This window comes from Muscardinus avellanarius (genome assembly GCF_963383645.1).
Source record: "Muscardinus avellanarius genome assembly, chromosome: 6".
Classification (NCBI taxonomy): domain Eukaryota; kingdom Metazoa; phylum Chordata; class Mammalia; order Rodentia; family Gliridae; genus Muscardinus; species Muscardinus avellanarius.
This window is the reverse complement of record NC_137791.1, coordinates 53,176,585-53,248,673: the sequence shown is the minus strand read 5'-3', so window position 1 is coordinate 53,248,673 and position 72,089 is coordinate 53,176,585. Positions and strand designations below refer to the sequence as shown.

General features: G+C 39.9%; 1 protein-coding gene across 1 annotated transcript; it reads right to left on the bottom strand.

The window, feature by feature from the left end:
- Positions 1-33,752: 33,752 nt before the first annotated feature.
- On the bottom strand, positions 33,753-52,859 carry LOC308264040 (alcohol dehydrogenase E chain; the record flags this gene model as incomplete). The annotated part of the gene is made up of 9 exons (XM_080697187.1): positions 33,753-33,812; positions 37,131-37,297; positions 37,929-38,064; positions 41,000-41,260; positions 46,582-46,804; positions 46,900-46,987; positions 49,500-49,638; positions 50,422-50,523; positions 52,842-52,859. The coding sequence occupies 9 exons, from the start codon at positions 52,857-52,859 to the stop codon at positions 33,753-33,755; spliced, it is 1,194 nt and encodes a 397-aa protein (XP_080553313.1).
- Positions 52,860-72,089: the final 19,230 nt, after the last annotated feature.

Below are 72,089 nucleotides of genomic sequence, written 5' to 3'. Positions count from 1 at the left end.
AAAGTTGCAGAAAACTTGACTGAATCATGTTCTAGTGTGGTATGGAAAGTAAAATTTGTACACAATGGACTTAGGTATTTAGCCAAGAGATGCTCAAGAAAGTATGAAATGTATGGCCTGATTTCTTCTTGCTGCCTAGAGTCAACACATGAATGAAAAAATAAGAGGTGAAAAAAGACCTGTTAAGTAAAAAGAAACCAGAACTTGATAATAATATGGGGTGTGCTCTGGAAACAGGGTGAAGGGTGCGGCAGGCAATACCTCTGATGAAGAGATCAGGTGATGATTTATGATGTGGTTAACCACGTATGCCTAAAAGGATCTGTAGAGAACTCAGTGTACAATGTCCTCTCAATATGCACAGAAGACCAACAGGGTTTCTGAGAACATTGCATCAGCAAGAACATTGCCAGCTCATCCTGAAGGCACTGGAGACAGGATGAAATGAAGGAAGACCACCAGCCTTCTGGGATTCAACAGACAGAAAATGAGCTGATAGAAACCACTAGAACAGCTCACATGTGCTGATAACAAGGCTACCCTTCAAGGCAAGGGGAAAATGACTCTAAGAATAGAAATATGAATGCAGGGGCCCAAGATACAGGCCCAGACAGTGGAGCCTCTCTAGACCTAAGAGAATGTTAAGCCACAGGCAAGTATTTTCAGGGCTTGAGACCTCCTGGACCATACCCTACTGGGTTCAGAACTTTCTTTGAATCTAGGCCCTTTAATTCCTCCCATTTTCTCCCTGTTGGATGGGAATATCTATCCTATGCCTGCCCTCCCATTGCAATTTAGAAGCAGAAAACTTTTTTTCTAGTTTCAAAGGTTCACACATGGAAAAAAATTTTGACCCAGGATGGGTTATATGCAGAGTCTGACCCATACCTTATTTAGATGTGAAACATTTGGAGTTGAAGATATTTAGTTAACATTGAGTATTTAAAGTTAGTGTTGGGATGGATTAAGACTTTGGGGGTGTTGGAATGAAGTGACTATATTTTGCACATGGATCAGGAAATGGATGTAGATTTTGGGGTCCATAGAGATGACTGAATTGGTTTAATAGTTAATACTAAAATAAAAATTGCTAAAATTACTATATAGTTACAGTAATCTGGGAGAAAATAGTTGCAAACTATTTGACTATGGCCTTATACCTAGATCATATTTTAAAATGCTCAAAATATAAGAATGAAAACAACAATAAATGCTGACAAGGATGTGGAAAATAGGAATTCTTATATAATATTGTTAGGATTACAAATTAGTATAGCCGCTATGGAGATAAATATGGAGGTTCCTTAAAAGGCTATGAATGGATTCACCATACAAATCAGCCATACCACTTTTGGGTATACTCCCAAAGGATATAAAATCAGATTACTCTAGGGATACATGCATTTCCATGTTTATAGCAGCACAATTCACAATAGCCAAACTATGGAACCAACCTAGGTGTTCATTCAACAATGACTGAATCACAAAATTGTGGTATATACACGCAATGGAATTTACTCAGCCATAAAGGAGAATAAAATCATGTCATTTGCAGAAAAATGGATGGAACTTGAGAATATTATGTTAAATGAGACTAGCCAGTCTCAGCAAATAATTGTATGTTTTCTCTCATAAGTAGAAGATAGAGAGAAATTGGGTAACAAAAGAGACCTCAGATGAAGGAGTAGAGACTCCAGTAGAGCAATGAAAAAGGTGGAGGGGAGGGAGAGGGGGTAGAATTATAATGAAGGTAACAGTTTGAATGATGCTGTGTGCAAATATGAAATCATCAGTGCCAATCTCAACGACATGGAATGGGGAAGAAGTGGGATGAAATCTGAAGGGGAACACATTGAGTATTGTGTGAACGTACATTCCTATCACTCTCCATCTAAGTCTGATGTATGATTATAATGCACCAATAAAAGTATAAAAATTAAAAAATTAACAGTAAAAAGTCAAATAATCCAATTAAAAATTATAAAATGGTCAAAAGATATGAAGAGATATTTCACTACAAAGGCATTCAACATCATGAATCATCAGAAAAATGCAAATTAAAGCTACAGTGAGATGTCATTACATATTTACTAAAATAAAAAACCAAAAACAAATTCAAACTAAAGCTAAAAGTGGTGATCATGCCAACTGAAGGCAAGGATGTGGAAAAACTGAATTACTTGTACATCGTGAATAGGAATATAATATGATACTATTACCACTGTGGAAATTAGTTTGGCAGTTTTTTACAAAAACAAATATGCACATACCATATGCCCTCCACCAAGTTTTTGTTCACTTGGAATTTCAGAATGTAGGGTTATTTGGAAATAAGGTCTTCACAGATGTAATTAGTTAAGATGAGAACAGACCAGATTATAGTGTATTCTATACCAATATAAATATTGTACTTATATGAAGAGAGAGACCCAAAGAAGAGGCACTTTTGTAAAGGTAACATTTTGTGTAATTTCTGGAGAAGAATAAATGCTTCATACATGTGAGGTAAACAGTTGCTGGTTTATGGAAGTGACATTTTCTTATGTAAAAACAATAATATAAAATATATAGAATTAAACCATTAGGAGATACTGAGGTTAAGTTGAATTTTAGGCCATTCTTATATTTTATTTCAAAGAGAAGTATTCCTAGTATTTCCTAATACAGTCTTAAAAGTAGTAGATAAGTACTATAGGTCTGCACATGGAGTTCTATCTTCTTTATATGGTTGACAAAAATGTAGTATGTGTTTATATCATCTTGACTTCCCTTTGTGTGTTTAAAATAAGATGCTTAGCAGCTTACTTTATAAAATTCAGCTTACACATTTTTATTGGTGCATTGTAACTGTACATGATCGTGGTATTCACAGTGATACTTTTACATGTGTACATGACATATTCTGTTTTCTTCTCTAAATTTTCTCATTCCTCCCTGCCTCCCTCTCCTCCTAAAGTGTGTGGCTGTCTTATTCCCTCTTTTTCTTTCTCTTCCTCTTCTTTTATATAAAAAAACTTGGAAGCCAGGTGTGGTGGCATATGCTTGTAATCCCAGCATTTGGGAGACTGAGACAGTGGATCAAAGGTTCTTGGCCAGCCTCAGCTACTTAGTGAGGCCCTCCATAACTTAGTGAGACACTATTTCAAAATCAAGAATAAAAAATACCAGTACTGCAAAAGAAAGAAAGAAAGAAAGAAAGAAAGAAAGAAAGAAAGAAAGAAGGAAAGAAAGAAAGGAAGGTGGGGTTAAGGCCGGGCGTGGTGGTGCACCCTTGTAATCTTCACGCTTGGGAGGTGGAGACAGGAGGATTGCACAGGTTCGAAGCCATCTGCACTGGCTTAAGAGAACCTGTTTCCAAATAATATTATAAAAAAATAGGTCTAGTAGTGTAACTCAGAGGTAGAAGGGTTTCCAGGAACTCCAGTACCACACACACACACACACACACACACACACACACACATACACACACTGGGGTTAAGTTTTTCCCAGGGCAGCTTAATATTAGTTATTCTTTTTTTTAACAATTTTTTTTATTGAACATAAATAGTATACATTTACACTATATTTGGTGCCCTCTCCCCCCCCGCCCCCGTTTTCTCTTCCCCCCTCCCACCAATGGTTGTCCAGGTTAACCATGTCTTATTCATAATTTTACACATGTTCAGGTGTAGACCCTCATTTATCAAGATAGGCCTTTCTCCTCTCCTATCTTTCCATTAAAACTTAGCTAGTATTTCCCCTCTAATATCTGGAGTCCCGCTGGTATCCTTTGTGTTTTCTAGTTTGGGCATATTAGAGGAAACATGTGTATCTTCTCCTTCTGTGCTTGGCTGATCTCACTTAACATGATGCTCTCCAGGGCTTTCCATCTTCTTGCAAATGATATAATTTTGTTCTTCTTTATGGCTGAATAGAATTCCATTGTGTGTATTTCCCACAGTTTTGCTATCCACTCATCTGTTGATGGTGATCTGGGTTGGTTCCATATTTTGGCTATTACAAATTGTGCTGCTATGAACATAGGTATGCATATGTTGCTGTATTTCTCTGAATTCAACCCCTTTGGAAAGATACCCAGGAGTGGTATAGCTGGATCATATGGTGGATCTATTCCCACCTTTCTTAGGAATCTCCACACAGATCTCCATAGTGGCTGAACTAGTTTGCACTCCCACCAACAGTGTAAAAGAGTTCCTCTTTCCCCACATCCTCGCCAGCATTTGTTGTTGTTTGATTTCTTTATGCTTGCTACTCTGACTGGGGTTAGATGGAATCTCAGTGTAGTTTTGATGTGCATCTCCCTGATGGCCAGTGATGAAGAACATCTTTTCATGTATCTATTGGCCCTTTGTATCTCTTCTTTTGTGAAGTGTCTATTTAGTTCATTTGCCCATTTCTTGATTGGGTTGTTTGTTTTGCTAGTGTAGAGTCTTTTGAGCTCTTTGTATACTCTGGATATTAGGCCCCTATCAGAATGGTGGCTGGTAAAGATCCTTTCCCATTCTGTAGGCTTCCTCTTTAGGTTATTGATAGTTTCCTTTGATGAGAAGAAACTTTTTAGTTTGATGTTATCCCACTTGTTTATTCTTGCTTTAATTTCCTGAGCTTTGGAGGTTTTGTTGAGAAAGTTACTGCCTGTGCCAATATGTTGTAGTGTTGAACCTATGTTCTCCTCTACTAACTTCACAGTCTCAGGTCTAATTTCTAAGTCTTTGATCCATCTTGAGTTGATTCCTGTGTTAGGTGAGATATAGGGGTTTAGATTCATCTTTTTACAAATGGATAGCCAGTTCTCCCAGCACCACTTGTTGAAAAGGCTGTCTTTTCTCCAGAGTATGTGTTTGGCCCCTTTGTCAAAGATTAATTGACTAAAGATGTGTGGGTTTGTTTCTGTATCTTCTATTCTAATCCACTGGTCAGTATATCTGTTTTTGTGCCAGTACCATGCTGTTTTTACTACTATTGCTCTATAGTATAGTTTGAAGTCTGGGATTGTAATGCCTCCTGCGTGTTTCTTGTTATTGAGAATTCCTTTGGCTATTCTAGGTCTTTTCTTTCTCCATATGAAGTTCATGATTGATTTTTCTAGGTCTCTGAAGAATGTCACTGGTATTTTAATGGGAATTGCATTGAACCTATAGATCAGTTTTGGCAGAATAGCCATTTTGATGATATTTATTCTGCCTATCCATGAGCACGGGAGATCTTTCCATCTTCCAAGGTCTTCTTCTATTTCTTTCTTTAATGTTTTATAGTTTTTGTTGTAGAGGTCTTTTACTTCTTGGGTTAGGTTTATTCCTAGGTATTTTATTGGTTTTGAGGTTATAGTGAATGGAATTGTTGTTTTTGTTTCTTTCATTGTGGATTCGTTGTTGGCATAAAGAAAGGCCACTGATTTCTTTAGGTTGATTTTGTAACCTGCGACTTTGCTGAATTTGTCAATCAGCTCCAGAAGTCTTTTGGTTGAGTTCTTTGGGTCTTCCAGATAAAGGATCATGTCATCTGCAAATAAGGATAATTTTACTTCCTCTCTTCCTATGTGGATTCCTTTGATTTCCTTCTCTTGTCTGATTGCTGCAGCAAGAGTCTCAAGGACTATATTGAAAAGGAGTGGTGATAGTGGGCATCCTTGTCTTGTTCCTGACTGTAGCGGGAATTCTTGCAGTTTTTCCCCATTCAATATAATGTTGGCTTTGGGTTTGCAGTATATTGCCTTGATGATGTTGAAGTACTTTCCTTCTATCCCAATTTTTTGCAAAGTTTTTAACATAAATGGGTGTTGGATTTTGTCGAATGCTTTTTCAGCATCTATTGCTATGATGATGTGGTTTTTGTTCTTGGTTCTATTTATGTGGTGAATAACATGTATTGATTTGCATATGTTGAACCAGCCTTGTTTTTCTGGGATGAAACCGACTTGGTCATGGTGTATTAGTCTCTTGATATAGTTTTGAATGTGTATAGCTAGTATTTTGTTTAGAGTTTTTGCATCTATGTTCATTAAGGATATTGGTCCATAGTTTTCCTTTCTTGAGGTATCTTTATTTGGTTTGGGGATTAATGTGATACTGGCCTCATAGAAGGAATTTGGAAGAGTTCCATCTCTTTCAATTTCCCGGAACATGTTATGAAGTATTGGTATTAGTTGTTCACTGAAGGTTTTGTAGAATTCAGCTGGGAACCCATCTGGGCCTGGGCTTTTCTTTGGTGGAAGAATTTTTATTGCCATTTCTATTTCTTTGGTTGTTATTGGTTGGTTTAGGCTTGCTATGTCCTCTTGGCTGAGTGTAGGAAGGTTAACTGTGCTTAGAAATCTGTCAATTTCCTCCAGGTTTTCAAATCTATTGGAGTATAAATTTTAAAGTAGTTTCTGATAATATTTTGAATTTATTCACTGTGGTGATATCTCCTTTTTCATTTCTAATTTTGATAATTTGAGTTGATTCTCTTTTTCTTTTGGTTAGGTTGGCCAGGGGTTTATCAATTCTATTAATCTTTCCAAAGAACCAACTTTTTGTTTTATTGATTCTTTGAATTGTTTTTTTTTTTTTGTTCTCTATTTCATTTATTTCTGCTCTAATTTTGATGATTTCTTGTCTTCTGCTGGCTTTGGGAATAGACTGTTGCAGAATTTCTAGATCCTTGAGTTGTGTCATTAGGTTCTTTACTTGGTGGTTCTCCGTCCTTTTTATGTGGGCACTCAATGCAATAAACTTTCCTCTTAGTACTGCCTTCATGGTGTCCCATAGGTTTTGGTAGGTTGTGTCTCTGTTTTCATTTGTTTCCATAAATTTCTTTATTTCTTCCCTAATTTCTGCTCTTACCCATTCATCATTCAATAGTGTATCATTCATTCTCCATGAATTTGAATACTTCCTTTCGAGTTTCCTGTTGTTGATTTCTACTTTTATTCCATTGTGGTCTGAAAAGACGCATGGAATTATATTACATTTTTTGAATTTGCTGGTATTTTCTTTGTGTCCCAGGATGTGATCTATTTTGGAGAAGGTTCCATGGGCTGCTGAGAAGAAAGTGTATTCTGTAGTTCCTGGTTGAAATACTCTGAAAACGTCTATTAGGTCCATTTGGTTTATGGTTTCCTTTAGTTCTAAAGCGTATTTACTCATCTTTTGCCTTGAAGATCGATCCAGTGGTGTGAGAGGCGTATTAAAGTCTCCCAGAATTATTGTATTTGGGATCTTATGTCCAGAAGGGTTTGTTTTACAAATGTGGTTGCACCCATATTTGGGGCATAAATATTTACTATCATTATATCTTCTTGGTGTATTGGTCCTTTTAATAAAAGGAAGTGCCCTGATTTGTCTCTTTTGATGTGTTTTAGTTTAAAGTCTGTTTTGTTGGATATCAGGGTTGCTACCCCTGCTCTTTTTTGGTCACTTGTGGCATGGTATATCTTTTTCCATCCTTTCACGTTCAGCCTGTGAATGTCTTTGGCTGTGAGGTGAGTTTCTTGCAGACAGCATATATTTGGATTATGTTTCCTAATCCACATTGCCAGTCTATGTCTTTTGATTGGTGAGTTAATTCCTTTGACATTAAGAGATATTATTGAAATATGATTTTTGTTTTCTGCCATTTTGTGTTCTGTCTACTCTTGGGTGGTATGATCTTTCTTCTTTACTTAAATGGCCCACTTATTAACTTCCTCTCTTCTCTGATTCTGAAGTCTGCTTCTTTTTTCTTCCTTATGGTTTATTTCTTTAAGAATTTTCTCTAGTGTTGGCTTTGAAATCATGAATTTTTTGAGATTCTGTTTATTCTGAAAGACTTTGGTTTCCCCATTGATCTTGAATAGTAGTTTTGCTGGATAGATGAGCCTTGGTTGGAAGTTATTTTCTTCCAGAGTCTGAATCACGTCGTACCAGTCTCTCCTAGCATTCCTAACCTGGGTTGTATAGTCTGGGGTGATTCTTATTGTTTTGCCTCTATATGTCACCCGTCCTTTTTTCCTCACTGCTGTTAAGATTCCTTCCTTGGCCTCTATGCTGGTCAATTTGGTTATTATGTGGCATGGAGTGGTTTTTCTTTGGTCCTGTCTCAGTGGAGTTCTGTATGCCTCCTGGACTTGAAGATTCAAGTCTCTTTCCATATTTGGAAAATTCTCTGAGATTATTTCCTTCAAGATATTACAGATGCCCTTGGTCTGTACCTCTATACCTTCCTCAATGCCTATTATCCGTAAATTAGGGCGCTTCATATTATCCCATAATTGCTGGATGTTTAGGTTTTGTTGCTGTAAAGATTTCTGTATATCACTGACTGTGTTTTCGGTTTGGGATGTACTGTCTTCTAATATTGATATTCTGTTTTCCATTTCATCTAATCTTCCAGAATTTCTTTCTATTGCTATCTTCATTTCACTTATTGCCTCTTTCATTTCATTCCAGACCTCTTTCTGATTTTTTTTAGTGTTTCTAATTCACCTTTAACCTCCTCTATACTTGTTTTAAATCCTTTCATCATATTGAACATCAAGATTCTGAACTCCCCTTCTTGCATTTCTAGTAGGTCAGTATTTGTGATTTCTGCTGTCTCTTTATAATTCCTGGCTCTCATATTTATAGCATTCTCTGTCCTGTTTTTCTGATTTCTACCCATCGTTCATGAGTAATGTGCTTAGTCAAATCTTAATATTAGGAGTTTAAGGGTATTGGCTAGTCAGCAGAGCCTTTCCAGTGTTGAGGGCGGGTGATGTGTGAGGAGCTGGGGTGATTGGTAAAGGAGTCGGATTAGGTAGAGGATATGTTAGGTTGAGAAAGACTTTAAGTATGGTAAGGTAATAACTTGCTAGGAATGAGAGAGAGTTAACTACTAGGACTCTTGTCATTAGTAGAGTAATTATGGATATAAGAAATACTTTGAGTATTAAACCAGGATGTATATTATGGGAAAAGTTTTGGGGGAGAAAAGTATGTAGGTTAGTGTGGGAAGGTTTGTAAATAGGGATGATGGAAGGAGCAGACAGACATAAAAAAAAAAAGAATCCACAAGATACCAACTATTATGAAATCCAAGAAAAAGGAAGGAAAACCAATCAAAGGAGGAGAATGAAAAAAAAGGAAGGAAAGAGGAAGAAAGAGGAAAAAAGAACAAGAATAAAATAAAAGGAACTAGCAGCTGTGTGAAATAAAAAATAAGGAAAACTATCATATATATATATATATATATATATATATATATATATATATACACATATATATATACATATATATATGTATATATATATATATATCAACAAGTTAAAGTAAAAGAAGTGTGGATTAAAAGAAAAAAAATAAAACAGCAATAACCATACCAAAACAAAAGCAATGTAAAAGCAAAATAAAACAAAACATCCACATTAAAAAACAAACAGTCCTCCTTATTTATGCATATGGGGTCAGGTCCATATAATATGTGCGTATCTGATTGCTTTGGTAGCTTTCAGAATACCATCCAATGTCTCTTAGTTTTCTTTGTACTCTATTTTTATCTTCTTAGGTTACTCTGGGTGTTTGGACACCTTTCTCTCCTTTAGCTGCTTTAGGTTTATGTGTCCGGATGTCTGGTTTCACTGTTATTTGATTCTGTACAATTCACAGGTTCTGCGAAATTCTAACCTGTGGTCAGCACCTCTGCACTCACACCCTAGCCTCCAGCCTGTGCTTCCCTACAGTAGGGGTGGAGAATGACCAAAGTATAATTGGAACCTCCCCCTGAGGTCCTGTGCAGATATGTGGCCCGATGGATTTTCTTGTGTTTTTGGAAATTCCAGCTGGGCTAGCTGGTGTGGTCCCAAGATGTACCCTGGGCAAATGGATGCTGGTTCCTGGATGCCCACACTTACTGCCAGAGCTCTGCCTATTCCAAGAGTGCAGGCTGGATGCGCTGCTAATACTGGACCCAAGTGAGAGTGGATGCAACTGTCTATTGCTGCTGGTATGCTCTTCCAAGGTGTATTGAGCTGTGTTCTCACTTAGAACTAAGCATCTGGCTACCAGGAGGGTGGGAACACCCAGCGGTGGGCCAGGGGTGCAGGGTAGGTGCTCAAGGGTCCAGTGCGCGGTGTCCAGCAATGGTCTCTGCCTCCCGCGGGACGTAGAAGCTGGGGGTGCCCCAAGGAGATTTCAGGGTCACCCAGGGCTTTCGCAGCCTGGAAGGCAGGCTCTGGCAAGGTGGCAGGGGCTAGACACACAAGCAGGCTCCAATTTAGGGGTGGCAGTGGTACAGGCACTGACTACTAGCAGGGGACCGTGGCGCAGGCAAGGTGCGTGAGGAGAGTGGTCGGTTCTGAGGCTTGGGCCCGTGCTGGGGGGTTGAGGCTGCACACACGCTAGGACCCCAACTTACTAGGGCGCCCTCAGGTACCTGACTTGGTGCAGGAATCCGTGGGAGTCTATATGCAGTTGTGATCCAGTCTCTGGTGAGCATACAGAATTTTGATGTGGTGCTGCTCGCTGCTTAAGATGCGGTCCTAAGTCCATTTTTAGTCCCGGATTATCTTGCCGCGGTAATCTCAGGCAGGCAGTTCCTTGGGCAGCTGCAAAAGCAGCCCGCCGATCGGCGTTCCGATCAGCGTTCCGATTGTATCTGCAGCAGGTCCAGTGTCCAATCTTTGTTCTTCTTCTTCAAGTTCAGGGTCCTGCCGAGGTACCTGGATGTGTTTTGGTTCCTGTGATTCCTTGAGGAAGGTTCTGGAAGAACAACCCCGGGATCACCAGACCTTAATCCCAGGGAATGCTTCATTGCCAGTCCAGATTCCTGGCCCCACCCTACCCTCAGTCAATATTAGTTATTCTTAGGCATCAGATTTGCTTAGATGTCTTTAGTCTTGAACTTCAGTGTTGAATTAGGTTGATATTCATTCACATCCTTTCCTATTTCATCGTAAGGAAGCTACTATCAGTCAAAACATTTTATAGCAAGATTGACAAGCACTCAAATATGCCAAGAAATAGTCAATTGAAATGAAACATTTTGTCAATTTATTTTAAGAAGATAACTTTCAGGTGTCTTCTTATTATATGGTTTGGAAGTAATAAAATTAATCATAGGCCTTATTTCCAGATGAAAAGACTGAAGCTCAGACTAATGAGTTTTCTCAGGGTTAGCCTATGGCATCTTTAAACACCTTATTGGAAAATTACTAAATAATAACGGCAATGCTAGTAGCAGACATTAAAGGAATATCAGCTAAATGAGCTCTTAATATATGCCAGCCATTATATGCTTAGTCAATGAAAATAATTTAATCCTCATAACAAATCTATGAGTTACTGTTATCTTTTACAGGAGTGGAGGCCCAGGATGCAACAGATGTGAAGGTGTTAAGAGACTTGAGATGGCAATTAAATAGTTAAGCAGAAATTGCTGAAGAAACTGACTAAAGGGTCTGACTAGGCATTTACTAGAAAAACAGGATGTTCTCGTCCTTGCCTAAGGACCCCCTAACCAGGGTGAAAATGACATTCTGTGGGCTAGCTGTTGTGGGAATATTCCGGAAGTTAAGAAAATCATCTACAAATATAGACCCTCATGCAAGGACAGCTGTCCGGGAATAACAGTGACCAATCCCCAGTGAACAGCTAAACCTAAAAGCCTTCTAAGCCAATCACAGTAAAGGTCATGAGAACTGCCCAATCAACAGAGGTTCTTTGTCTAAAAAGGTATAAAAATAGAGACTAAAGTGTGCTCAGGACTCCTGTTCTGAACCGCTGTGTTGGTTTATGCTGGGTGCCCAAGCTGAAGCTTGAATAAAGGTTCTTTTGCATATGGATTGGCTCCTTGGTGGTCTCTCTGGGACAAAGGGTCTGGGCACATCATCTAGGGGCTTGTCCAAGATACTGCAGAGACTACCCCCCCCCCCGGGACTCCTGACTGTAGAGCCTGAACACCCATTGGTAAGTTAAAGGATCCAAACTCTGCTTGACTAGTCAATCTGTATCAGGGCCTGATCTGTTTGGTGCCTGTGTTTGGTCTAGGTGGACGCACTAGTAGACCCCAGGCTGAGGGACACGAGAGATGTCTTCTCTCTCCTGTAGGCTGAATACTCTGTATTTTGTGGGTCACTCCCACCTGTTTGAAAAAGCGGCATCGGTTTCAGTTTTGGATGTCTGGACTCTGGTTTCTTGTCTAAGTCAATGTCTTGTGTTGTCTTTATGTTGCTTTGTTTGCTATAGGTCTGTATAGTGTGTTCCCCTAGCGCCCCCATGTGGAATGTCTTCTCATTTTCCTGCTGTTTTGCTTTCTGTGCACCCCAATTTTAATTTTTCTCTTTGCAGACCAGGTCTCCGCGATGGGCCAGAGTCAGACTACTCCCCTACGCCTCATCATGGATCATTTCGAAGATTTTAAGAGCCGTGCTCACAGTCTGAGTCTGGAGGTTAAAAAACCTCAGCTCGTCACTTACTGTCAGAGTGAGTGGCCAGCTTTTGGCTTAGGATGGCCAGCGGAAAGAACCTTTGACCTTGACGTTATCAAGTGGGTCAAGGATCTGATCTTTGAAGAGCCAGGCCATCCTGATCAGATCCCATATATATTACTCTGGAAAGATCTTGTAGCCAAATCCACCCCTGTTGCTAAAGCCCCTAGTTCCCTTTAAGCACCCGACAATGACAATCTTGGCTGTCCAAGCAGATTAGACCCCATCTCGGGAGCCATGTTCCCATACAGCCCCCCTTTACCCTATCCTTCAGGCTCCTACCCCTGAGGAGCTCTTAGACCCACCACCCTACCACCCACCACATTGTAGGGAAGGCCAGGAGGAACAGGTAGAGGGGGGAACAGAAGAAGCAGTGGAAGGAGCACACCCCAGGGACCCCAGAGTACGCAGGCTCCCAACCCGCCAGTAGGAAGTCCACCACTGACTCGAGGACAGTCTCAGCAGAAGGCTCTTCCTCTGTCAGAGGCTGTCCCACTCCTTCCTTTAAGGCCAAATGGCCCTCTTGATGAGAGGGGAAATCGACCCCTCCAATACTGGCCATTCGCCACTAGTGATCTCTATAATTGGAAGCTTCAGACACCTAGCTTCTCTGAAAAGCCTGGTGGTCTGATTAACTTCTTAGATTCTATCCTGTTCACGCACCAGCCCACTTGGTCCAATTGTCATCAGCTTCTACAGATTCTTTTTACCACAGAGGAACAGGAGAGAATTCAGAATGAGGCTTGAAAGCTGGTTCCCAGGGCGCATGGTGTCCCCACCACCAATATTGCTCTTATTGATCAAGCCTTTCCCTTGACCCGCCCTGATTGGTGTTAGGTTTGCGTGATAAGTAAAAAAGTGGTGAGACCAGGGAGCGTGGTACCTGTTTTATTGCGGTCCTCTCAGGGATGGGGGCTGGACAGTCTCGAAGACCTGCGGGCCCATCCGAGTTTAGAGGGATAATGCCTCTCTTTTTAAGGTATACGTTTTGGGGGTGGGACTACACGTGGGAATGCCGCTTCTCTCATGATATCACCTGCCTTGCGATATCACCTGCCTGCCTAGCAGACTCTCCTCCTTCTCCAGGGTTCTGCCTCCTGCTGGGAAGGGGGAGGGACCCGGCTTGTCAATTGGAACCATAACTCCACAGATGGTAAGGAGAGGCTCCAAAACAGATCACTTACCTAGGATATAACCTACATGATGAACAGAGGTGGCTGTTCCAGACCAGAAAAGCGACCATACCCTGTATCCCTACTCCCACCTCACAACGGGCAGTAAGGGAGTTCCTCGGCTCATCTGGGTTTTATAGACTGTGGATCCCAAACTTTGCTGAAATGGCTCAGCTCCTATATGAGGCTACTAAAGAAAGAGCTGTTTTGATGAGGAGAAGCCCAAGAGAAGGCCTTCAACCAGATTAAAGCAGCCCTATTGTCTGCACTGGCCTTAGGCTTGCCTGATATAACCAAGTCCTTCCACCTGTATGTAGATTAAAAAAAAAGTGAGATAGCCAAGGGAGTCCTAACTCAAACATTAGGACCATGGCATACCTGTTTAAACGACTCGATCCAGTAGCATCGGGCTGGGCCCCCTGCTTAGGGATCATTTCTGTAACCACCTTGCTGGTGAAAGATGCAGATAAGCTGATTCTGGGACAGGAACTTTCTATCACTACCCCCCATGCTATTGAAGGGGTCCTCAAGCAACCGCCCGACTGGTGGATGACAAATGCCTGACTGACACAAGGACTGCTCCTTAATCTCCTGCGCACACGCTTCCTTCTGACTATCACCCTAAATCCTGCTTTGCTGCTCCTGGAGCCAAACTTTGACTCACGGCTCCATGACTGCACAGAGATACTCAGCCAAATCAACGGACTAAAAAGGGATTTGACAGCTCAGCCCCTCCCAGATGCAGAGGTGGTGTGGTTCACCAATGGGAGCAGTTTTAAGGATGGAGGTAAATGAAAACCTTATGGTCAACTGTGCTGCCTGAGGGAGGGTACATTGGCCCAGAGAGCTGAATTAATAGCTCTCACCCAAGCTTTAAAAATGGGCACAGACAAGACTTACAGTATACACTGAGCCAATAACCTTTGCCACGGCTCATGTGCATGGGGCCATCTACCGGGAAAGAGGGCTATTAATGGCTGAAGGAAAAACTGTAAAAAACAAAGAAATATTAGAATTACTGGCAGCAATATGGTTGCCTAAGAAACTGGGGATCATACATTGCCCCGGGCACCAAAGGACTGACAGTATTATGGCCTGGGGAAACAACAGGGCTGACAAGGCCACAAAACAAGCAGCTCGAGGGACACCCATATTGGCCCTAACTTTGCCAGACCCAGAAAGCCCGCTGCTGCCTGAAAAACCCCAATATAGCAAGGAGGACTTAAAGCTAATACATCAAATACCTATGGCCCATAAACCTGGAGAGTGGTGGATGACTGGCAGTTGTCAATTGATCCTACCAGGCCAGCTAGCACAAATGATTCTGACCTATATATATTGGGCCACCCACATGGCCATCCTTAAAACAGAAGATTTGATGAGGCAAGCCAGACTAAAAGACTTAAATTTAAGGCCATTGGTAGAAAAGATTGCAGCAGATTGCTTAACTTGTAAATTGGTCAATGCTGCCCCTTCTAAAGAGAGGGGCTCAGGGACATGGCAGAGGGGAAACTAAGCCTGGAGCTCATTGGGAAATGGACTTTACCAAAATCAAACCCAGAAAGTGCAGGTATAAATACTTACTGGTTTTAGTAGATACTTTTTCAGGTTGGGTTGAGGCATACCCCACCAAGATGGAAACTGCACAGGTGGTAGTAAAGAAGCTGATTGAAGAAATTCACCCAAGGAATGGTATACCTTTTGAGCTCTGACAATGGACCAGCTTTTGCCACTCAGGTAGCACAGGAGATAGCGAGAGTGATGGGGGGAAATTGGAAATTCCATTGTGCCTATAAGCCCCAAAGTTTAGGACAGTAGAACGTATAAATTGGACCCTAAAAGAGACCCTTACCAAATTAATCATGGAAACTGGCAGGAACTGGGTGGCCCTCCTCCCCTTTGCTTTGTTCTGGGTATGGAACTCCCCATATGTCTTAGGACTAACCCCATATGAAATAATGTATGGTAGACCCTCCACCAATAATTTCCCTCCCAGAAAGAGAATTAGTAGTGGAATTAGATAATCAACAACTAATTGATTCTCTCTGAAGTATAACTCGAACCCATCGAAAGCTGTGGTCATGGCTGCGGGCCAGATATGAAGCAGCACCTCTGCCAACTCCATAAGACTTTCGGCCAGGAGACTGGGTCTTTTTCAGGTGACATTGACAAGAAATACTCAAACCCCGGTGGAAAGGGCCATATGTGGTGCTCCTGACTGCCCCGACAGCCCTCAAGGTGGATGGCATAGCAGCTTGGATACATCACACCCACCTGCAGGCGGCGGACCAATGTAGCGACCCAGTTGGAACATCGCGTAAAAGACCACGCCAGGGCCTTCAGGACTCACCAAAAGGCCATCAGTGGAGGTGGAAAGTCACCAAACATCTCTACAACCCATTTAAGCTAAAACTCTGAAAAGACAATGGGTAATTACTTTCATATATATATTTTGCTAACATGCTCCCTTGCCTTAAATGTAATAGGTGCTTTATCGAAAAACCCAAAGTCCCCTCATATGCTTTATGATATTACTTGGACATTAAGCAACACCTATATTGGCTCAACCATAACTCAGTTGAACAAAATCACTTCTGTTAGAGTATGGTATTCTGACATAGTGGCTAATTTATGCCACCTGGAAGAGGGGCATGCCAAGCCCCCCCTGGTGGTCTTTGGCTATCTGGAGGGCAGCTAAGTAGCACCTGTGGCAAACACCCCGGGCTTGGGCATTATGATGCCACTTACACATGCCCCAAAGACAATGGCAACAGATGCCAAAAATGTGGCACTGGCAGAGACCACTATTGTGCTGACTGGAGTTGTGTATCTTCTGGAACTATTCCAGATTGGACTCCTCCTGTTAAAGATGACCTGATCAAGGTAGACGGAATCCCAGATTGGCCCGATCAAGTAAGAATCAGGTTTACAGAGAAAGGAAAAGAAGCCCAGGCTATTCCTAAATGGATCAATGGCCTTACCTGGGGCCTAAAAACACTGCCATGGTAAGGACCCTGAAACCATATTCACATTACAAATGGACATAAAGCTCCTCAAACCAAATATTCCAGCATACACAGCTCCCTTCCTCCCAACTCCTCTTCCCTCTGCCCTTTCCCCTGATAACACCACCCCTTATACTTACCCTCCTGCCAAAACTACAGAAATACCCCAAACTCAAGGGCTCACAATCCCCCGAGCACCAGATACCCCTCTTGGAATTATATACTTACTTAATGCAACTTTTGGGTTACTGAACTCAACTAATCCAGCAGCCACTGAAAACTGCTGGCTCTGTCTGGACTCTAGACACCCTTACTACGATGCCATAGCCCTGACTGCCAACTATACAGTTGTGTTGGATCATAAATTGTAGATGGGCTTCACAGGGAGAGGTAGGACCTATTGTTCTTAAAAGCCCTTCTACCTCCAGGCTATACTCCCAGACCTATTTTATGCTTTTTTTTATTTTTGGAAACTGTCTCTTAAGCCAACAAGGCTAGCTTCAAACCTGCACGATCCTCCTGTCTCTGCCTCCCAAGCGCGGGGATTACAAGAGTGCGCCACCACGCTTGGCAGCACACCAATGATTTCTGTGTGCTAGTACAGCTTATCCCGCACGTCCTTTATCACCCAGATTCAGAAGTCCTCAGTGTAACTTCCATTGGGCCGCATAGAAACAAAAGAGAGTTAATAACCATGGTGGTTGTTCTTTCCTCTTTTCTCAGACTCAGAGTAGTGGGAATACGTATGGCCTCCCTAGTGACCCATGGGCTTAGTATCCAGGCCTTGAGGTGGCCATTGACAAAGATTTATGGGAAATAAAAAATTCTCTCAGAAACCTGGAAGAATCCCTCTCTTCATTATCAGAGGTGGTATTACAGAACAGAAGGGGTCTAGATTTACTTTTTCTTCAACAAGTAGGATTGTGTATGGCTCTCAATTAGCAATGTTGTTTCTTTGTCACTCAGAGTAATCCTCCAGTCCCTAGCTGTTCTGTGGAATCGCCTACAAAAAAGAGAGCTAGAAAGACAACATTGGCAGGGCCGCTTGTCCTACTGTTTATAGATTTAACTTTTGGGCTGTGCCTTATAAATAAATTTGTGGGTTTCATTAAAAATAAAATTAACACTGTTCAGCTTATGGTCCTCACAACCCAGTATCATAAGGTCCACAATAAGCTTTAGATTATATACGTTTTTTTTTGGCTAATAAATATTCAAGATTGCATTAGGGTGCATTTGTTATAAGGATTATGCAGACGTTTCTTCAGAATGAGGACACTGCTATATATAGAAGCTCGGTGAAATTTTCTGAACAGGGTTATAATATGTGTAACTAGAATTTCTGAAACTATTGAAAACCTCAACAGACAGCCAACATAATGGGAGAAAATTTTTGCCAACCAATCTTCTGATAGAGGACTAATCTCTAGAATATACAGAGAAGTCAAGAAACTCACTGCTAAAAATACAACCTAATCAAAAATGGACAAGTGAACTTAAATAGATACTTCACAAAAGAAGAAATTCAATGGCTAATAAATGTATGAAAAAAATGTTCAACATAATTAGCAATCAGAGAGATGCAAATCAAAACTATCCCAAGATTTCACCTAACTACAACTAGAATGACAATCATTCAAAACACAAACAACAACAAATGATGACAAGGATGTGAAGAAGTAGAAACTCTAGTACATTGTTGGTGGGAGTGCAAATTAGTGCAATCACTTTGTAACACAGTATGGAGGATCTTTAGAAGAATGGGAATGAACCTACCATTTGATCCAGCAATACAACTTCTGGGTATCTACCCAAAAGAATGAAAACCAAACTATCAAACTAATACATGTGTATCTATGTTCATAGCTGCACAATTCATCATTGCCAAACTATGGAACCAGTCAAGGTGTCCATCAAAGATGAATGGATATGTTCACAATGGAATTTTACTCAGTCATAAAGAAAAACACAATTGTATCAATTACAGGGAAATGGATGGCACTGGAGGACATTAGTGAGATCAGTCAGTCACAAAAAGTAAGAAATTGAGTGTTCTCCCTAATATGTGGAAGCTAGGGAGAAAAAGGGTCATAGGAGGAACTCTAGACAAGGAAGGAGAAACCATAGATGATCAAATAAGGCTAGCTAACTGAGGGGGATTAGAGAGGGAAAGAAGGAAATTCCCTAGTGTACATGTACATTCATAAACATATCAAAGTCAATCAGTAAGCCAAACATGAGAAGGAGCGAGGCAGGAAGGAGTGGGGTGGGAACTGGGTAAGGGCTAAATGAGTGATGTGCCAAGACATCCTGCTGCCTCGGCATCTATGTGTTGAGACCCCCACTCCACATAGTTAATCGGCAAAAAGCCCCGAGAAAGAGGGTCGTCTCTGGCCAAAATATCCCCCACTTTTACCCTTCATGACTATTAATGATTCCTTTTAACTTTCTACACGAATTGCTCCAGTGATGTGAAATTAGGACTATAAATAGAAACTGAGTCCGTGGAAATAAACTCTCTAATAATTTGTCTAAACGTCCTTGGCTTTGCTCAATAGTAAGGAAAAAACTGGCCAGAACTCAGATGCTGTGATAAGCATTCCAGCTGCAGCAATCACAAAGGGTCTCCGACCCTCACTCCTATCACTAGGTTAAGCTATTAACTCCGGTAACCGATAGCTCAGTTTAAGGAAACTTTGTTTACCCTTGAGATCCTGCCTAGAGACAGAGAAGATAAAATTTTGTGTGTGACTTCGAAGCAATTTAGTTGATAAACAACTTAGTTGCCCAAATACAATAGACTCAAGGAGAAAGATTGTTGACCTTTACGCCCAGTGTGAGTGTCCCCGAGACAGGGAGAATGCCGCATGGCTAGAAATGAATATGACAAAATAAAGGACAGACGTTTTAAGTATATATGTATGAAGGAAAGGAAATACCGTGTAAGAGTAAGAAAAGCATTTTTGCATGAAGAAGAGCTTATCATAAGAAAGTCCCAACTGAGAAAGAAAGGAATTAGAAAGTTAGAAGCAGGTTGCAGAGGGTTTGTGATAAGGAAATGGATTATTAGAGACCAATAGGCCTTTAATAGGCTTTTTGTCTAAAAAAGAGTGTTCAGCAGTTAAGGAAATACATCTGACAACTAAATCCAAGAACTTCATGGTGTTATTTGTGGTGTCTTATTTGCCAAGCTGTGTTGTGAGTTTTTGTAAGCTTTCAGACTTCAGAAGGCAAGGCGGATGAGATCTGAGAGACGCCCATCGCATCTCCCTGGACCGCCACATCTCCCCATGCTTGTCATATGGATATAGATGGAAACTTCAAAAAAGAAAGCAAAAGAAGATTCCATGAGAAGGCGTATTCTCCAAGCCCTGGGCCTTGGGCGTGCCTGTATTGCCTTTGGAATTTACCTTTGGACCTGCCCTGCTGCAATATCGGAAGAAAGATCCGGAGGGAGCTTATCTCCTAAATGCTGGACTAGTCATTTACTTTGTTTATATGTAATTCACTATTGTTTTGCTGTGATTGCCCCCCTTCCCTTTCTTTTTTCTCCTATTATTAATCTCACTGGTGAAGGGTATAAATTTTTCGGGGTTTTTGTAATAAAGTGTCATTGGCTCAAGAAGCCTTTGTCCACCTCAGATTCTTTCCAAAGCGCTGTACCTAAAAACTTAAGGAATTCATAGAGGGGAAAGAATCGCTGCAGATAAGTTTCTGCAGAACTCCACCTGCCTTTTGCCCCATCTTTCTGAGGATTTGACCGGGAGCTGACAATAACGACCCAACTGAGATTAGTCGGCAACAGTGATGTTTGTACATATGCCTCTACCATACATTGTATGACTACAATGCACCAATAAAAAATTTATACTTTACTTGGCTTGCTTATTTATGGCATTTCTAATGCTTTTATCTGATGTGATTTATTGATTGCATGTGAATTTTATATGAAATGATTCACAGTACTCTGTTTCTAAATCTTTATATAAAACTATTTGTCAATTTAAACTTTCAGGTGTATGAATCTCAAAGTATAGTCCTTGGAAATTTTGACTTCTTCAAATAAAGATAACTTCATGATTAGAGGCTTTTTCTATTCATAAGTAGGAAAAGTCAGTCATATTCTGTTGTGAAAAACCCTCAATAAAGTTACTGCCATGCATACAGAAAAATATTTTGATAATATACTATACATTTGGAGACATTTAGACATACAATTTCCAGTGTAAGTCATCATAGTATATACTATTCCTAACTTAAATATAAATACTAGACCATTCTCTAACTCTGTATTATTTTAACTATTACACTTAGAGATAATCTAGCTCCAAGTAAAATTCTTTTGTGCATTTTCCCCACTCTACTTATGTGATTTATGTGCTCTACATTCCAGGAAGTTTAAAACAGAAATATTACCCAATTGTAAGAATGTGGTCTAGAGTCTTTGAATCACAGTATCACACACCAATTGATTGATGTAATTTCACAATGAGATGGGCACTGAACCAGCAACTGAAACTTTGGCGTTATGTGTACTATTCCAATTTCAGGCCACATTTTGATTTCACTCATAGAAAGATTTCCCAGCTTTCTCCTTTTTCTCTCTGAACTTTACATCCCCTCCTTAACCTAACTCTGGTCACTCAGGTTGTTTTTCTGCTGTGTGCACTGACCTCCAGCTGTGAATCCACATGCTACAGTGGAGACAAATGAAGTGGGACAGACAGAGCTGTGGGCCAGAGGGTTCTATGTCATCCAGCACTCTGCTTCCCCTCACAGCGGAGAGGCAGGTGCTCAACCAGCCACAGCAAGAGTGCCCATCATCCCTGGCATTTCTGCTGCCCACAACACCAATCAGCGTTGCCTGAGCACTGCCCGAGCAGGCACTAGCTGGGTGCAGGGACAGCAGCGATGAGTGACGTGGCCTCAGCCCTGTCAAGAGACAATCTGGGGCAATGGTTATGGCATAGCCTTTGGTCCAGACAGAATCTGTTCTTCATTAACTGTGGGAACTTAGATTTATTATTTTACCATTCTTCGCCTTAATTTTCTTATCTCTAAGATGAGGATGAATAACAATACCACTTCAAAGAACTGTTTGGTGAATAAAGGTAGTAATCCTCATGGAGCCTGGCATGTAGGGGTACCCTCAGTCAACATTAGCTATAATTACTATCCGTGTGGGAAAAGGCACATAGTCAACCAAGTCTGTAAAGTCTGTCTGGGAAGTGCCTTGTCTCAGGTGTGAGTTAGTGCTTTGGAAGGGAAGAAAAAGGTGCTATTCTGAATGAAGGACTCACAGCAAGAGTTGTAGAGAAGTCGACATTTGATACAGACTTCAAATACTCCTGTGAAGTAAAATTCCTCCCTGGATCATTTCTGTTGTTTTTTACTCATTGTAATTAGTACATGTGCAGCTTTCAGAGAATGAGAGTTTGATTTTTTTTGTTTATCTACATCTGGGAGCATCATAAAATACATTGTATAATCACCTATTCAATTAGATGTGGTCTAATTTAATCGTATGTGTTGACATGTGTTAACATGGCTGTTAACATAAAGACATTTCTCTAGACTTGCTAAGGGTAAAATTTCCTGTTCTGGGTCGGTAAGCTTTGTTTTTTGTAGTCACAGAATCACGCCAGGGCTGAGAAACATTCATCAAACACGGGGGCAAGCAAGTATCTCTGATTTTAGTTGCTTTCTGTTTAGAAAAGTATATGGAAAGAGCATTCAAAATCCTTCATAATCTGATTTTAACCTTATCATCTGCCTTACTCCTCCTCATTCGCCAATATAGAGCCCATGTTCTCTAAATCTTGTGACTCCAGTGTCATTTATTTATTTATCTCTGTATTCATTTTTGATACTGGGGATTGAACTCAGGAACATTATACCTCTGATCTACACCTCCAGCCCAATTTCACATTTTTATTTTGAAACAACAGGGTCTTGCTAAATTGCTGTGGCTGTCCTCAAACCTGTGATCCTCCTGTCTCAGCCTTCCACGTACTGGGATTCCAAGTGTGCACCACCATGCCCGGGTCCAAGAATAGACTCCTTCAAAACAGGAGTCTACTCCTTGCTCAGATCCTTACTCATCATGTTCTTCTGTCCTCTTGACTCATTTGGGATTTGTGCATGGCCTCCGCCTGGAGACAGTCTCCATCCCACAGACGTTTTGCCTTCTCTACATGACTTTAACATCAGCACTCACCCTGGGGTATTTGGGATCTGTTCCCTTTGTTATCCTTCATATTCTATTGTAGAGGTCAGTCTTTCAAACTCTCCTGGAAATTTTTGGTCAGGGCTCATCTTAAATTTAATTTATATTTTCAACTGGACTTAGTATCAAGGATACAGTAGATATTTAGTAAATGTTGAATTTTTGTGCCCATTTGCATTAGGACAGGCACTGTGCTCACATAATTCAGAAGGTCTAGGGCCTCCTCTTTCAGAGCTTGTGGGTCAGCAGTGGGGTCAGCTCTGGTCAGGTGGACAAAACAGAGACCACTCATGTGAGCCAGGGGGTTGCTAGTGCCACTAGAGCACCAAAGTGAAATTCAACAAATAAAGGCATTACCTAGTTTTTTCATTGTGCATGCTCAGTACTTAACTCAGTGCCTGGCACATAGTGAGTGCTTGGGTCTTTGCTAGCTAAACTGAAGGAGTGACTTCTACTTTGAGGGTCAAGAAAGGCTTGAAAGAAAGATATTGAGGAAGTTTATTGGAAGTTGAGAGATGCAGGTGAAATTAACAATATGGACAAAGAATCTTTAATAAATTATTTCTCTTTATAGTCTTTTATACATTTTCCTGTTTACCTCTCTCCTAACCTGGAGAGATAACATTTGAAGAAATTTTTTGCCATTAGAACCTGATTTTCAGGGATCAAATGAACTTAGAACCCTGGTACTTACGTATGAGTTTCCAACACACTATGAAGACATGGTTCCATGAACTACCAAAATACTTTGGGGGAAACTCCTAAGCATCAGGGTGATCTTTTCAAATATCATCTGGCAAGTACTCTGCTCTTACTCCTTGTACTACCTTTTAAAAGTTTAGATGGGCAGTGGGAAGAGCAGGGCTATGTAATTGGGAACCACCATTCTAGTAGCAGAGATCCATCACAGCCTGGAGCAGCACCTATAATGCCCAAAGTTAGCCCCATCAACACCTAAGGGCCACTGGGTGTCACTACCCTATACTTCTCTGTCTCTCTCTATGAAAGCTATCTCAGTTCTATAAAATATTTCCCTCAAGTATCATCTTTTAAATTCCGATTATCTGAATGGAAGATATGATTGATTCAGCTTGGATCAGGGATCTACCCTTGTAGTGAACAGAATAATGGCTCCCAAAGATATCTACTCCTCATTCCTGCAGCCTATGAATATGTTGCTTTACATGGTAAAAGGGATTTTGTGTATGTGATTGAGTTTAAGATCTTGAGATAAGGAGATTAGCCTTGATTATCCCAGTTGACTCAGTCAAATCATATGGATTCTCAAAACTGAAGAACCTTCTCAAGCTGTGGTCAGAGAGAGACGAGATTATCAACAGCCCTGAGGTGACCATGTTTAAACTATCATGTCTATCATTGATGTAACAAATTACTGCAAGTTCTCTTGGAAAATTGGCAGAAAGGCAAGAACTTCATCTCTAGTAAAATTTTGCAGTCAATAGTGATGTTAGAAATGGATTTAGGGAAGCTACAAATAAAAACTCATGAAACCAAAAGTAACTTGACAAGGCAATATAATTCTGCACAGAAGGGTGTAAACACACCGGGTGGGTGGCCCACTCAGCCTTTTATTCCCCAACTTGGAGGCCACTATGCAGTTCTCCATTGGCTGAAGTGTGGCTTTTACAATCTAATCTGGTTGGCTAGTTTTCACTGGGAAGATTTTATAAGAGGGAGAAACGTGAAACCAGTACATCCTAGAGTGAAACACAGAGAGGAACACATGTAAAAAAGCTACAAAATGGAAGCCTGTGAGTTTCTGTGTGATCTTGTAACTTTGACAGAAAAGGTTGCTGTGGTTTCTTACAGTGAGCAATGCTGAGATCTGACTTTGAAGCCTCTGAAGGAAAGATCAACATCTCTCTCTGCAAGAGATCTCGCTATGTCCTCCCCCCCATCCAGAATTGAAAGGATTATTGTGAGTAGCACATATAATCCTTGGTCTCATGCTTTAACTTCTTGGGTTAAATTTCAAAATTTAGCAAGAGACTGAGCTCAATATTATTTTTTAAATCTCTAGAAAGAAAATTGAAATACTTCACATATGTGCATAAGTATTCCGGAGACTTTAAAGCATGCTGAGGGATGGGGTGCAATATGAAGAGTGGGAGAGGGAATTAAGTGGCAAGAAATAGAACTTTGAACCAAGACTTCAAGCTACTGTAGTAATTTTTGAAAAGACCCACTTTCAATCCCACTAGTTATTATTCAACGAGTGTTTCATTTTGATTTGATGTGGTCACAAAGCTTCTGACCTTGCTGTGGCCTTGGCGGCTGGAACCTTGCTACCAGGAACACGTGTGGGGGATGAATGTTTGCTTACATTCCTCTTGGAAAAGATCTTTGGAAATAATCCAAGTCAAAACTGCAAAACACAAAGATGTTCATTCCAGTCTTCTCTGAGAGCCAAGCTATAAGCACTAAAATGTCACACAAATATTTTGGTGGTTTTTTTGTTTTGTGGGTCTGGGGATGGAACCCAGGGGCATTTGACCTCCAAGCTACACCCCTTGCCCTATTTTTTATTCTTTATTTTGAAACAGGGTCTCACTGAGTTGCAGAGGGCCTCACTAAACAGCAGAGGCTGTCCACGAACCGCAATCCTCCGGTCTCAGCCTCCCAAATGCTGGGATTACAAGCGTGCGCCACCACGCCCGGCCTTGGTGATTATTTTAAAGTATTCTCTCAATATGCTTGGTATAGATGCCCGCAGGTATAATAACTGAAATGATATGGGAATACAGAATGTTTATAGTTCATTAAATTAATACAAAGTAGAGTCGGGCATGGTGGCGCACACTTGTAATCCCTGTGCTTCGAAGCTTGCCGCGCTGGCTTAAAGAGACCCTGTTTCCAAATTTTAAAAAGTATAAAATAGATCTGGGAGTGTAGCCCGGAGGTAGAAGGGTTTCCAGGAACGCCAGTACCAACAAAAAAAAAAATTAATACAAAGTAATACAAACGCAGTATAAAAATGCCTACAAACTATGAAGAGCTACTGGATGGTGGAGAGTTCTCTTCTTTTCAAAATTATAAAACATTATTGTTTTTACAAAAATACAAAGTTTTTACCACCAATATCTAACATTCATGGGGTGCTTGCTTTGCTAGATGCTGCGCATACATTGCCTCATCTAACTAACTTAGAATTAGTTCATGAGGTGGGTGCCATTGCCATGCACATTTAATGGATGAAGACAGGCTTGGAGAGTTTATGTAAATTCCACAAGGTGATGTAGTTAGTGGGGTTGTTGGTATACCAAGAAGCCCAACTCTAGCATTTATTAACCTACCTAATATTAATGCTATGGTTTTTGTATATTAAATGTCTCCCATAGGCCCATGTGTTAAAGTCTTTGTTGGCAGCTTAGTGCTATTGGGAGGTGGTAGAAATTTTAAGAGATGTGACCTAGTGGGAGGCCTTTAGGCACTGGCGACATGCTCTTGAAGCACTCTGGACCCTTTCTCTCCCTAATACTTCCTGGCCTTAAGTAAATAGTTTTGCTTCAGCACTCTTGCTGTGTTGTGATTCTTCACACACACAAAAACATAGCATATAGATTATGGACTAAAACCTCTATGAGTCAAAATGAATATTTTCTCTTTATAAGTTGGTTACCTCAAGTATTTGTTATAGTAACAGAAACTTAACACAATTATCTAACACAACTAATTAGATAACTGATATCATCATTTTTGGCAGGTGCTGCTCTAATTTCTTAACATTTATTAGTTCACTTAAGTCTCACAGAAACTATAGGAGGTAGGTTCTATTGTTATTTTTATTTTATAGAAATATATTTCATTGCTGGGTGTGGTGGCAGCACCCTTGTAATCCCTGCGCTTGGGAGGTGGAGACAGGAGGATTGCGCAGGTTTGAAGCCAGCCTCGCTGGCTTAAGAGACCCTGTTTCCACATAAAAAAGTAAAAAAATAGGTCTGGGAGTGTAGCCCGTGGGAGTGTATCCCACAGGTAGAAGGACTTCCAGGAACCCTAGTACCACCAAAAATAAAAAATAAAAAAAAATAATAAAAAATAATAAAAGAAAAGAAAAAGAAAAAAAGATATTTTATTTTCTCATTTTATGAATTATTTCTTTTAACTTTCTTTCTATTTACCTTGTTCCTTATCTTTTGCATAGAAACTGAGACCCATCTCAGATGTCCCTTGAGTCTTGGTTGTGTTCTGTAGAAGAATGGGGCACTAAGAAACTGTTGGCAATTTTTGGTTATATGGGTGTATTTGTGGACTGTGAGATTTGCTATAGAATCATTTGGTGGACTTTAATGCTGGGAAATCTTTAATTCCAATATCTTTAGGTCTTCTCTTAGGCTGGACAGAATTTTCCCAGAGAAAGATTTTCAGAGTTTCTGTGAAGAAGATACATGCCCAACTGGCAACATTATGAAGTCTAAGAGGACAAAGGGGAAAACCAGCTAGAAGCCACTGGAGAAAAAGGCAGAATCCATGACTATTCAGGTAACTACAGAAAGTTTATTCATTTTAGTTTTATAAGACTATAAGCCAAAATTGACTAACCTTATAAAAACTCATTTAATAGCTCTAAATGTTTTCTTTTATAGCCTGTGAAAAATTTTAATATGTAGTTATATATCTGCCTTAGATAATCTTACATTTCTAAATTGTCCAGTTAAAAAAAGTATTACTATGACTCTATGAGTAAAATAGGACATGGACAAGAAGTTTTTGACAATCTTCCCAAGGCTTTGGAGACAGCAGAGAATAATTTTTTTTTTTTTTTAGCAGAGAATAATTTATATTCTTTTGACAACTGTTTGGCCGAAGCTTTCTTTTTTTTTTAATAATGAAAACAGCAATTATAGTACAATCTAAATGATTTCACAAAAACATATGAATATCAGCATATGAAATCTTTATTTACTTTCTTTACAGTTTCTTTATAAGGTAATAGAATTATAAATCTCATCTTAAGTAAAAACAAATAGTTACAATTAAAAAGTAAATTTTAGTTTTTCAAGTTTTTATATACCAAGATTTCCATGGCAGTCAGCCTATTTTGTACATATTTACATTTTTCTAAATGCTCCTACAAACCTATATAATAAGTGGAAATTTTTGTATGGTTCGTTTTGATTTTGCAAAGATTAGATCATGTGTTGCATGCCTTACTTTGTACCTTGCTTTCTGTGATGCATCATAATCAGTCTTCAAGATTTTGAAATATAATATGTTCCTTTATTCACTTAATATAAAAATAGAAAATTATCATTCCTTATCCTATCAGACAGCTTAAATATGTTTATTTTATTATTATTTTTTTTTACAAATAAGGCTTTAGTATGTGGCCTTTGTCTTTGCATCCTTACACTTAGTTTAATTTCTATGGAGTTGATTCACAAGTGTGATAGTTCTGTAGTGAAATATGTGTTTTTACATTTTAATAAATGTTGCTAATTGATCATTAGAAATCTACAACTCACAGCCAGATGTGGTGGCGCACGCTTGTAATCCCCACGCTTGGGAGGTGGAGACAGGAGGATCCTGCAGGTTCGAAGCCAGCTGCGCTGGCTTAAGAGACCCGGTTTCCAAATAAAAATATAAAAAAAAGGTCTGGGAGTGTAGCCCTGAGGTAGAAGGGCTTCCAGGAACCCCAGTACCACCAAAAAGAAAGAAGAAAAAGAAAAAAGAAAGAAAGAAATCTACAACTCACATTACTACAAGTAGTGCGAGCTGGTAGATAAGTAATGCCAGCTCACTTTGTTTTATTTTGAGTTTTTCTGACCATTATGAAGGCTCAGTACCATTTAATATACTTCTTGGCCATTTTAATTTCCTCTTCTATAAATTTCCATTATTGTCTAACATCCTGTTGAATTTTTTCTAAATAAAAAACTTGGATATTAGATATATTAGTTTTTTTCCTATTCACATGTGTTGCAAATATTTTTTCTTGTCTATTTTTTCTTTTTAGTACCAAAATTTTAAAATATTATTTATGCCAATAATGACATTAATACTGTTATCAAAGGGCAAGTTCATAAAATTATTGAAGCCAACATTCTACTTTGAGTTTATATCACAAGAATCAAAGCAATACATTCTCACATACCATGAACATTTTCTTTCAGTCTTCTTTACCCTGTGTCTCCAGTACCTCTGAAGCCCATTTCTGTGTCTTTTTTTGTAGAAATACTCAGTTAATAGAGACCTAGTCAATAATTTCTGTGCTGGACTGTATATCTGTGTGTAAATATAATCACTAACACTAAGAAACTTGATCCTTCATAAAAAAATTCTTTACATAATGTTCTCTTGAAAATCTGGAAGGGAGGCAGGACAATCAAGTTGATATTAATCACATTCTTTCATAATTTATAAGAACTTGAAATCAAAGATTTCCTTATGAATTTTGTTGTCATATGTATGCTATGGATTCAATGTTTTGTCTTGCTTAAATTTGCATGTTGATGCCTAACCTGCAGTGTGATGGCTTTTAGACTTAGAAACTTTGGGAGGTAACTCTGTACTTATGAATGCGGTTAACAACCCTATAAAAGAGGCAGGAGGATGGCTGACCCCTACACAGGTGAAAATACACTGAGTTGGCATCTGTCCACAGGCTAGAAGCCTAAACCTCACCTCACATCAGCTCTGCGGGCACCTTGATCTGGGAGCACCCAGCCCCCAGAACTGTGATACCTGCTTTTACTTAAGCTACCCAGTCTGCAGAGATTAGGATGTGAGGGTCCTGTCCTAATGGTGGAGTTGCTGAGTCATAAAGGGAGGGAGGAGCCCTGCCCTCCTTGGCCTCCTACCTCTGGCCTTCCACCTGTGTGGTGACACAGTGAAAGGGGCTGCCAGGTGTGGTGCTGCTGCTGAACTTCCTGCCTCCAGGACCGTGGGTTGATAAGTTTCATTTGATCTAATTTACTCAGTCCCAGGTATTCTATTAGAGCAGCACAAGACGACGAGGACAGTCACCTTCACCCATAAACACCTGATGTTGTTGACAGGACCTAACATCCACCCCCAGTTGTCAGCCCCATGCTTCAGAACCCACCTTGCGCCTGGCTGTCCTGCATCTTAATGCAAAGTCAGGCATTCCCCTGAAGAATGTCTCCTTCAGCTGCTGCTGTCCTTCCCTCAGCTGTGGTTACAAAGCAGCTCCCTGCTCTCTGGCCTGGAGTGGCTGAAACCTCCCTGCTCTCCTTGTCCCCCCCCCCCACCTCTAGTGCCCCTCTCCAGGCCCGAAAACCTGAGTTTCTAATATGCCATTCTGATCCTACCACTAATCTACTCAGAATCATTCTGGCAATGTTGCCATTCCCCAAAGGATAAAACCTCAGCTTCCTGCAAGGAATCCAGGAGTGGCTATGGCCTGACACTGACACAGACACCTCTGCTTGGGAAATGCTAAACCCTAAATGCTAAATCCCCTAAAAAGCTCTGACCTCTCACACTGAACCCTTGGTCTAGGGTAACCTCTCCCAATTTACTGTCAATTTCCTCTTCATCCTCAAAATTGAAGAGTAAATATTTGCATTAGGTAACAATAAAATTATGTAATGGAACTTTCAAGTAAAACATAATCAATAGAACATGGCCACTGTCTCCATGAGGTCCTAGTTTGGAAGGGCATAGCTTCACTCCAGCCTCCCTTTGGCTCTTCCTTTTCCTAGCCTCCTGGGGAGATGGAGAACAGACCCAGCAGAGAGCCTCACATCCCCTGATGCTCAGGAGCCACCAGCATAGTGAATCTCCTGTCCTTGAGAGTCCCTGAGGGGGAGGAGGTAGCAAAAGCAAAGCAAATGCTCACCAACTCCCTCAAACCTCCTTTGCTATTGATTGTAGTTTGATGATTTGGGGAAGATAAAACCCAAAGTCTTAGAATTTCCTTTTGTTAATGAACGGATTTACTCCCCTCCAGCTTTTGTGCCATTACAAAGTCCCAAGGCTTGAATACAAATTCAGAAGAAATCTTCAGTTTTGAAGTTATTTCTAACTCTGCCTCCCACCTACCTTTCAACATGGTATTGCTTGGGAGTGACCTTTATTCATTTATTTATTTATTTAAACTTTTTATTGGTGCATTGTGGTCCTACATCTTAATGAGATGAAAGAGTTGTGGAGATATACATGCAACATCACATAATTAGCTCTTTTTCAATGAACTCAAAATTTATCTTAAACCATAGTGATATTTTTGAACTAACTAGATATGTGTTTATTTCTGATTTCAGGGTGAGTCTTTAAGTAGCATATTTAGGTAAGAATTACCTGGTGATCTCTCTGGCCTGCTCTTACTAATAATAAAACTGCTGTGTTAATTGATGACATTCTAAATACATTGTGGGACGCAAGAACCCATTTGCTTTGTTTCTAAGTAACTTTGCTTGAGTTAGCCTTGTGAGTTACTGAGCAACCTCTGGGTTGAGACGCTGCAGAGGAGATGGTCCTTGGGACACTGAGTCCCAGGTGAATGAAAGGGGCCAGCCCAGTGCACGCAGGCGACTACTTACCTTGTCGGAAGTGTGTGGTCCCCACTGCTCTGCTCCCAGTCTATTTGTATTTTCACCCCAACAGTTTGTGGTTTTCTTCATGGGCAGGGCTTGCTTCCTTAATATGACGAGTTATTTGATAGACAAAGGGAACTCAATGCACTTGGATAAAACTGTGACTTTAATATTCTCAGGAATGCCCAGCAGAGGTTCTAAGGGATTGTGAGAGGTGCAGCAAGCATTTGCTAACAGACTTGAATAATCATATGCAGGTATGTAATTATTAAATATCAACTTGTTCTCAGTGGACTCTGACTTCCAAGTAATGCTCTGTGAGATAGGTAGAACTGCAGAGGGCTAATTGTAAATCATCACAGATTTACTGTGTTTACTCACAGTAAAGTATTTAACACAGTAACTCATTTAGCACAGTAACAAGGTAAAAGCGCTAGGTAAGTGTGACAGTTATTAGATAAACAACCATCATGAAATTCTTTCTTTATGAACTTTGAAATTTTTCTTCAGTTAGATCTTGAACTACAACATGTTCAAAGTTGATTTTCTTTTCGTTTTTGGAGATAAGCAAGATCATACATCTTGATTCTTGAGTCAAAATTCACTGAAGCCTCAAGCCCCCTGCCCTGTGCTCTCTTTAGGCCCATCTGGCTGGTGGTCTCTATGTGGCTCCACTCTTCTGCTTTGATTTTTACCCCACTTCCTTCCCCACCAATGTCCATGGATCTGAGAGTCAGTGTGGGCGACTCCCACCTCCACCCCGTGTAAGCCCGGGCTCATCCGTGAGGACACTGACTGTGCCCACCTGTGACCCACTCCACCTGCTCCCCAATCCTGGAGGTGGAAGCTGGACGCAGGCTTCCTTGCCCCAGCAGGATCTTCTGCCACCGTTGTGAGGTGCCTTTAGCACCAGCCCTTCTTTCCCTGGACCTCACTTCATCAGCACCATTGTAAAAGTCACACCTCAGCCAGCGCGGGTGGTTATCGTGGGACAAGATCTATTAGGGCATTCTGAAGGCTGCCTTGACCATGAATAAGATGCTCTTCAGCATCTCTGACAAGGCAGCAAAACCTTCCCCACATTTTCCTGGCACTTCAACAAAGCCCCCTTTTTTCCCCAACACCATTCCCTTTGATCTTGATAAAGCTGTGACGGGGCTGGTAGGATATTGTTTAAATCAAAGGATTAACATGTTCAGAGAGGTTGACAGTTTTCTGGAGGTTACATAGAAGGTAGTAGATTGCCTTACTTTAAGTCTCAATCCTTTTTACAATATCAAACAGATTGTATTCAGTAAAAAAAAAATAACACTTTTGGAGACAAATAGCACTCCTTTGAATAGGAATAAAGTTTTTATTATACATCTGGAGATAAGGTTCAAAATGCAAAGCTTCTCCCTATAGTGGGAAACATTAACAATGGGCTTTAACACATCCAAACTGTTAAACTTATTCTAGGATTATAAAATTGTTTAAGATATGGTCATTCATAGAAGAGTTCTAGGTTGACTTCTTTCTGTAAAAACGTATATCTGTATATATAAGCACATCTATTTAGAAAATGCATTGCTTTGTGCATTTGTGCCTTTTCTCAGCCAACACATATGCTGCATTCACAGGTGTTTCCATCCCATTCCATACTTTGAAAGCCAGCATGGTATTTTATCAAAAAAGAAATGCTTTTAGTCAGTTGTAACCTTTCACAAAGACTGTCTAATCAAGGGCTTTCATGAGTACAAATCCCAGGTTTTTAAGAATTTGGCTCCAGACTCAGGTTATTTCTCACATTTAGCATCTTAACCTTTCATTTGCCACAGAAAGCATGATGACTTGATTTTATTTAATACAGCAATTATATGTTCGTGGCAAATATAGTATGAAAGCAATAAAAAACACCATCACTGAATGAACATGTGTGGTATTTCCTGTGATAAGAAATTCCCTGGATTTAGAAGCTCTGGATCTTCTCCATGCTTAATCCTGATCCTATCTTTTACCGTGCTGTGGAGTTTTACCTTAGAGCTCTGATAGATTTCATAAAAGAAAAGTACAGAAGTGGAAACAGAGGTAGATGGAGAAGACTTTGAGCACAATAGCCTGTTATGTGCAAGTTGGGGGCAGGTAGGAAGATCACCTCCACTGAGTTTAAATAATGTTTGGCTAAAAAGATAGAATGCAAAGAGTCACAAGAAATATCCTTCCTCAATAGAAAAGATACCTTATGCCAAATGGTAAGGCTTATTAGCCTCAATTTCCCAGCCTATGTTCAATATTTCTCACCGAAATTTTAAAATTTCATTTGCTTGAAAGATGATTTCATGGGAATCTTGATTCTACTTGCCTGCCTCTACTTTATTGCTTGTATCTCTACAGAGCAGAATGAGCTCCAGGTGCTGTGGGAAGGAGGAGTCAGAAGACTGTTACAGGGACGGCATCTAGACGTTCCCAAATGTTAGGATGGTACGGATGCTGAAATAGGAAACAAAAGAGATTGTTTTGTCACTTACACAATTCATTTTCTTCCATGTGCATGAATGAAACCAGTAATGTGTCTCAGTGAAAGTCTGTGTACCCGGCCACTCCATTCCCTCCCTTTGCCTTAGACCAATTCAGTGTAAAGACAATTTGTCCTTTCTGGGTCTTTCTTTTCTGCAAACTTAAACTCACAATATCCTGTCTTTAGTGGCCATTTACACTTCAGTTCTCCATTAGCATCCTAAAAAGTCATTTTCTGAGAGCCTGCATGCCTGGTATAAGAACTATAACCATGGATACTAGCATGCAATATATTCTTCTACTTGCCATGTACTTTGTAGCTGCTCTTTAAGCACCATCTTATTTGAGTACAAAACTAAACAATAAGGCCATGATGTAGATTTTCAGATTATTTCTACTTTTAGAGATTATAAAAACTGAGACTTAGGGCTGAGGTTGTAGCTCAGTGGTAAAATGTCTGCCTAGGACCTGTGAGGTCCTAGGTTCAATACCCAGTACCACAACAAGACAAATCAACTAAAAACAAGTGCCGGGCGTGGTGGCACACGCTTGTAATTCCAGCATTTGGGAGGCTGAGACCGGAGGATCACGGTTCACAGACAGCCGCAGCTACTTAGTGAGGCCCTTTGCAACTCAGTGAGACCCTGTTTCAAAATAAATAATAAAAAATAGGGCAGGAGGTGTAGCTCGGAGGTCAAATGCCCCTGGGTTCCATCCCCAAACCCGCAAAAAACAAACAAACAAACAAAAAAAAAACCAAAAATCAACCAACTAACCAAACAAACAAATAAACAAGTTAACTGATACTTATGTTCATAAACATGTAGTATGGAGTGGGTATTGGGATTCAAACCCATATACAGTCTTGGATGAAGAAAACTTGTCTAAAGGGACTGATAGTTTAATAAAGTTAAGGCTATGTTAACAGTTTAATAGAACTTTGATATAGAGATATTTAAGAATTCTTAGAAGCAGGCAATAAAGTTGATGTAGATTAATTTCAAGAGACTTCCTTCTTGGGAAGATTAGAAATGTAACAATTATGCTGGAACTAATGTCTTTTCTAAAAACCACCTTCTGATGAACAAATACTTTTAGAAAAAGATGATCTTCATATCTCAAAAATTTCTACATATGTAAAAAGTATATGTAGATAATTTAGAAAATATAAAGCAGCATGAAGACAAAAGTAAAAATAACTTATAATTAAACAATGTAATGATAATTAACATTTTCAATTTTTATTAGTGCATTTTAGATATGTACAATTTTTTACTGTTCTTGTTGAAAAACTGGGATTATATTATATGTGAGTTTATGTATTTTATTTTATAAGTCTAAAATTACATTATGAAAATTATCCAATGTAATAACGTCATTTTCCTTTTATGTGGTGCTGGGGATTGAACTTAGGGCCTTACACATCCTAGCTACAGCTTTAGCCCAACTTCATTAATTTGTAATATATGACTGACATTTAATGTTAGACTTTTAGTATGTTTCTAATTTTTATAAGCAAAAATAAACATACATGTATGTTTAATATGTGCTTTGATATAATAGACTTGTAGAAAAAATTGCTGGAAGAAAGGATCTATGGCTTTTAAAGATTTCTGATCATAATTACTTAATTGCTTTCCCAAAAGAATACAATAATTAGGATTCCTACACGCAGTATACAATAGTGACCAAATTACCTTACCCTTACCAATGCTGAGGAGTGCAATTTTTAATCTTTGCCTATTAACAGGGTTTATGTTACTTGGATATTCAAATTCACTATCAGGCAGAAATTCTGAAGAGAATAGACACCTTGGAAGAGTTCATCTACTGCTCAACACTGCCCTCTGGTGGTGGTCATCTCTGTCTGCCATCATTCTTTTAACCCGAGGATGATAATGAGGACCACTAAGATTTCATAACTACTGTGTTTCACAGTCCTTGAGCTTCAAGGCCGTGTGGTTCCAGAAAAGCAAATGGCTTTACTAACAAATGGTTCTAACCCTGGCTTCTGGCTCCCCTGAATCGTGAGGGTGACCTCACGATTTGGACCAAGTCATGTTCTCTCTGCGGTTTCGTTTTTCTCCTACAATAGTGAAACTGGAAGAGTTGTTTAGAAATCTCTCAAAGTAACGTAGGCAAAACCGTTAATAAATAAAGCAGCTAGAGCTCCGAGGGTTCTATTTTCTCTCTTTCCTTACAAATGCTTGTGAAATAAAGAATATAACATTTCATGTTAGTGCCTAAGAAACACGATTTAAAGTTGAAGATTTCATGAGAGGTGTGGAGCAGTGGAGCTGGAGCCTGGGCACCAGAAGTGACTCTTACTAGTTGTGACTCCTAGAAATGCGGTCGACAAAACTCATCTGATTAGGTGATTGCAAGTGTTCCTTGTTAGAAGTAGAAAAGATTGTCTTTTTTCCCCTAAGGTTTGGAAAAGCTGTAAAATGTAAATATCTAACATAGTATTTGTACCCTTCCTCTTTCCTCTTTACCCTAATTTTTTTTTTTTTTTTTTTTTTTTTTGTGGTACTGGGGATCCTGGAAACCCTTCTACCTTGGGGCTACACTCCCAGACCTATTTTATACTTTTTATTTGGAAACAGGGTCTCTTAAATTGGAACCTGTGCGATCCTCCTGTCTCCGCCTCCCAAGCTCGGGATTACAAGTGTGCACCACCACCCCGGGTTCAGGGACTCGCTAAATTGCTGAAGATCTCTCTCCGCTGGCCTCGATCCTCCTGTCTCAGCCTTCCAAGCTTGGATGACAGGCGTGCGCCACCACGCCAGGCTACCCTAACTTTTATCTGCGAAAAATTATTTGTAAAATGCAAAGAGAGATAGTAATTATTATTAATAACAATATTACTATTTCTTTTATGAAAAACCAGTAGTATCTATATAGAAAATAACTCCAATGTAGTTTCTCCCAGTCTTATAATTAGCACATTTGGGGGATATCCTGAACATGATTTAAATTGAGAGCAATTGATGGTCACTGTAGGTGGGCAGGCAGAGGCTTTGGTGGTCCATTTAATGATCATGATTGCGTGACTCTGATTCTTTCTCTTGGAAAGGTCAGTATTCTCTTATAAAGAAGGCTGAGGATCCCTGATCACTCAGACTTGCTGTCAACGTAATTGAGCTTCAAGGGAATATGAAGCCACTGTTCCTGGCATCCACATATGATCTTAGATGTTCTACAAGCAAAGGCTGAACGGGTTATGGAAAACCAAAGCTCTCCAACTTACCATTCTTCCACATTTCCATCTTCTGCTAGCTAATCCCCTACCATACATAAGAAGAAACTTAAAACCGACCTCTTTCCAGAGCGAAGCAGGTCAAATCCTTCATTTATTTTCTCAAAAGGTAAAACATTGCTTATTAATGGATCCAGTGAAAACTTCTTATTCATAAAATCAGCCACAAGTTTGGGGACAGAATCTTTACTCTTATAGCCTGAAAAGAAGACAATAGCATTGTTATATTCAGCCAGGGGTAAGTAGGAGAATGGGAAAAATACATTCCAATAAAAGCTTTCTTCCAATAAAAAAAAAGTTTGTAAAAAGCGTTACATTCTGCAGTCTGCTATTGGTGAGGTTAACGAGAGAACAAAATTTTCAGTACTCTGTTGCAGTTCTTTGACGTTCTTTTTGAACCCCCTCCCCCATGAACTAGGGTTCTTACCTAGCTCTTGGGTCCTTATTAGCACTTCCATAGAGAAATTATAGTACAAATAATTATGCCCCAAATCAAGGAGCAAATTTAGTTGTCTAAATTTGCAATGAGTGTAGACATCAATTATTGCTGTGGATTTCCTATGTCCTATAAAGAATTTTGCCCCTTATGAAGTTACAAGTATAAAAAGAGCTGGTGCTAAAAGGCTCTGGTTAGTTTATGAAGACAGCGTCTGTTTTGGGACTTTCTGTCTGTACTAGTTCTACATTAACTTGATTTGGAGCCTATAAATACAACAGGAATTTTAATTTAATTTTTATCATATTGCTTCTCAAGACCTGACCTTGTCACTTGCAAAAGGGAAAAAATTGTGAGATGAATGAGAATTTGGTCCCAGGGCCTAACTACATACCACCAAAAATTGCTCCTTTCCAGGTGCGTCCAGTCAGTAGCTCAAAAGGGTGCACGGAGAGTTGTTCAGAACCAGGAGGCACCCCAACAATGACACTTACACCACATGAGTCATGAGAGCACAACAGGGCAGAAACCTGGAATAAAAACTACTATTTAGCATCCCTAGAGTCTCTGATAGTACATACTACATCATACATACAGAGTATGATGTAATGTTGACTCAACTAGTTTATAATTATGTGGAGGGAGAAAATTATGTCTCTTGCTTCCTCATAAGAATTCCCAGAAAATATTTTTGTATAATAGAATGGATGAATGGATTTATTCATTCTTACATACTAATAAAGAGATAAATGTTATTGCAAACATAGGAAAAGTCTGTATCCTCAGAGAAAGGATACTGTTTCATCATCACATGATTCTTAGGCAATCTGTGATTTGGGTAGTTCATTTTTCCCTCGTCTATTAAGCAGCTATTTTGTTTGTTTTTGTGGTGCTGGGGATGGAACCCAGGGGCTTTCTACCTCTGGGCTACACTGTCAGACCTATTTTTTATATTTTATTTGGAAACAGAGTCTCACTAGGTTGCTGAGAGCCTCACTAAGTAGCTGGGCTGTCTTCGAACCTGCACGATCCTCCTGTCTCAGCCTCCCAAGCACTGGGATTACAGGTGTGTGCCACCACGCTCAGCTAAGCAGCTATTTTGAATTTGGTATTTTGAATCAAGTATTTTGGTGGTAAATCAAATACGATTACCACATACATATTTATCTCTTTACCACTTGGTAACCTGTATTTTTGTGTGTGGGTGTGTGTGGTACTGGGATGGAACCCAGGTGCATTCTACCTCTGAGCTACACCCCCAGCCCTATTTTTAATTTTTTATTTTGAAACAGGGTTTCACTATGTTGCAGAGGGCCTCAGTAAGTAGCTGAACCTGGCCACGAACCTGCAATCCTCCTGTCTCAGCCTCCCAACTGCTGGAATTACAAGCATGCACCACCATGCCCGATTGTAACCTGTCTTTTGAATAGAATCTTATTCTATTTTCCATTCTTAAAATGGACATATTTTAAATTATGCTTTTGCTTCCTAGGATATATACTGATTTTACTTTAAACAATACCTAATACCTATTATTCAGGAACCTCAAAAGACAGTCCAAAGAGCCTTTCCTTTCCTGTTCATTTTGAACATATTCTGCAATAAATGAATGGTTCAGAATCCCCCAAAGTGTATAGTGAATGGCCTTTTGATTTTGAAGTATGACATTTGGAAGGTGTGATATTCTCAGAACATGTGGCTCTTGGGCATTTAGCATCTTCATATAAAATAACAACCCAGTTCCACATGGGAAAACAGTGAGGAAAGCTATAGCCATGGAAAAAGTTGGATTTTTCTTGGAATCTTCCTCATCCATGAAATATTGTCCCATCTTAGCTGGGCATGGTGGCACATGCTTGTAATCCCAGCGCTTGGGAGGCTGAGACAGGAGGATCACACAGGTTCGAATCCAGCCTTAGCTACTTAGTGAGGCTCTCAGCAACTAAGTGACACCTTGTTTCCAAATAAAATATAAAATAGGTTTGGGAATATAGCCTGGGGGTAGAAAAGCCCTTGGGTTCTGCCCCTAGCACCACAAAAAAAAAAAAAAAGAAAAAAGAAAAAGAAAAAGAAAGAAAAGAAAAAGATATTGTCCCATGTTGAGGCTGCAAATAATTTTATTCTCAGGATGCAGTTTCCCATTGTCAGTGCTGCTAGGATTTACTAGAGAATCTCAATAATAGGAATTTATTGGTCTCTGGGGACTTTTTCAGTGAAATTCCATAGAGCTTTGGATGAAATATAGCTATGGAAGTTTACCCCATGTCAACTGATGATATTTGTAATTATTTGAAAGTAATATGTATACTCCAAAGATGATGTAAGTACTGCAAATGTGGAAATTATATTCTATGTCGGTGACAGCAGCTGACATGTACTGAGATCTTACCACAGGGGAGGGGCCACTGTAATAAGTATTTTGCATGTATTAGCTCATGTAATCTATAAATAATGCTATGAGATATATATCTCTTAAATTTGGGGAGTGGCCAAATCTGTTACTTTTTTAGTTTTCATTTCAACACATTGTGTGTGCTTGCTATATGCCAGTCACTGTGCTGTCTCTGGTAAAATACAGTGATACTGTATTAAAGCAGTCACTTTCCTCAGGGCATATTTTATGTTAATAAAATAATACTTGGCCTCAAAGTCCTCATTTTCCCTTTGAACGAATGATGATAATTGGATTTATTAATTAAGCATAACAAAATCATAAAATCACATTTGTTAAAAAGTGGAGGAAATCAAATGTGCCAGTTTAATAACAGAACTTATATTATTTATATTTATTTGGTTTTTACTAAAAGCAATAATTTGCAATGGCTCAATTGAGAAACAAACACTTTCTCTCATTAAAGGAGACCGATTAGGAGGAGGACCTTTTGAATGTAGGAAGTTCCTAAAAAGTTCATGGGTTGGCAGTGTACCAGTGTTCAGAGTTGAGGTGATTAAATCAGGACTACAAGTTTATCAGTGAATTAATCTACTGGTGGATTAATAGTTTGAATGATTTACTGGGTGGTAACTGGATAGACAGGTGGGCATAGCTGGAGGAAACAGATCATGAGAAGTGTGGCTTTCAGGAGCATATATATCCCTGGTACCTTCCTCTCTGCTTCTGGAAGCCATGAGCTAACTGCCTTCCTCTGCCACACCCTGCTACCATGATGTTTCTGCCTTGGAGCTGGATAGCCACGATGGAACCCCTCAAACCACAAGCCAAATAAGTTTTTCATCTTCTATGTTGTTCTTGTCGGATATTTTGGTCACAGTGACAAAAGGAAAACATATTTGCTGAGTTGATATAAGGAAGGACTTTTCATAACAATAAATAATCTAGTAACAAACAGTAGATGAAAATTTGCCATTCCAACAGTATCTTTATATGTAATATTTGTATTTTGCTGCCTAAAGCATATTCTAGATTGCAGAAATAGAAATCACAAGACATATGATGGTACATACCATGGTGTCAAGCCGACCAATGACTTCAAATGAAAAATCCACACCTCCGTCACTCATTTCCTTTATCACCTCCTCGATGGGTTTGGTGTAGTCTTGAGGGCTGATGCACTCGGTGGCACCCATCTCTTTGGCCTTTGCAAATTTGTCCCTGTTGATGTCCACACCAATGATCCTGGCTGCTCCTGCTACTTTACACCCCATGATGACAGACAGGCCAACTCCTCCCAGGCCAAACACAGCACAGGTAGAGCCCTGGGTGACCTGTGTTTTCAGAAAATGCAAAATGGGTTAAATAGTAATTTTTAGAAAATACCTAAGCTGTATGAAGTGCTATGCCTTGCTTATTATCAGGCTCTACTAAGAATCTTATGTACAATCTGCTCTAAAACCCTCTCTGTCTATAGTTGTTTCATGTTTTAACTGAGGAGGTTGAACTAAATTGGTGGTTTTCAAACTCTGATACACATCAGACCCCCCTCTCTGGAGAGGTTTAAAAAAAATCCATGATTTCCAGTCAATATCAATTAAATCACAATCCCTGCAGGTGGAACCCCACCCCCAGATCACTGTGTTGGGAAGCCAAGGCCGAGAACCCAAAGACTGAATGATCCTTGAGCTCTAAATGTCTAGGATTCTAACCTTGAAAAGGCTCAATGGCTCAAATCCATTGATAGCCAGCTTCAATATCTTACATGTTCACTAAAACAATTTTGGGAAAATGCTTTAATTGAACAGGGTCATTCTAGGAGAATGAAAAAACAATCCAATTAAACTATCCCTAAGTAACTCCTTCCTTAGTTCATTAACTTTCAGTGTGTGATGATTACCACCAGTGTAATGATAGCAGAAAATAGTTGTGAAGCATGTAAGAGTCATTCTTTAAAGCAGAACCTAAGCAACAGCAGAAATTCAGTACATTAAGATACTTCAGCATAAAACCAATTTGATCTTTGTGGGTCTTTAAAAGTAAACACAGGAGAGTGATGCCATAAAAAGTTGGTGATAATGTATGAAATCTGTTTCTATGAGTATCCTTGGCCCCCGCCTGTGTATAGGCTCATCTAGACACCTGATAAAATAGATGAAGCAATTGTAAAAGGACTGATTACATTCAGAGTGGAAGGCACAGACATTTGGGAAAGATCTGCTCTATATTGCTTACATTGATTGGGGACTGTTTAACAAAGCCTTCAGTATAAGAAAAATACTCCTGTCCCAAGTAATCTCAATGTTATATTCTCTTCTGGGTGTCTTTTCATGCCTTCATCCACTAAATGTTATTAAATGCTATAGGGCACAACACCACCTTCTACTCTACTTAGAAAAATATGGGGCTTGTGTTTGTGATTAAAAAATGTTGGTGGAGACTTCCGGGATGATGGCAACCGAGAAAAGCGGGGCTTAAGAGCTCCGCTAACAACCAATCTCCATTACCACAAAATCAGCGCCTTTCATAGCCAGAAAACACCATCACCAGAGAAACAAAAAAATCACCAGGCTCCATAGAGAAAGTGGACCGAGAACAGAGCTCAGAGCCACAGACACCGGCCTCACGCCCGAGGACGCGGCAGCAGCGCCATACTGCCGGCGGCAGCAGTGAGTTCACCGGACGGCTACAGCAAGCCGAGGTGAGCCGCTGCGGAACAGCCAGGCGGGATTTCTCACCGCAGGTAAAATCTAAAGCTCCCAGTGGCTGAGCTCAGCACACGCTTCAGGGATTCAGAGTGGAAATCAAAACCAAGAAGAAATACGCCAGCCTCATGGCCGAGGGCATAGCAGCGGTGCCATATTGCCATCGGCGGCAGCAGCAGTAAATTCACCGAGTCCAGTACAGCTACATCTGCGTACTCAAGAACAGTGAGTCAAATTGCGGACCACAGAGGAGAAATCCCAGTACTGTACTCCCTGGGACTTGACCCAGTGGGGGAGTGGCGGTGGCAGAGATATCACACCATAGGAGAACGTGCAACCTGGCACCCCCCACAGTCTAAAGCAGCCTCTATCGACTCTCTGGGTCAGAGACTCTGTGAAACAACCCAGTAAAGGAGTAGTGGGGTCTGAGATACTACTGACTCGAGATCCAGAACACCTTAAGTGAAGTCATAGTGACCCAAGGGAAGAACCCAGAGAAGGCACAAACTTCCGAAATCATGGGAAAGAGGAATAACACTGGAGCAATGAATGCCCACAACCCCACAACATCAGAACCCGATAAAACAGAAAATCAGAGATTTCTAGAAGATCAAATCAGGAAAATAACTGTAGAAATAATAGAGGTGCTTCGAAAAGAACTCAAGAGAGAGCCAAAAAGAGATAAAGGATGCAATTAATGAAGTAAAGGCCTCAATTCAAAGCACAAACAACCGATTAGACCACATGGAGAACAGAATCTCGCTCTTAGAAGATGATCATTCCAAAAATGAACGCATAGTTTCTAATCTAGAAAAAAATATCCGACAGCAGGAATCTGATATTGAAGAAATATGGGCCCATTTTAAGAGAGCTAACCTAAGAATAATTGGAATAGAGGAGGGAAAAGAAAGTGAAACCAAAGGGATCAACAATCTCTTCAAGGAAGTAATAGCAGAAAATTTTCCAAACATAGAGCAAGAGGTTGATACACAGATCCAGGAAACTTATAGAACTCCCTTTAGACAGGATCAGAGAAGAGGATCCCCACGCCACATAATTGTCAAAATGACCAATGTGGAAGCCAAGCAGAGAATCTTAAAGGCAACAAAAACAAAGGGCCAAGTGACATTCAGAGGCAAACCAATTAGAATCACTTCAGACTTCCCAAACCAAGTCATGAGAGCCAGAAGGGCTTGGAGTAACATATTCCAAACTCTGAAAGAAAACAACTTCCAGCCCAAAATTTCCTACCCAGCAAAACTTTCTATCAAATTAGATGGAGAAATAAGAAGCTTCCATGACAAACAGAAACTGAAGGAATTTATGTCTTCAAAACCAGCGCTAGAGAAAATACTCAAAGAGATTAACTACAAAGAAGAAATAGGTAACACACACCAGAACCAGAGAAACAAGATTTTCCATCCAACAGACAACTAAGATTGGTTATCTGTGGAGATTCATTACTTATGTTAGTCTTCTACCTATCTCTAAATGGTATTGTTTGCCCTTATTGTTGTTAATTTTTAGGATTTCTAGTTGGAATATTAATATACCTTCAGATATAGCATTTGGAAATATTTTATCCCATTCTATTAGTAAATGTTAACTCTGTTTACATTGTCTTTGGATATACAATATTTTTTTTTATTTTTTAGGGAGTTTGTATACTCTTCTGTTGCCTGTGCCATTGAAATCATATCCAAGAAATCACTGCCAATTTCAATGTTGTGAGGTTTTATGACCCAGATTATCTACTAAAAGTTTATAGTCTTAAGATTTATATTTATGTCTTTTATCTATTTTGAGTTAATATTTGTATATGGGATTAGGTAAGTGTCCAATTTTATTCTTTTCCATGTAATTATTATTTTTCAACAATATTTAGTTAAAAGATTATTATTTCCACCACCAAATATTCGTGGAAACCTTGTCAAAAATAACTTGACAATATAGGGAAGAATTTAGCTCTAGGCTTTTATTTAATTCCAATGGTTTATATATCTGCCTCTAGAATAGTATTATACTGTTTCAATTATTGTAGCTTTATATGGGTTGAAATCAGAAAATATATATCTTCTAGCTTTGTTCTTTTTCAAGATCGTTTTGGGTATCTAGAGTCCATATTCCATATTAGGATAGATTTTTTTTCTGAAAAATAAATATATAAATATATGATAGTTTCACCTAAAAAAATAGAAAAAAAATTCTCTGGTAAGAAAGAAAGTAAAAAGAAATATTGAAATGTTATCTTTAAGTCATCAAAAGCTTGGTATCAGACAAATGAAACTGTTATGTGAGATTATCATTGTTAATTTTGGATAAATTGCTATAATAGTAGATGTCAACCACTAAGCCAAGCATGGGAGGGAGGGATGGGGAGAGAATGGGGTGGGGATCAGGTGGGGGCTGACTGGGCGATGTGTGCGTGTATGTCTTCAAAAGTTTGTGTCCCACTATGATGTATGAATACAGTGCACCAATAAAAAAAAAGAAAAAGAAAAAATAAATATTATTAAGTACTTATATGTTCAATTATATGATTTTAAAAGATTGCCAAATATAGTTCCTGTTCCCAGGAGATTTATCATCTTTTTGGGGAGACAAGACTCCTGTTTTTTAATTTAGCAAACATTTATTGAATGCTCATGTGTGCAAATTAAAAATCATTTATCTAGAGGAGTTTGTAGACTAAAGGAGATAAAATATGTACATGATATTATGAAACAAACTTGTAAGTAGTAAATTAGCATAATAGGAGTTAAAATTAAGTGTTATATATTTGTAGGTCATACACATAGAAAAAAAGGTCTCAACAAAGTAGTATAAACTAAATGCTAATGAGTGATGTTGATGATACAGAGCTTTAGAGGAAGGATTAGTTACCTAGTTAGAGGGCACTTGGGAGAAATTTCATTTAGAACATGACTTAAATTCATTATTAACCGTAAGAGCCAGAGGTGGTGGCACACGCTTGTAATCCCAGCAGTTGGGAGGTTGAGACAGGAGGATCACCGTTCACCGACAGCCTCAGCTACTTAGTGAGGCCACTTACAACTCAGTGAGACCCTGTTTCAAAATAAAGAATAAAAATAGTGTTGGGAATGTAGCTCAGAGGTAGAGTGCACCTGAATTCCATCCCCAGTACAAAAAAATAAATAAATAAAATAAAAAAATAAAAAAAATGTTGGTAATTATGTGTTATAACTTCAGACTCATTAGAAGATTTGAGAATGATCTTCCAGTCTCAGCTCTCATATTTATCAGGTGTGACAACTTGGACAAAGAATCTTATGTCTCTGGATATCAGTTTTGTAAAATAGAAGACACTACTAGATCTTCAAACTTTTGAAAAGAAAAAAGCCTTATTAAGAATTTCTACATGAAATGTACCACCTCTGGAAGTGTATGCTCATGGCAAGGAGAAGATGTAGCAGTGAAATTCCATAATGGGTAGAATAAACGCATGACTAAAGCTTCATTCCTTCCCTCCTAGAATCCTGGGTTTAAAGATACATTAAGTAAGGCTTTAGAATACACTGTTGATCCTAATCTCAGGAGTAGAGCATGCATAGACTTTTGCTCATTTCCTTTATTTTGGCTGCCTCAGAACTTAGCAGAACCTATTATGCCTGATGAATAGCTATATATAGTCGTTCTCCAACTTAAGAATGACTGAGTTCCCAGTCCTAAAATGTGGTAATCCCACCAAGAAAAATATTTAAAAAACTATTGAAAATGGATTATTTTTTCTTTAACTATCAACAATAATTTTGGCTGTGATAAATAGGTGAATATCTAGGACATGCTCTAATTCCTTCTGGGACATTTTTTTTCTATTAATTGACACCACAAATAATGAAAATAATCCCTCATTCCTGTGACAAATTGCTTCCCTTTTGCTTCTTGGCAGTCTGATTATGACTGGTAGTATTGGCCACTGTCAATCCTACCTTGGCAACTTTGACTGCGGAGCCATAACCAGTCGTAAATCCACAGCCAATGAGGCAGACTTTCTCCAGCGGTGAAGCTGCATCGATTTTAGCCACTGAGAACTCATCTACTACGGTGTACTGGGAGAAGGTGCTGGTGCCCAAGAAGTGGTAAACGGGCTTCCCCCTGCAGGTGAACCTTCTGCTGCCATCCTGCAAGGTCCCCTGAAGAGGGCTTTGCAAACTGGTCAATGGAACACAGAGACACACGGAACATGAGACAGAACATAACTCACGCGCAACTCCATTGGTTGTGCAAGGGGAGGATAAGAAACCTACTCGTTTTTCACACAGAGGTTGCTTTCTGGGTGTTTACAAATTCTGCATTTTCCACACTGGGGAGTAAAGAGCGGGATGACTTTATCACCTAGAACAAGATAAAAGAGAATTTTAAAGTTTCAAAACAGGAATTAGTAAAGCAAGAATTTAAAGCTTATATGTACAAGTGTGTGTCTTTGAAAAGTTTCCAAGAAATGGGGTCCAATCACAACTATGCCATTGGTCATTGCCTTCTGAGTTCACTGTCCATTTGGGTTTACACATGCATGAAGATTCCTGAAGAGGAAATGCAAATGTAGAAAACAACATAGATTTGCCGGGCGTGGTGGCGCACACTTGTAATCCCCGCGCTTGGGAGGCGGAGACAGGAGGATCGCGCAGGTTCGAAGCCAGCCGTGCTGGCGTAAGAGACCCTGTTTCAAAAATATAAAATAGGTCTGGGAGTGTAGCCCGGAGGAAGGAGGGCTTCCAGGAACCCCAGTACCACCAAAAAAAAAAAAAAAAAAAGAAAACAACATAGATTTAAAAAGTTTTTCCCACTGTTGGGAGTGGGAATATGTAACTATGTTTATTTTTTATTGTGAAGTGAATGCTTTAAAAAAAAATCCTTGTTCTTTTTCTGAGGAAAACTAGTAAAAATGGAACAAAGAATTCAAGAAATTCCTTTGAAAAATCTCAACTCTCAACAATAAATGAGGCACTTTCTTTTAAAATAAGAATTAACCAGGCATGGTGGTGAATGCTTGTAACCTCAATACTTGGGAGGCTGAGACAGAAGAATCACAGGTTTGCTGCCAGCCTCAGCTACTTAGTGAGGCCTTCTGCAGCTGAGTCAGACTCTGTTTCAAAATAAAAAATAAAAAATAAAAAATAGGGCTGGGAGTGTAGCTTAGAGGTAGAATGCCTCTGGGTTCAATCCCCAGTAAACCCCCCCCACACACACACACACATTGACTTTCTAATGTATTTATCTGATAATTTATGAACTATATTTCCTGCTATATAGAAAGCAGGGGTGAAGAGTAAAAGTGTCTTTTTTTATTATTTATTTCCAACTAAAAGAAATACTAAGAGCTGAAACTCAAACTAGATTAAACTATCTGTTATTTTCTTTTCACAGTTTAGTTAGGTATTTGGAAGGACAGGCTGAATCTACTGCTAAAGTCTTTTGAGAACTAAACATAATTTGTGTTTTTAATAATGTATGCTACCTATCCAACCGGGCTCAGAAAATACGGTTGGCCCATCACAGTTCATAGATAAACTTGATGTGGGGACAATGGCATGGAAATTATCTATATTTATCCTTTTCCTCTGAAAATCCATAAAATTAAAGTAAAATAAATATTAAAATAAAATAATTAGTGATTTGCAATCAGCCACCTTTAACCCTGACTAAAAATAATAAAAATAACATTGTTTATGGCTAGATGCCTTCATCTATGTTTCTTTAATTTCCTTTTAACTAGTCTGTTTTGTTCCATGTTTGTTTGTTTGTTTTGTTTTGTTTTGTTTTGGTGGTACTAGGGTTCTTGGAAACCCTTCTACCTCCAGGCTACACCCCAGACCTATTTTATACTTTTTATTTAAAAACAGGGTCTCTTAAGCCAGCACAGCTGGCTGTGAACCTGCGCGATCCTCCTGTCTCCGCCTCACAAGCGCGGGGATTACAAGCGTGTGCCATGTTTAATAAGGAAGAACATACTGAAAAGGATATTGGTGAGTGGTCTCCACTTCCCATCTAAGAAAAAAATTATGTTGACCCAGTCATAGACTGGCAGTCCCTATTTTGTGAATTTAGTACAGAAGTTTTCATTCACTGTTCTAGAAACTCTGAATCTTGACTTCCATTTTTTCACTTATCAGTGCAGCAACATTAGTATGTAAACTACTAGATGATGAACTTTGCTTTGGCAGGCACTTGTCTCTCTATTTAAATTAAATTAAATTAAATTAATTAATTTATTTATTTTTGTGGGTCTGGGAATGGAACCCAGGAGCATTCATTCGACCTCCGGCTACACCCCCTGTTCTGATTTTTATTCTTTATTTTGAAACAGGGTCTCACTAAGTTGCAGAGGGCCTCACTAAGTAGCTGAGGCTGTCCATGAACTGTGATCCTCCAGTCTCAGCCTCCCAAATGCTGGGATTACAAGCATGCAGCACCATACCCGGGCTTTTTATTCTTTACTTTGATACAGGGTCTTACCAAGTTGCAAAGGCCCTCACTAAGTAGCTGAGGCTGTCTGTGTACCGCAATCCTCTGGTCTCAGCCTCCCAAATGCTGGGATTACAAGCATGCACCACCACACCCGGCTCACTTGTCTCTTGATTCTCATGGACCCCAAGTCTCTATCTAATTGGCATCTGGCATCTAGTAGATACTCAATAAATAGTTGTTGAAGGAGAAAATACATGATTGTCTGAATGCAACCTGCCCAAGTCAGGAGGAAACCCCTCTAGTCTGAGTTTCTCGTGAACCTCCTGTGAGTTTTCTATCTCTCATTACTTCAGTTTTTTTTTTTTCTCAATGGAGCTGGATAATATTGTAATATTGGGATACTGAACCAAAGCACATTCCCTGAGTGTGAATTTTGTACCTGGTTTTACTGTAGTCACCCCTTCTCCAATGCTCTCAACGATGCCAGCTGCCTCATGACCTGCTATCACAGGAAGAGGGGTGGGAAGAGTTCCTTGAACAACATGGTCATCTGAGCGACAGATTCCTGTGGCCACGATCTACGGATCGACGGGAAGATGATTAGAACAAGAAAAGATTATGGCTCTCGGAAAGATGTAACATACTCAAATTTCTGAAACTGTGTGTGTGTTTTTGATGTTGTTGTTTGTTTGTTTGTTTTTGATGGTACTGGGGTTCCTGGAAGCCCTCCTATCTCAGGGCTACACTCCCAGGCCTATTTTATACTTTTTTAAAACTTGGAAACAGGGTCTCTTAAACCAGCGCGGCTGACTTGGAACCTGTGTGATCCTCCTGTCTCCACCTCCCAAGCACGGGGATTACAGCCTGCCCCACCACGCCAGGCGTGAAACTGTGTTTTTAAAGAGTTTTCAAGGATCTTGCTGATAATACCTTCCCTACTCTTCCCAAATACAAAAGATTGAGTTCATTCTCAAGATTATCCAAACCCTTTCTTCTCTATCTTGCCTTCGTGAATTAAATAATTTAGAATAATTGATTGAAATCATTCAATTTTAATTGAGAAATAATTGATCTTGAAATATTTGTTTCATATAATATACAAGAATACAAACTTTTAATGGAATGAAAAATCACAGGCTAACACCAAGAAAATATCTAATATTAATTGATTTTGAAATCTGTACTATACATTTCTTCCTAGTTTCCAAGCATAGATTCTTTTTTACTTTACTGGGATTATACTATATATACTCTTTGGTCACATATAAACAGTGCTTGTTAGCGGTTTTTTGGTTGTTTCTATTTTGAGTGTTCTTTGATTTTTTTAAACCTAAAATTAGATAGAAGTGGAAATGCTTCACCTTAATACGAACTTCATGGGCCTTAGGAGGGGCAACCTCCACCTCCTCAATGGAAAAAGGTTTCTTTATGTCCCATAGCACAGCTGCTTTGCATTTTATTACCTGGGAAATCAAACAGAAAGATGACTTTTTTGGAGTCAGATTTTGTGTGTTTTCACCTTTGTACACGCAACATCTGGCACAATATAAACATTTCTGGCTTACAAAGAGAATGAAAATACCTTTTGAGGAAAGAAAGGACAGGCACAGGAAAGACAACAGACCAAATAATGCTATGAGCATATCAAAATGTATGGCTTTGAATGTCCCTGTCATATACTATTACAATGCACCAATAAAGAATGTGTTTGTGTGTGTGTGTGTGTGTGTGTGTGTGTGCGCGCACACACACACACAATACTGGGGATGAAGCCTAGGGGCATTCTACCTCCGAGCTACATGCCCAAATCTATTTTTTATTCTTTATTTTGAAACAGGGTCTCACTGAGTTGCAAAGGGCCTCACTAAGTAGCTGAGGCTGTCTGCAAACTTCAGTCCTCCTGTCTCAGCCTCCCAAATGCTGGGATTACAGTATACAGCACCACATCCAGTTAATAAAATTTTTTTTAAATGTGTAAAATAATAACATAAGGAAAGAGAATCATAATTAGTTATAATACTCGAAGATTAAATGGAACATATTCTTTTAGATAGTCTTTATGGTTTTTTCTCCATAGATGTTTATTCCTGATATTTTCTAGTATTGTCCTGAAATTGTTTGCCTAAATCCTTTGGCTTATATATGAACTTCTAAGTAGCCATTATTTTGCTGACAGAGTCACTGTCCTCATAAAATCATTATCTCCTTGGTTAATTTTCTACATAGCTAAAAATATTTGACTTTATAATAATTTCACCCTTGCTTCCCCAAATAGGATGATTTCTTTCTTTACTTGCCTTTCTCCTCTTTTAACTAAATTTACTTCTGTAAAATTCTTGTTTGCATTACACCTTTGAAACTTAGCTCTGACAAATTTTTTTCTAAAATTTTTTTCTAGTTTAGTTTATGTGCAGGGACTTCTTCCAGATCATATTTGAGCCTCAAATTACAGAGGCTACACACACACACACACACACACACACACACACACACACACACTTCAAAGCTGGACAACTATATGCTTAAATTTCTATATATCCCAGTTTACTCATCGATGTCCTTAAAAATAATGTAAGGTGAACAAAGAGTTAGGTATCTATGTCGCACCTGAAAGGACTGATTGCCTTCACATCACTTACTGATTTCATTACTGTGACTACACTTTTGCATTACAAATCCACTATTTCTTTTAATCTAGGTTTTCTTTTCCCTAATGACTTTTCTTTTGAAATGTAATATGCCAATATCAGTACTAAACAGTAATGATTTAAAATGAAGTGAAATGGAATAAGAACACTGGCAACTGGTCACATATGTGATTTTTCCAGTTTACTCAATATGGGATTGTGTTACACAGTGTGTGTAGCAGCTTCATAACCTTTAAACAGCATTATCCTGGTGAAATATCGTATCTCAATTCACTCCAAAATCAACAAAGGAATTAGAAACAATTGCATAGGCTTTGCAATTATATAATTAAATAGCATGAATTAACTATATTGAATAGCTGCATGCATTTTCTGTACCTTAAACATGCTGACCAAATACGTATGAATTTATGACAATCTTAGAACCAAATATCTGCGTTTTCAGTGCTAACAAGTGATTTAATTTGTTTTTGTATTAATTTTCCATAGAATCTGGTTGGATTTTGCACAGAGCAAATACTGTTCTACAGGATTTCTGTGAAAATTTCTGGATTTGTGCCATAATGAATACATTAATCAGAATTTGCATTCTAATGTTGTTTTTCTTGATCCTGATGATTCTAATGCTTTGAGATCAATATGTCTCTTGTTAAAGAATTTATAGAAAGGTTAAAAGTAAATTTCTAAGTCTTCTAAATCAATTAATTTCCTAAAACGCTGGCCAGACTTAATTTTCCTGTATTCGTAAGAATAATATGATTAAAACGAATAACACATTAAGTGATGGTTTCTTAATATAAAAATCTTTTGGATTAAACATGTTTCTAATTTTAGAATTACACATTACCACAGTTGATTTGGAATAAACTATAACTTTACAACAAATTTATTTAATGTAGGAAACAAAGATTTTAATAGATTCATATTCTATACATTCTTGTTAGAGATATTTAGGAATAGTTTATTTCTACTGTAGTTCAGTAAATATATATTATAGAAAATATCACATATTTAATTTCAGTGCATATTATTTCTCATTTAGATAGGAGTTTGGATTTTTCAAGAAAACTGTATTCTTTTATATATCATGCCAAAGAGAGCATATCTCCAACAGTAAAGTCAGTTTTGCTTACTTTTCCTGCTGTGCTCATGTTGTTTCTGTCTTCTCTGCAGACCAGGAGGCTGATGAATACCCGTGAACTTCTCTGGTCTAGTACATGAAGCCAATGTTTTGCACAAATATTTTCTTTGCTTAAATAACAGCCAATTCCACATGTAATCGAGACCTTTAAGCCACACCCACCAGCTTATCTTCAGCCTGAATTAAGTCAGAAATAAAAGGCACTGAACTGTCATTCAAAACCATGATTTTGTAATGTGCCAATTGCACATAACATTTTTCTTCTATCGGTTTAAGTATCTCGTAACATATAAATGTTTATCTTTCTCCTTTTTCTTCCTGGACTTCATATCCTCCCCTCAACCTCCTCGACCGCATTCAGATTGTTTTTCTGCTGTCTGCACTGACCTCCAGCTTTGAATTTATATGCTACAGTGGGGACAAATGAAGTGGGACAGACAGAGCTGTGGGCCAGAGCGTCCTATGTCATCCAGCACTCTGCTTCCTCTCAAGTGGAGAGGCAGACACCCAACCAGCCACAGCAAGGCTGCCCATCGTCCTTGGCATTTCTGCTGCACACAACACCAATCAGGTTGCCTAAGCACCGCCTGTGCAGACACTTGCTGGGTGTGTGGACGGCAGCGATGAGTGACATGGCCTCAGAGGCAAGTCTGACAAGGCCAAGAGGCAGTCTGGGGCAATGGTTATAGCATAGCCTTTGGGACCAAACAGAGTCTATTCTTCACTAACTGTGGAAACTTGGACTTATTATTTAATTATTTTTACCTTAATTTTCTTATTTGCAAGACAAGGATGAATAATGGTACCATTTCAAAAGAGATAATCTGAGCCAGGTGTGGTGGCGCACGTTTGTAATCCCAGTGTTTGGGAGGCTGAGACAGGAGAATCACACAGGTTCGAAGCCAGCCTCAGCTACTTAGTGAGGCTCTCAGCAACTAAGTGAGACCCTGTTTCCAAATAGAGTATAAAAGAGGTCTGGGAGTATAGCCTGGAGGTAGAAAAGCCCCTGGGTTCCACCCCCAGTACCTCATACACACACAAAAAGAGATAATCTATGTAAAGTAACCCTCATGGACCCTGACAGGTGGGAAACCCCTCAGTAAATATTAGCTACACTTTTTTTTTTTTTTTTTTTTGGCGGGTTTGGGGATGGAACCCAGAGGCATTTGACCTCTGAGCTACACCCCCTGCCATGTTTTTTATTCTTTATTTTGAAACAGGGTCTCACTAAGTTGCAGAGGGCCTCACTAAGTAGCTGAGGCTGTCCGCGAACCGCGATCAGCCTCTTGAATGCTGGGATTACAAGCATGTGCCACCATGCCCGACTAGCTACACCTATTTAAATGGCTCACAGCTTATAATAGGAGGAGAACAGATAAGAAATATATTGTTATTTCAATTATACAGGTGAGGTAATAGAAGCTCAGAGAGTCCAGGCCCTTAAATGTTTTTTCTAACCAGCTATGTTGGTTTCAAGAACAGAACCTTATTCAGGATGGTGTTAATGAAAGAGTTTTGTATATAGTAGGTAATCACAAAATATCAAAGGACAAGAAGTGTCCTATTGCACAACTGGACATGGGAGAGAAAGTGTCTCTCTCTCTCTCTCTCTCTCTCTCTCTCTCTCTCTCTCTCTCTTTCTCCCCTCACCCCCCCCCATCTGAATGAACTCTGGACCAAATTCTTCTTTTAACTAGAGTCTCTCCAACACTTAGCTGGATTAGATGTCCAGTCTGGGTTGTTGTCTGGCTATGAAGCAAATCAGTTAAAACCAGAAGGTTGAGGTTTGCAGGTAGAGAGCCACACCATCTTCAAAGGTTTTATGAAGCTTGTGTTAGGGTAGACAAAGGTTTGTGTAATTATGAGTGAAACACCTGGCATAATGTAAAGGGGGAAACATTTATTTTGGCTCATTGTTTCAGGGGACTCAGTCCATGGTCTGCTGGCTCTGAGGCAGAAACATCATGGCAGGAGACAGGGATCTGGGACAGATAGAGTGCCCAAAGCCACACTCCAGTAAACTACTTCCTCCAGCCATGTTTTCCTGCCTATCGTTTTGTCCAACTCCCATAGTCCATACAAATTATTTTTGTGTGGTATTGGGGTTTGAACCCAGGGGCATTCTACCTCCAAGCTACAGCACCAGACTTATTTTATTTTTATTTTGAAAGAAGGTCTTGCTAGGTTGATGGGAGTCTCACTGTTGCTGAGGCTGTCCCAGAACCTACAATCCTCCTGTCTCAGCCTCTCAAGTACTGGGATTAGAGGTGTAAACCACCATGCCTGACCTCATACAAATTATTAACCCATAAGTGAGTTATCCATTGATGAGGTTAGCCCTCATAATCCAGTCTTTTCATCTCCAAACATTGCTGCGTAGTCTCACACTTGAGCTTCTGGGGGATATTCCAGATTCACACCATGACAAAGCTGGTAGGTGGTGGCAGCAGAATCCCAATCACATCTCTCTGGTTCAGAAGCCCATATTCTTCCATTACTGTATTAAAAAGAAATGGGGCAGACCAGAGTTCACTACATTTAGCTGTTTATCACGAAGGAAGCTCCCTTATTTTGTAAGGTCTAAGGAAAAACAATTTACTTGGCAAGAACTTCAGAAATTATCCCATTCAAAATTTTCATTTTATAGGCCAAAGGACTTGGCAAAACAAAGTAGTTAATGTTTACTTAACAATATTTGGAAAGGAAAAGGGCATACTTTTTCTTGTGGGTGCACAAAGAGTTTAATAGTTTTCAAATGTTGTGGTTTGGAGCAGGTAAAGGACAAGGAAATTTACATTGCTAGGGAATGTGTTTAATCTACACAAAGCCAATTTCATAAATGAAGCATTTACTTAATATTTTACTTTAACACTGAAACCAAAGTTGGTGAGAGTTAAAGTTACCTCCCTTTTTCCCAATTAAATATAGATTAGTGGGCGTGGTGACACATGCTTGTAACCCCGTGCTTGGGAGGCTGAGACAGGAGGATCGCACAGATTCAAAGCCAGCCTTAGCTACTTAGTGAGGCTCTCAGCAACTTAGTGAGACCCTGTTCCAAAAAAAGTATAAAATAGGTCTGGGAGTGTAGCCCGGAGGTAGAAAAGCCCCTGCGTTCCACCCCCAGTACCACACACACACACACACACACACACACACACGCACACACACATGCTACAGTGGGGACAAATGAAGTGGGACAGACAGAGTTGTGGGCCAGAGGGTCCATACAATATATATATATATATAGCCAACCTTGACCCTGATTTTGATATAAAGAGCTTGGATAGTATTTTGGGAATATTTGGTCATAGATATCCCTGTGAAAAATCTGAAAAATAATCTCAGTGAGGCCAAGAAAAACTGAACAGATGTTCTTGGCAGTTTCCTCCCTAAAGTTATCTTTCCTATGCCAAACTAAAAGAATCCAAATGTCAGAAAATGTTTTAGCAAAATACTGTGGATCAGCACAATGAAGTGCCATATACATGATGATCAGAAACAAAAATAGTATATGATGATATTAAAATAATGCAGAAATGAATCTCAAAGTTACAATATTATAAAAACATTAAAATATAAAATATATACCAGAATCTATAAATTGGAAATAGTTACTTAAAGATACAGGATATATGGCGACTCTTCGTGGGATAGTAGTATTTCCCTTGACCATTTCATTATGTCACCATAGAGCCAAAATTATTATTTTATTAAGTGTTTTGCTTATATTGGCAAACTTAGTATTATTTTTTGCAGTACTGGGGATGAAGTTCAAGGGCATTCTACCTCTGAGCCACATCCTCAGCCCTACTTTTTATTCATTATTTTGAAGCAGGGTCTCACTGAGTTGCAAAGAGCCCCACTAAGTAGCTGAGGCTGTCCGCGAACCTCTATCTTCATGGCTCAGCCTTGCAAATGCTGAGATTACAAGCCTGCACCACCACACCTGGTTGCACTTAGTACTTAATAGGAAATTATGATAAGCAATAATTTATGCAGAAACTGAGGATAAGAGATACTAAGCAAATTGCCTGAGACACAAGTCTAATAGGTTTCCAAGGCTCTGTCTGTGTTCAAGTTTCTATCTAAGGAACAGTAATAATAATGATGATAACAGTTAAAATTATGTGATTTGTACTCTCCAGACACCTAAGTGTTTTACACTTACTAACTCATTTATCCCTCAAATCAACCTTCTAAGAGAGGTACTATTATTTTTTTCATTTTATAGATGAGAAAACCAAGGTTCAGAACCAGGTCCAGGCAGTGTGTGTCAATCAAGATTAGAACTCAGAGCTGGGCATGATGATACAGGCCTATAATCCCAGTATTTAGGACACTGACATAGGAGAATCTCAGTTTCAAGGCCAGCCTCAGCAATTTAGCAACCCTCAGCAACTTAGTGAGAGCCTATTTCAAAATAAAAAACAAAGTAGGACTGAGATTGTAGCTCAGAGGTAGAATGCCCCTAGGTTCAATCCCCAGTAAAACACACATGCACGCACGCGTGTGCGCGTACACACACACACACACACACACACACACACACACAAACAAACACACACACACACACACACACACACACACACACACACACACACATGAACTAGGAATTAGAACAGTCTAGCTGCAAAGTTTTCATTCTTGTCTGTTTACTGCCCTAGTCCCAGGGTCCCAGGGCATAGAGGAAATAAAGAATATAAAATTTAATGAAACATTAAAATGTGTGTGATAATTCCAAAACAACTTTAAACATTCCAGCCTGAATGAGTGGGAGAAAATGAGTGGTTTATTGACTAAGATGAAAAGTTGATTTGAACATGCTAAGTTTTAGGTAACCTCAAAGTATTCTGGGTAAAACATGTGGTTGGCCCTTGGGAAACCTGGGAATGTTATAGGTAATATAAAATAATTCAATGCATGGATTGAGACCTATTGAAAGAGAGAGATGATAATTCTTAATTTTCACTATAAAGTAATTTCTTGAGAAAGAAGATCTAAAAAGAAGAGCAGTATTTGAGAAAACTGTCAACAAGAAATGAAGAAATGAACAGCAATCTGAAGATAAAGTAACACAGAATCAAGATCAAAGAAGCTGAAGGAAAACAGGAAACTTGGTTCCCAAAGACTCTGTTATTATTTTTATATTTTATTGGTGCGTTGTAATTATACATCATAGTGAGTTTCAGTCATACAGATATGCATACAGGTCTTGGTATTGTAACGTTGAAATTGAGTCGGAGTTGCAAAGGAGGCAAAATATGGCAAAGTAGTATGATATTAGGCCCCTTTTTATTAAAGTGTCGCTCCCAGGGCAGGGCTATCAGTCTACAGAGTCATGCTGCAGAGAGGAATGAAGGGTATTTATGTAGCCAGGGTCTTGGGGTGAGGCTAGCAAGGCAGGAGAATGCCGGTCCTCTCCTGGCATCTAGAGTCTGCCCATCTCTGCTTCTGGCTTCTGAGGTTCCAACTCCTGTTCCAGCTGCAGGATCCTGTGAGAGGAGGGGGAGGGATCCGACCCATCAGGTATGATTCCCTCCAGGTCTCACCCTGCTAGCTACCCCTCCACATATGTAAGCACATACTAAGCACCATATAATTGTTAGCTGTTGTAATTATTATTCTGTAGTTAGGAACTTGAATCCAGGCAGGGTCTAGGAAATTTATTAGACTCTTATCTTAGGCAACTTGCTTAAAGTATTGCTTATGATAATAATTTTCTGATAAGTATTGTTTGTTGATACAAATAAGTTACTTAATAAACTGATCAGTTTTAGCTTTAGCCACAGCATAATCTGAACTGTTTCTTTCATCAGTTCTTCTCTTTCCCCTCTCCACCTCCCTCCTTCTACCCCCTTCCATTACTCATTCTACTGGACTCTTTCCTCAATTACCTAAACTTCCCTTTTCTCTTTGGCTTCCACACAATGTGAGAAAACATAGGACCCCAGCTTTCTAACACTGGGTGGCCTCACTTAGCATAATATTCTCCAGTTCCATCCATTTTTATCAAATGACACACTTTTGTTATTTTTTATGGTTGAGTAAAATTTCATGTGTATACATATCACATTTTGGTTGTTCATTCATCTGTTGACCAACACCTAGATTGGTTCCATAATTTGGCTATTGTGAATTTTGCTGTTATAAACATGAATGTGTATGCATCACTTTAGTATTCTAACTTTAATTTTTGTTCTTAATGACCACAGAGGGAGAGATTGCCCTGTAGCCCGAAGCCTGGGGAAGCAGACAGGAGAGGAAAGAGAATCAAATCATTCTTGGAGGAGTTTGTCAGCAAAAGAAAGCAAGAAGACAGGGGGCCACTGGAGTAAAGACCAGACTAAGTGGGAGTTTCTATCACTGTAGTTAGTGACCCGTGCAAGAGCTGCAGCTGCTGGGAAACCTGTTCTCACTGGAGACTGGTGCTAGAGAAGAGACTGCCTGTGGAGACGGGGTCTGCCAGTGCTGGGGGGCAGGCAGAAGCTTCCGGCTTTCTGAAGTGGAGGTACCTTCTGTGTGGCAGTTGCAGGGAAGCACAGATAAGTGTAGACTGGTATTAAAGTAAACGAATATGAATGCTGTGCAGGTCACTCTGTCTTGGTCTGCTCTGTCCTTCTGCCCTGTCTTCCCAGACCCAGTGTCCCAGGCTCCCTTGGCATCTGACTTCCCTGACACTTTTGCAGAGGGGAAGTATTGGAGAGATGCAGGCACAGGAGGAGAAGGGCGCTTACTTTGTGGGTCTCATTAGTGTCACTCCTTCATGTCACATGTTGGCTCCATCTGCCAGCTGCTTCAGGCCCTGCCGACACCAGCCTTGCCTCATCCTTCAGTGAGACTAGGAGCCACATAACCACAGGCTATGGCCTTGGATCAGAGGTCCCACCCCAAACTTTAGGGCCCTTGTTCTGAAATCTTAGTTCTGGTAATAATTTAGCATTCTTTCCTTCCAGCCTTCAGGGGACTGACTGTTCAGAGTGACTGCAACTTGGCCTTTGCAATCTTTTAGCCTTCCAATCTAGGATCAGTTTTCTGTAGTAAATTAACTTGTTTAAAATACACAGTTCTCTCTTTTCCTATTGGACCCACTGATATGGTTCTTGGTGCCTGCAGTGGTCTCCGAAGCAGATCTTTGAGTCTATTGGGTTGAGTTTGATGGTCTTTTTAATGGTTGCAGTTTGGTGAAACAGCACTGGAGTGTGCTTACAGGGCTTGAGAAGAAAGAAAATCCAGAAGAGTTAAAAAGGGGGAAGCCAAAAAAGATGACTAGCAGAGTCTATTCCCATTACAGGTTTGCTGGATCTCTAGTCTTCAGTGTTTACCTACCGCTTATCTAGCTGCCTCTGTAAGCTTTCCAGAGCACTTCTATGGCATTTGAAATATATAACCTTTTGAATCCATGTATGATATAGTCACTAAATATATAATTCCAGTCATGCATATCAACTTGCATAATGCTATGAAATTAAAAAAAAATTATTTCTACTTCTGGCAGATAGCCTGGTTAGAAACAGGGCCTGGCTTGCTCCCCAAAGCCCTCTAGGGAGCCAGGCCAGTGGGTAGCTGGAGGCTGGGGACAGGCCATGGTCTCTGCCCTGCAGACACTGGATCCCTCCTGCAGCCCTGGGCAGCCAGGCCCAGGCACTGAAGCACCTGCCCCCACCCTACCTCAGTCCTGTGGGCTGCTGGGCCTCTGGGCCCAAGCCTGCCGGGAAGGGGAGTAGAGCTTAGGTGGGTGAAATGCTTAGCTGGCTATTGAGCAGTTGGTCTTGCTCTGCCAAAGAGAGAAAAGATAGAGTGACAGACCAAAGTTGGTCAATTGGAAATTCACACCACTCTTTGGGAAGATGACTGGCTGTTTGTAGAAGGCCTGAGTATGTAATATGAAAAAGCTGCTCTCAACTTCTCCCCAACTTTTTTTTTTTTTTTTTTTTTTTTGCGGGTCTGGGGATGGAACCCAGGGGCATTCTACCTCTGAGATACATTCACTGCCTTATATTTTTATTCTTTATTTTGAGACAGGGTCTCACTGAGTTGCAAAGGACCTCACTAAGTAGCTAAGGCTGTCCGCGAACCGTGATCCTCCTGTCTCCGCCTCCTGAATGCTGGGATTACAAGCGTGCGCCACCACGCCCAGCATCCCCAACCTTTTAAAAGAAAACTTTTGCTACAGCAGGACATTCTAGCTTTTAAAAACTGATGGAAAATACTGTACTTGCAAATGGCATCATTAAAACACTTCTGTGAACAGTATATTGTCTCTGTTTTTTCCCACTGGGTTAAGGGAATTGGGTGGGAAGATATTGCAAAATTCTGCAAAAGATGTTAGTATGTACTAGAAAATTTTATCTTTCCTATTGCCCTTTATGTTAAATGCATTTATTTAACTTTACTATGCTGTGTACATTGTATATATATACTAGACAAGTAAGTCCTAATTTTATATATCTTATTTCTATATATTAAAGAACTTTCCAATATATGACAAAACTAGAGTTAATAGACTTTTGTACACTTTGTGTTAATCATCATAGAAAGGCTATCTTCTGAAAATGATGGATGGAGGTGAAATTGTAACATTACATCTAAGTGGCACAGGTGCATCTATCAAAAGGTGTTAGCAGAGCAGTGCTGCCCCAGCAGCTGGAGGAAGGAATGCTTTCCTGCCTTTTCCTACTTCTCTGGATGCCTGTATTTCTTAGCTTGTGGCCACACCACTCCAGTTTCCTCCTTCTTTCCCTGCTCTTTTCCTCTTTCTGAGAATTTCCCATACACATGTCTCACTCGGATACACACATATACCCATGCAGACATCCACACCAGGCACACAATAAGATGACTGAATATTAAAGAAATACAGAGAAAGTGAAGAGGAGAGGATATAAAAAGATACTCCATGCAAATAAAAACTCAAAAAGATAGGAACACCTATATTTATATCAGATGAAATAAAATTTAAGTAAAAAAACTTTAAAAATAGGCAAGTAAGATTATTATATGATGGCATAGAGGTCAACTCAGCAAGAAGATATAACAATTATAAATATGTTTGCACCAACATCAAATCACCTATATATAAAAGCAAATATTATAGATCTGAAAGGAAAGAAAGACTACAATACAATATTAGTAAGGAGGCTCAACATTCTACTTTAAGCAATGGACAGAATATCCAGACAGAAAACCAACAAGGAAATATTGAACCTAAAATACATACAAGAATATTTTATCCAACAGCTGCTGAATACACATCCTTTTCATCCACACATGGAACATTGTCCAGATAGGTCATTTCTCGGGCCATAAAAAAGGTCTTAACAAAATTAAGCATATTGAAATAATTATCCTTTGTGAACATAATGACAAAATTAGAAATCGATGTCAGGAGAAACTTTGGAAAATTTTTAAAATGCATGCAAATGAAACAATATGCTTTTGCCTAATCAATGAGTCAATGAAGATATTAGTAGAGAAATTTAAAAATATCTCAAGGCAAATGAAAATGCAAGCACAGCATCCTCATATTTACTGGATGCAGCATAACCAGCATCCTGAGGAATTGGAAAAACAAGACAAACTAAACCCAAAGCAAATAGATGGAAGGAAATGATAAAGTTCAGAGCAGATCTTTAGTGAGACAGAGACTAGAAAAAGAGCAGAAAAATCAACAAAACTAGGAGTTGTTTTTTAATTAAATGAACAAGATCAACAAATCTTTATCTATATTAAGATATAGACCAGACTCAAAATCAGAGATAAAAATGGAAACATCACAAACTGGTGCCACAGAAATCTAGATTAAGATATTTACTCTTAAAAGCTTAGTGTTGATAAATTGGATAACCAGAATAAATAAATAAATCACTACACAAAATCAACTAAAGCTGAATCATAAAGAAATAGAAAATATGAACTGGGTGCAGTGATGCATGCCTGTCATCAAAATACTTGGGAAGTTAAGACAGGAGGATGACAGATTCCAGGTCAGCCTCAGAAACTTAGTAAGGCCTTCAACAGTGTAGCAAGACCCTGTTTCAAAAAAAAAGTAAGAAAGGATTGGAGGTAGAGCTTGAAGATAGAATGCTCATGTACCAAAGAAGAAAAGGAGAGAGAGAGGAAGAGGAGAAAAAGGAAGAGAAAGAGGAGGAGGAGGAGGAAGAGGAGAGAAATAGAAACTCTCAACAGACCAATGAGCAAAAAGACTAAATCAGTAATAAAAAGTCTCCAGCAAATAAAAACTCAGAAACTGAAGGCTTCACTGATGAATTAATCAAATATTTAAAGCTGAATCAAATCAACACTTCTCATGCTTTCAAAAGATTACAGAGAAAGAAATATTTCAAACTCATCTTACAATGTCAGCATTACATTGATACCAAAGCTAGACAATAACACTACAAAAAAAAACACTATAGGCCATTATCTCTGACAAACGTACATGCAAATGTCCTCAACAAAATACTAGTAAACCAAATTCAACAACAAAGTAAAGAGCCTGTCTACTATGATCAAGTGGATTCAACTCTGAATTGATAGCCCAGCATAAGCAAGTCTATATTATATATCACATTAACAGAATAGACAAAAGTCATATGATCAAATTAAGTATATAAAAAAATATGTTTGACAAAGTTTAACTGTCAAACACATGATAAAATTTTAGCAATTTTATGATAAAAATCTTAGCAAAGAAGGTATGGAAGGAATGTACCTTAACATAGTGAAGGCCATTTATAATGAACCCACATCTAACATCATATTCAATGAAAAAGAGTTGAAAGCTTTTCCTTTAAGAATAAGTTAAACAGGACAAGGTTGTCCACTCTTGCTATTTCTATTCAACACAGCACTTGAAGTCCTAGCCAGAACAATTGAGGAAGAGAAAGAAATGAAAGGCTTCCAAATTTGAAAGGAAGTTAAATTGTCTCCGTTTGCAGATGACATGATCTTCTATGTGAAAAATCTTAATGACACCATCAAAAAATTATCAGTACTAATCAACAAATTTAGTGAAGTTGCAGAATACAAAATCAGCATACAAAAATCTTGTATTTCTGAAACAATCTGTAAATTTAGTAGAAAAAAATAAAGAAAAAAATTACAAGAGCTATGATTATACCAAACTAAAAATCTTTTGCCTAGCAATAAAAACAATCAAAAAGAATTAAGTGACAACCCATGAAGTGATGTTTGTAAACCATAAATCTGAGAAAGAGTTAATATCCAAAATAAATCAACTCAACTCAATGGCAAATAAAAACAGCCCACTAATAAGGTACAGAGGGCCTAAATATTTCTCAAAAGAAGACATATGAATTGCCAGCAGTTTATAAAGAAATGCTTGACTTTGCTAATTATACAATAAATACAAATTAAAACCACAATGAGCTATCACTTCACACTTGATAGAATGGTTATTATAAATGTTCTATATCTTGACTGTGGAAAGTTGAGAAGTGCATTGGTCAAGGCTGAGTTGAACAATTAAAAGGTGCATTTTTGTGTATAAAGTTGATGCTGAGAAGAATTAAAATTATCTTTCTTTGCAGATTGCATGATCCTATATCTAGAAGACCCAAAAGCTCAACCAAAAGACTACTAGAGCTGATTAGCCAATTCAGCAAAGTCGCAGGATACAAAATCAACTTAAAGAAACCAGTAGCTTTTCTATTTTCCAACTATGAACCCATGGAGAGAGAAATCCAGAAAATAACTCCATACACAATAACCTCAAAACTAATAAAATACCTAGAAATAAACCAAAGCAAAGATGTAAAAGATCTCTACAATGAAAATTATAAAACATTAAAAAATTGAAGAAGACCTTAAAAGATAAAAGATCTTCCTTGCTGTTGGATAGGCACAATAAATATCATCAAAATGGCTATTCTACCAAAAGTGATCTACAGGAATCAATGCAATTCCTATCAAAATACCAATCAGCCATAAATTTCATATGGAGAAACAAAAGACACAGAATAGCCAAAGCAATTATTAACAATAAGAACCATGCAGGAGGAATAATAATTCCTGACTTCAAATTAGAGTACAGTTATAGTAATTAAAACAGCATGATACTGGCACAAAAACAGGCATATAGATCAATGGTATAGAATAGAAGATACAGAAACTAATCCAAGCACTTATAGTCAATTGTTTTTGTTTCTGTTTTGGTGGTACTGGGGTTCCTGGAAATGCTTCTACCTCTGGGCTACACTCCCAGACCTATTTTTTATATTTTTATTTGAAAACAGGGTCTCTTAAACCAGCGAGGCTGGCTTCAAATCTGTGCAATCCTCCTGTCTCCGCCTCCCAAGTGCAAGGATTACAAGTGTGCACCACCATGCCCGGCAAATAGTCAATTGATTTTTGAAAAAGGAGCCAAATACTTATGCTGGAAAGGAGGCAGTCTTTTCAACAAATGATGCTGGAAAAACTGGCTGTTTGTAGAAAAATGGAACTAAGTTTTTACCTCTCACCCTGCACAGGAATCAACTTGAGATGGAACAAAGGCCTGGAAATTAGACCAGAAACTGAAGTTATTAGAGGAAGGCATAGGTTCAACACTCCAACATATAGGCACAAGTAGAAACTTCCTCAACAAGATTCCCAAAGCTCAGAAAATTAAAACAAGAATTAATAAATCGAATGGCATCAAACTAAAAAGTTTCTGCTCATCAAAGGAAATCAATGTCTAAAGAGAAAGCCAACAGAATGGGAGAAGATCCTTACCAGCTATCCTTCTGACAGAATACTAATATCTATACTATACAAAGAACTTAAAAGACTGTACACTAGGGCATGAGAAGATGGTGGCAGCTACAGTCACAGTGGCGACCACGGCTGCTGAAAAGGACGTGCATTCCTCGGAGAAGCCATGGACACCAGATTTTGGGTTAATATCTGATTGGGACAACTTAAGGAGACATTTCCAGCCGTGACTTCCTATCTAGAATACAGAAGAGAGAGTGGATAATGGCAGAATTAGAAGCAAGATGAAAAGGAGGCACATGCAGTGCAAGAAAAGTGATTTTTGGAAGAACATCCCAGAAGGGATTAGAGAAAAGACTGCCTCAGCCACGCATGATAGGGACTCTTAACAACAAACCTTGTAAGAAAATGATCCAGGTGTGGTGGAGGGAGCACAGCAGTGCTGGGCGGTAAGCCCAGCTGTGCATCCCAGGAAGCTCAGTGCGCCTGGCCACTACATTCCTCTATGCTGTGCTGGGGGCCATGGTGCACTCAGAACAGCAGATCCTACTATATGCGGTGAGGCTGTGGGCCTCTGCTCTTGGAGGGGAGATAAAATCCATTGCTGCTGAGTACTCAATCTCACAACCTCTCCAAAACATACTGTCTTCTCTTATTTAACACACACACACACACACACACACACACACACACACACACACAAACACACACACATGTTGGAGAGGGGCCAAGATAGTGGTGGTGACAGTCAAGATTCAGGAGATGCAGACAAATCCTATCCAATTCACCTGGAACTTAGGGTAAAAAATCCCCGTGAAGGGGATTTTTTGCCACACATGTTTAAAAATTCTGTACATCATATCATGTAAGGAAGGAGCTCAGCAGAGAACTAGGAGGAAGGTGGTGGCGGTGGCAGTGGCAGCAATGGTGGCAGTGGAGGCTAGTATCTGGGAGAGGCAGAGATCTGATCCATCCCACCCTGATCTTCTGAAGAAATTACCCCAAAGGTAGAATGCTACTGCCACACATGCTAAGGAATTCTGGACAACATGCAGTGTGGGAAAAGTGTTTGGGAGAGAACGGTGCCCACTGTTCTATCTCACAGAAATTTCGAGAGCCTGTCTTGATCCCTACATAGTATCTCTTTTTTATCTTTTCTATAATAACTATATACTTTTAAAAAGTCAATAAAGCACTTTTACTAGTGTAGTCTCCTTCATAAAACTGAATGGAGTAGAGCAATGATTAGTTCTTCCTTATTTTTCAAATGGAGAAATGGGCTCAGAGAGGTGACTTGCTCAAGATATAAAATAACTTTTTTTTTTGCTGGAAGATTCTACAGTTGATGGAGATGAGTATTTTTAGTATTTTGTTTATCTTCTTATTTGGTTATTTTTATTTTTCATTTTTAGTACTCAGGATTGAACCCAGGGGCATTCTGCCCCTGAGCTATACACTCAGCCATTTTAATTTTTATTTTTTACTTTGAAACAGGGTATTGTTTAGTTGGGGCAATCGAGGCTGTCTTCAAATCTACAATCCTCCTGTCTCAGTCCCCCAAGTACTGGGATTACAGCCACACACCATCATGTTGGTTTATTTGGTTCATTTATTCAATAGAATTGCAAATGTATGCATACTACATTTCAGATATGCAGGCAAATTTGTTTTTTAAAAAATTATGTCTGAGCTGGACGTGGTGGCGCACATTTGTAATCCCAGCACTTGGGAGACTGAGACTGGAGGATAGCGGTTCACGGACAGCTTCAGCTACTTAGTTAGACCCTTCACAACTTAGTGAGACCCTGTTTCAAAATAAAGAATAAAAAATAGGGTACAGGGTGTAGCTTTGAGGTCGAGTGTGTAATGTGCTAATTCAGTGGGGGTTTTGCAAAAGAGGCAAACACCAGGTTATTATAAGTAGCTTTAGTCAGCCTAATCACCTGGTGCCTTTGGGTGAGTCTGCTGGCCATGGGGGAAGGGACCGATTAGCCTGAGGTTAGCAGAGTTGGCCAGTAGTCCCGGTCAGTCAGCAGAATCACGTGGCAGAGTGGAAGTATCAATTTTTAAAGGTGGAGTTAAGGTGAGGCTAGCAATGTGGGAATGCCAATTCTCTTGTGACATCCATAGTCTTGTGACCTCTGGAGTCTGCCTTGCAGTGCCCTAAGTCTCATGGCATCTCCGCTCTGACTTCCGGGGCTCTGCCTCTTGTCCCCACTGCTGGGTCCTGTGGGGCAAGGGAGGGACCCGACCTATCATCCCGGCCTTTTGGTGATATTGGGCGAAGACCGAGTCCATAACTACTTCCTGCTGTCAGGGGACAATGTAGGGGGCCCCTTGGCTGGGAGCGGTCAAGTCCTTAGGATATGGTCAGGTGGGAGTATGGCTGCAGTGGAAGTTGGAGGTTACCCTGGACAGCTTGGTAATGCATGTTCGAATAAACTTTAACAGATGAGGAGCTATTAAAAGAAAAGGCAAATTGTGAAAGCAGGTCCTGGGAAAGGCAGAAGTCCATTAGCTACTGGCCTTTGCCTGAAAGGGAAGGAACCCAGCATCTGCTGGCCTTTGGAACTCTTCCAGATATGGCGTAGATTGTAACTATCATGTTTTTTAGATTTTGGCTTAACCTGGTCAGAGTTTAGACATTTTCTTCCATTAGACTAGATTTATTAATATAATAGCAGCACTTTTCCTGAGAAAAAGACATACACCACCCTTTTCAGCAATTCTCTTCACTACACTAGATTCATTAATGTAATAGGAGCATTTTCCCTGAGAGAGACACACGCCACTCTTTTCATCAGTGCATATGTATGGGTCAGTCTGGTCAAATGGAAAACATGCTATTGGGTCAGGAGCATCAGTAACAGATTTTAGAGAGTTTAATACGTATGACTGTCTGGCATCCAGAGAGGGAGACCGCCATATTATATAAAAAGTGGACCTGCTGAAATAAAAGCATTTAACAGAATTATGCCGAGAAAAATGGAGCTTATTGGGCCCCAAAACTGTACAAAAGAATTTTTCATGAGGATGTTGTAATGGAGCCCTTTTTAGCCAAGTAAGGTGTGCCAGTTGGGGTCCCCCAGCAGTTTGGTTGCAGTAGGTGTGGTGAGGATCATTGCAAAAGGCCCAGCCCACCATGGTTAGAGATGTTTTGGTTAGAGCGACTTGAGGAGGACTTGATCCCGTCTTAAGGGTCTTGACTGCTGGGTGTGGAGCTGCTTCCTCAGTGCTAGGTTGGGGAAGATATTGGTCAGCATGTTCCCTAAGGAGGTGCCTGAGAATAGACAAGTAAGGAAGATAGGAAGTCAAAGGAGGGGTCCCAAAGGAAGAGCAAGATTAAGTAAAAATGGGTGACCATACAGCAGTTCAAAGGGGCTCATAAAGGTGGGCTTTGAGGTGTGGCCCTTACACAGGCCAGAGCCAGTGGTAGGAGTTCAGGCCATGATACCCACAGCTCCAGGGAAAGTTTTGTTAGATGGTTTTTAAGAACCCCACTCATTTTTTCTACCTTTCCTGATGACTGCAGTTGATATGGGATGTGGAGCTTCCAAGAAGTGCCAAGGGCCTCTTCCACCTGTTGAGTAACCTTAGAAATAAAAGCTGGTCCATTATTAGACTGTAAGGAATTAGGGGGTCCAAACTGAGGGATGAGGTCCGAGCATAGAACATTGGCCACCATGCTGGCCATTTCATCCTTTGAGGTAAAAGCCTCCAACCAACCTGTTAGGGTGTCTACCATGGTAAGAAAATATTTTAGTTTTTTGTGAGAAGACATTTGGGTGAAGCCAATTTGCCATTCCTGTCCTGGCAAGTGTCCTCTCATTTGGTGCTTAGGAAAGGAGGGGTGAAGGCCTCCTTGGGGAGAAACAGCGGTGCAAGTAGAACAGGAGACACTGACTTTACTAATCAGCTGTTGCAGGAGAGGGGAATAAAACAAGGGACTTAGGAAATGTTTAAGTGCCGTAGGTCCCATGTGTAGGTAATTATGTCTTAGGTTTATAACTGCTTTGGCCTGAGCCTCAGGCAGGGCAATTTTGTCCTGTAAAAGAGGGCCTGTGGTGCATGGGCGATTGGCTTACCTGCTACCTTGAGAGTTACCCCGGCCTGGCAAGGATGATCAAGGTTGAGGAGTCTGGAAGCCATAAATCTTTGGCCAGGCCAAGTAGGGACAGCAGCAGGGCCTGGTCTGGAAGGGTAGTCCCCCTGTATTGAGGCACCTGTGGCTCATTGCTTTTCCAAGGGCACTGTTACACAGGTGATGGTCTGGTTGGTGGCCATGGGCTTGCCACACTTGAAGCAGGTTGCTGGAAGTAGTTGTTGTTGCTGTCCTCCACCCCTAGGTGGTGCTCCAGAGGAGTGAACCACCACCACCAGGTACAAGGTAGCTACCAGGGATCTGCCTTTTGGCAAAGTTGGAGTGTACACTCCATTTCAGCCTGTTCCTCTTGGGAATTAAAGACTTTAAATGCCATGTTTACCAAATCTCAGATAGGAGTTTGAGGACCATCATCAGACTTTCTTAATTTTTTGAATATCAGGAGCTGATTGCCCAATGAAATGGGTTGCCAACACCACAATTCTGCCTCAGTAGATGGATCTAAGTGGGTATAAAGGGTAAAAGTCTCCTGCAGCTGATTAAGAAAAACAGCTGGTTTTTCATCTGGACCTTGGGTTTCATCTGGACCTTAAGTTTATTGTAATTAACCACTTTATGGGAAGCATCCCGCATGCCATCAAGAAGGCACAGTATCATATGGTCTCTCATTTTTATTTCTTCACCCCTACCATTAGGGGCTGGCTGATAATCCCAATGAGGATCCTAAGAAGGAACCACAGCTTCTCCTGTAGGGAATGCTGAGTTGGTTAAATGAGCCTAGTCTGCCCATTCCTGCGCAATCTTTACAATACGATCATGTTCATTCGGTGTTAAAGCAGAGGTTAAAATAACATGAAGATCCCACCATGTTAGATTATATGCTTGCACAATGTATTGAAATTCTTTAATAAAACCAGATGAACTGGTGGAAAAAGAACCAATTTTTTTTTCAATTTGAACAAGGTCAGGTAGGGAGAAAGGAACATGGACATGGACTATGCCTTCTGCAACAGCCACCTTGTGAAACAGGTCCCAGAGAGAAGGGGGGTCCCTGGAACAAGTACAGTAACCTATGGGGGAAGGCAAGGGGAAGGTAAGGGTTGGTCTCTTAAGGGAGGATGGTGGGGGGAAAGGAGTGGGTTAGAGTGGGAGGCTGTCCTAGGATAGGATAATGGTTGGGGCGGTGAGGAGAGATTCTGTAGATCAGGACCCTCAAAGAGTGATGCCTGAAACCCAGCAGGGTCAGACGCTGGCACCCACATGTCGCCACAAGATGGTGACTGAGCCTGTGACTCAGAAAAATTGCAAACTGGTGCATGCCAAGATGGCAACTGTGAGTTAGCCTGTGACTCAGCAAGACCACCAGATGGAGTCTGTACGCCACCATGTAGTGACCAAGATGGCAACTGCATAACATCACAAGGTCACAACTGTGTAACGTCACAAGATGGTGACCAAGATGGTGACTGTGACGTCACAAGGTAGTGACTAATCGCCATCACAAAATGGTGCTCTCAGGAAAATGGTGGTTGATGGGGGGAAGCAGTTGGAGGAACAGGAGTGCAAGAAAAAGAAAGCCTGGACATAAAGGACTTCTGACCATGTTCCAGACTACTTACAAAAGTTGCTGATTCCAGTCAGGGTATTAAAGTCCAGAGTTCCATTTTTGGACCACAGTGACTCATGATTTTGAAATTCTGGCATCCCATGTGTGGTTGGTGGGTGAGAATAAAGAACAGAAAACAGGCATCCCCATTTTCCTGATCCATCACTGAGAATGGAGTTTCTCACCCGAAGAGCCCAGTCATCACTGGGGTCTAATGGGTGAATGGTCCCAGTGGATCAGAGAACAATGGGTCACCAAGCACTTGGATTTTAAGTCCCAGTGGACCGACAGAGTACCCAAGTCCAGAGAGGAACCTGCTGACCAAAGGAAGGGGAAAGAGCTTACCCTGTTTGAAAGACCTCTGCAGGGTGCAGGAGTACTGAGCCAGCACAGCAGCGGTAAGTGCATGGCTGTGGTGTGCACAGTGGGGCCTGAGCAGCTGTGGGGCACATGCCACCCAGCGAGCCTGGTGGTGGCAGGGCTGAGCAGCTGGTGGTTGTGCACCACCCAATTAGCAGAGGCATGGGACCTTGGGGCACAGGAGCGGCTCGTGGGTGCGTTCCACCCAGTGAGTCTGGCAAAGGACCTTGGAGTGTACCCAGTCTAAAAAAAATGGTTGGTTCAATTGAGAGTTGGGTCGGAGAGTCTGGGGCTCAAGGAGGAGTACAGCAATAAAAAAAAAAGAGAAAAATACAAAAATCCTCCTGGGTTTCATGCACCAAATGTAATGTTGAAATTGAGCGGAGGTTTCACGAAGGAGGCAAACACCAACCAGGTTATTAAAAGTGGCTTTAATCAGCCTAATCAACTGACACCTTCGG